Below are 72,089 nucleotides of genomic sequence, written 5' to 3'. Positions count from 1 at the left end.
GCAACCCCACACGCGATCCTGCTCCTCCTCCTCCATTGATCGCCGCCCACCCGCCTCCCTGGATAAGCTCCCACCCACCAAGAACACCGCGATCAATGGCCGATGCAGAGAGGGCCACAGAGTGGCTCTCTCTAAATCGGGACTGCTCAAAACTGTTATTGCAGGATGCCTCAATATCGAGGCATCACTGCAATAAGATGAAAGCGGCTGGAAGCGATCAGGATCGCTTCCAGGGCTTTCAAAGACCAACGACGTACGGGGTACGTCCTAGGTCCTTAACTTGCATTTTTTTGCAGGACGTACCCTATACGTCGTTGGTCGTTAAGGGGTTAATAAAAAGAGGCATTGGGTCTTAGAGGAATACATTTGGTGTAGAAGATTCCCAATTGTAAAAAGAAAAATCACAGAGGGAGTAGAGCAGGACTAAAAATAAAACAGGAACAAGAAAGACAAACATACATACAGATCAGATATTCACGAAACTGAACCCAACCCCCTCAACCAGTAACAAGGAACAAAAAGGATATACAACAAGTTCTAAATTTGGGTCTATCATATGCTCCAGCCCGAGGTTTGGACAAATTCCAAACCTATACTCATGTGAAAGAATTAGTAAGGAAACTTACTCTAAAGAGACATCTTTGTAAATCTGCCCTTGAAAAACTAAACCACACCAATATTAAGTGTCCCCACCACTTTCAGTCACGTAGGAGACACAGCCTTGATTAAACCGGCACACACAGACTTAAAAACCAAAGTCCATCTTCTTTCTGATTTACACATAAAGGCTCACATATTGAAACATTTGAACAAGTAGTATGCAATTAAAAAAAGAAAATTAAACAATGCAAGTCTTAAGAAATATCATCACAATATGACCAAATCACAATTAGAAACTATTACTAGCCTTGAAAGAAATAAGGACATTATAGTGAAACCAGCCAACAAAGGTGGCGGGATTATGATTTTAAATAAAGAAGACTTTATCAATGAGTCTAATCGTATTTTGGGGGATTCTGAAACATATGCAGGTTTTAGATAAAGGACCTACAGATGGCTTTAAAGGGATTTAGACGAAATGCTTCTGACCGCTAAAGGAAAGGGTATATTGATAATAAAAGAATACAGGTATATATCTACAAAACATCCCAGAATACCTGTATTATATTATCTTTCCTAAAATACATAAAAGACTGGTCACCCAACAGGGAGGCCCATCATATCGGGTATTGGGTTTATAACTTGTAACCTTTCCGAATATATGACAGGAAATTGCAAAAATAGTGTTGAGAGAATCTCCCATCCTATTTGAGAGATGCAACAGAGGTTTTAAAAATATTAAACAGCTTAGAAATAGGAGGATAATTATATCCTAGCAACGTTGTGACGTAACTGCTCTTTACACGAGCAATCCCCATGACCTAGGAATAGAATCAGTAAGGTATTTTTTGGAGAAGGATAATGATATGTGTCCAGAACAGAGAGAATTTATTATAGATGGTATCCTATATATATTGACACATAACTATTTTCATGACAGAGGGAAGTTCTAATCAATCAGATATGTGGAACAGCTATGGGGCCCATGTTTGCACCCAGGTAAGCAAATCTATATATGGTCAAATGGGAGAGAAACTTTTGGGAGTCCTGCCCAGCTGGTGCAGACCTGGTCCTCTATAAGAGATATATAGACAACATGCTTATAGTGTGGAAGGGATCCATCGAGGACCTACAGCACACTATAAATGTGATGAATAACAACGTAATGAATCTAACCTTCACATACGATTTGAGCCGTAGCCAATATCCACTTCTCCTCTAGATTTAGATATTAATATAAGCAAAGGTAAAGTTACAACTTCAACTTACTTTAAAGAGAGTGGACTGCAGCAATTATGTACATCAGACTACCTGCCATCATCACAGATGGAAGTCCATATCCCCAAAGGCCAGCTTATGGAGAAGCCGGAAAAACTGCTCATATTATCGACAAATGGAGAGAGCAATCACAGATTCTCAATGGGAGGTTTCTAGAAAGAGGATATCAGGAAAATATTATTAGACAAGACCATTCAGGAGGTTGAAGTATTAATAGGAAGCACTATTAAAATATAAAGAGAAAAAAAAGCAATGGAGAATACAATAGAAGTACCATCATCACTGAATATAGTAAGAATAGATTCATAATAGAAAGAATTATAAGAAAGCATTGGCACAAGACAACATTATTGGGGAATGATCTGAGTAAAACCGCTAAATTCATCTACCCGCAACGACTAAGAATTTGAAAACTAGTATTGCGCTCAGTGTACCCACGAAACATCAAAATGCACCAAAGAATGTGTTTGGTAAACCACTAAAAGCTTTTTCCTGTGTTATACATGCAAAGCGTGTAAAAACGGTAAAAAAACCTCAGATTTTTCATTCATGGGTAATTAAAGAATCTGTCCATATGAAGAAGCTATACAATGCCAAGACAAGGGAATCATCTACCTGATTGAATGTGGCTGTGGGCTTCAATATATAGGCAATCATCAAAGAAACTTAAAGACATGATACGTGAACATCTACTCTAAATTAAATAGAAAAAAGTAGGAAGATATCCCCCTATATAGACATTTTAAAGAAAATCCATAGTAGCAGCAGCAAAATCTCAATACATGGGTATATGTAAACCAATAAAAAATTGGAGAGGAGGAGACTTCGAAAATCAGCTCCTGCAAGTAGAATCCAAATGGAGTTTTAATTTGGACTGTATATTCCCAACGGGTTTCAACAGTAACACAGAGATATTCAATTTGTTATGAAATTGAGATCCTTCTCCTCTACCCTTTGTTTCATATAACCTTTCTTATCCATAATATAACACCTTTTGGACACGATCTGAGAAATTTGATCTTATTACTATAATTGTAAATGACAAATGTATATATTCTCTCTGACTGGCCTACTATTATCAACACCCTACTTTTGAGGGCTGTAACAAGTTAGATCATTTAACCCTATGTGATCCTATTATTCTTACTCTTTTTTATATTGTTACATATTTATATTATTATCAATGTAATAAGATACGGACATGTATTTTATCTATTTTCTAATTATGCATTGTGATATAGAGTGGTATCCCATTGCTCAATGTTAATTTTAACTTTGAGGGATTATCCCCCCTCTTATACCTCAACTGTGAGGATATTTTTGTTTTGAAAATATTGACTATTTTTGAATGTATTCTCTAAGACCAATGATCTTTTATTTATACTGCGTCTATTTGTCTAAATATGTATTTCTAACTTACCCAGCATTTGGTTATATGTAAAGACAAATGATAGCCAATTTCCCAGAAGTACATCATATCTAAGTTAATATGGGTATAGTATACATAAGCGTGAACCTGAGTCTGTGTAAATATTTTGGAATATAGTACACTCATGGTTATCGTTATTAATCTAAACACTTTCCCAATCTTAGTGTATAAACTGTATAAATTATACACACACACATATTAATTATTCTCCCTTAAGATAGCTTCTTTTTTGAAAATGAAAGTAAACAGAATGCGGGAAATAAAAAAACGGATATGACCCTAACTGGAAATGACGTCAACCGGATATGACAACGATTTCCAGTTTGGTAGACAACCACGGAACCGGATGTGACAAGAGTACAGGATCACTTCGGTTTCGCGGGGGATATTTGGTGCTCGTTTTAGCCCCATATTGGTCAAAGACTCTTTTTTAAGGAAGCATTTTTACTATAGTCGTTATCAGTCTTGAGAAAGGTCCGGTTTAGGACCAAAAAGCGTAGACAGCACTGATTTAACGGCTCAGGGGTCCTCTTATTTGGTAAGCATAATACTTACGGCTAGGGACATTACTAGCGTTACTGCACTATGTACTTATCTCTTATAGGAGATCGTCTCATATTATCTAGAAGATCTTTCAACATTATCTAGAAGACCTTTATCACACAATGAGGATTATCATCATTTAAGGATATTCACGATTTAAGCATACCATATAAAGATTATAATTTTATCACCACTGTTTGGTGAAGATTTATTCTTAAAAGCCCAAGAGAAACTGCTCTGGTGGAATGAACCGTTATCCTCTCAGGAGGCTGTTGTCCAGTCTTCTCATAAACGGATGATACTTCTCAGCCAGAAAGATAAGGAAGTTGCAGTGGCCTTCTGGCCCTTGCTCTTACCAGAATATAACACAAACAAAGAAGAGGATTGCCTAAAATCCTTAGTAGCTGTAACATATGACTGCCTGATATCACTGTCCCTTTTAAGACTGCCTTCCCTGCTACTAACATTCATACTGTGTTAGGCAATATCTGCATTCAACTTACCTGCCAAATTAACTAATCATTCATGCACCTGATTCCCTCAGCCTCCTTTTAAATCTTCTCAGGCCCAATGTGCATTGCATTAGTATTAAAGTTTTGTTCCAGAAATAACAGAGGTCTGTGACCTCTTACCTATTATAAATTTTACCAGCATATACAAACTGCAGCCTTTCCTTCAAGCTATGCTTAAAATCATCTAATTGCAAGTATCTATATAATTCCTTTTGTTTTCTGGACACTGCTACTTAACAATCTCTGAACTATTTCTAAATTACAACAATGCACTGGTTATAATCTCTCAAACTGAGTACAACAGCATCATACTCAAAACTTTACAACTTTTCTCTGCTACAAGTTTTCATAGTTGAAATATCCTCCTGCAAGCATGTTAATCTATTCAGAACTCTGTATTCTATGTGTTCAGTTAAACATTTCTCCTGTGATTTTCCAATACATGCACAATCAGTATTTAATGCCTTAAACTTGCAATTTGTCTATCACTTGTGCAACTCTGCCTTACAGCTCTAAATACTATTAAGTACTGTGAACCTGCAGTAAGTCCTTGCATTCATGAGTCACAACCTTTACCAGTTTACTCTGAAGCCTGAACATCTTACATTGCTATATTTATCTCATGAATGCTGCAGCTACTCCTATTAACCATTAGTCACAGTATCAATTTTATGTTTCCATTGAAGTCACAATATATTATATTCATATGCTTTACTCTCTATGATTTCTACAATAACTTCTTGCAACTATGAACCACAGAAATATCATCTATCCATGTCCAGGATACTCTTCCCCGGGTCAGGGGTCCGGTGTCTCCATTCCCTACCACTGCCCCGAAGGTCTGTGTCCTGAGAGCATATACACCGGGAACCTGACAGTAGCCTGAAGATAGAATTTTAAGGCACGTACAACATCTAGATTGTGGAGGCAAACATTCCTTCGAGGAAGAAGGATTAGGACAAAGGGAAGAACAACAATCTCCTGATTGATGTTGCGATTTGAGACTACCTTAAGAAGGAAACCTAACTTAGTATGTAAAACCACCTTATCAACATGGAAAATTAGGTAATACAGATCCCACTGTAAAGCAGAAATCTCAGAGACTCTGCGAGCTGAAGCTATGGCCAACAAAAACAAAACCTTCCAGGATAGAAACTTAAGATCAACAGAATGCATAGGCTCAAACGGAGCCTGCTGCAAAAACACAAAGAACAAGATTGAGGCTCCAAGGAGGACGTAACAGGTTTAAAGACAGGACTGATTCTAGCCAGGAGCCTGCACAAGGACTGCACGTCAGAAAGATTGGCTAATCTCTTGGTGCAGTAGACTAACAGGTCTGTCCCTTCAGAGAACTGGCGGGATAGACCCTTTTTCAAACCATCTTGGAGAAAGGATAGAATCTGGGTAACCTTCACCTTGTGCCATGGAAGACTTGCGTTTTCTCACACCAATGAAGGTAAGTACGCCATAACCTTGTGGTAAATACGGCAAGTCTGTATTATAGTGTCTATCACACTATCAGAAAAACCACTCTTGGATAAGACTAAGTGTTCAATTTCCATGCAGTCAGTCTCAGAGAATCAAGATTTTGATGTAGGGCCCTGAGTCAGTAGGTCTGCATGACAAGGCAACCTCCACGGAGGGGAAGGACATTCTTATTAGATATGCAAACCAAGTCCTTTGTGGCCACGAAGGAGCTATTAGTATCACCAAGAGCCTGTTCCTGCTTGATGCGAGCCACTACTTGAGGAAGAAGGGCCAATGGAGAAAAAGAAATGAGACTGAACCTCCATAGAACCGCTAAAGCGTCTACCAAGTCCGATTGAGGATCCCTCGATCTCGACCCGTATCTGGGTAGCTTGGCAGTTGAGATGAGAAGCCATGAGGTCTATCTCCGGAACCCCCATCTGAGAGTTATCTCTGAGAACACCCTCAGGGTGGAGAGCCCATTCCCCCGGGTGAAAGAATTGTCTGCTGAGGAAGTCCGCTTCCCAGTTGTCCACCCCCGGGATGTGAATTGCGGAAAGAATACAGTTGTGAAATTCCCGACCATTGAAGAATTCAAAACACCTATCATTGCCAGGGAACTTCTTGTTCCTCCCTGGTGGTTGATCTAAGCCACCGAAGTTATATTGTCTTGAATGGAATCTTATATACCGGCAGAACAGAGCAGGGGCCATGCCCTTAGAGCATTGTAAATTGCCCAAAGCTCCAAGATATTGATTGGAAGAGCTGATTCTTCTTGGGACAATGTCCCCTGGGCCCCTCTTGGTACCCCAGACTGCTTCCAGGCTGAGAGGCTGGCATCCGTAGTCACAATCTCCCAAGATGGTGTCAAGAAGCACATGCCTAGGGCCAGGTGATCTTGACAGAGCCACCAAGAGAGAGAGAGAATCTCTTATTAGATTGTCCAGAACAATTTGTTGAAACAGGTTTATGTGATCTCTGTTCCACTGCCTCAACATGCATAGTTGTAGAGGTCTGAGATGGCGTCGAGCAAAAGGAATAATGTCCATGGAGGACACCATGAGACCAATTACCTCCATGCACTGAGCCACCAAAGGACTTAGCGTGGTCTGAAAGGAAAGACATGCTGCCACCAGTTTGGATCATCTCTGATCTGTTAGAAAGATCTTCATGGACAATAAGTCTATGATAGTTCCGAAAAAAACAACCCTGGTACTGGAAAACAGGGATCTCTTTTCTAGATTTATCTTCTATCCGTGAGTTCTGAGAAGACACAGAAGAGACTCTGTCTGACATCTTGCTAAAGGAAAATATGGAGCTTGAACCAAGATATCGTCCAGGTACGAGGCTACAGCGATACCCTGAGACCTGGCCACAGCTAGGAGAGCTCCCAAAACTTATGTGAAAATTCTGGGAGCAGTAGCTAAGCCAAATGGCAAGGCTATGAACTGGAAGTGTTGGTCCAGGAATGGGAACCTTAGAAACTGAAAATGATCCTTGTGGATCGAGACATAAAAAGTAGGAGTTAACCCCAAGACAGTGAAACTAGGCTTAATCTTTCTCTTACGTTTCCCAGACATAGGCAAGGCATTTAGTGCAACGGATACTGCAGATTGATTGAAGCTGTGAAGAAAAATCTGCTGGCAAAAAAATTACCTACAGCCGGAGATTAAGATGCACTGCGAGGCACTGCCTGTGTCATAGGATTAAAGGGGGGACTGCGGATGCAAAATAGGCATCTCATGGACAACAGAGTCTTGAGAGGTAGAAGGTTCAGAGCGCATAAAAGTACCAGAGGATAAACCAGATTTAGACCCCTTCTTTGTCTTTAACACAGAACTTAAGCAGACAGAACAAAAATGTGCAGGCAGGCAAACCATAGTCTCCTCACAATATAAACATGCATTTATTACATTGATCACTGAAACAGAACCCTCTGAGGGGTTAATATCAGAATCCTCCATAGCGGGTATAAGGTCTCAATATAGTATTTTAACTTTAGCGTAGCATCTCTACCCTCAGCCTTGGCTGAAGTACTCACCACCTCCTAGCTATACAGGCGTGACCGGAATGAAGTCAGGATCTCTCCCAATGCCTGCTGAGAACTCTGTATGCTAATCGCTACGCAGGAGCAAACTTCCGACCAGCCTCTTGGAAAAAATACGCCCTAGTCACATGGTGCCCATCTAGAGACCACCCGCAGCTAGAAGAGAAACCGTGCAAAGCTGTAAAATTGGCCCCAGTGGGAACTTTTTCCCAAACTGCCCTGCATTTTATCTGCGTTCTTTATGACCCCTCAAAAAAAAAAACTTCTTACACGTGCTACGGATGGCAAGGAGCTAAGCAGCATACATAGATAGGCCCCAACTGCTCAATAAAAATAACCTCTTATAAAAGGTATTAAATGTCCCCATATCCGGAAGAGAAATAAAAGTATCACACTGTGAACGGTTTACTTAAATGTCCCCATAACCTCAGAGAATGTGCAGCCCTACTAGGCAAAATCCCTTAAGTAATGTAAAGGACTTACCCTCCAGGATCAAAGTTGTGGAGCAGGCACAGCGTCTCAAGGTCTCACAGTCTCACCAAACACATCTGATAGGGACCTGAAGAGAAGGAGAAAACAGTGTAAAACGGTAACACTGATTTCCAAGGAGGTGATAGAACTAAATGTAGAAAGTAGTCAGAAAACATTCCCTGCAACATCTAGAGTCTGATAAACAGTTAGAGAAAGTTGGTGGTAGGTATTTTGGAAGAAGGGGGGGAAAATAAGGAGCTCAGTTTTAGAGAAATCTAGCTTAAGGTAGTGAGAGGACATCCAGGATGAAATATTAGAAAGACAGTTTGTGGACATGAGTTAGTAAGGAAGGGGATAGGTTCTGGTGCAGAGATGTAGATTTGGGTATTATCAGCATACAAATGGTATTGAAAACCATGGGACTGTATTAAGGAACATAAGGATAATGTGTAAATTGAGAAGAGAAGGGGGCCAAGGACAGAGCCTTGTGGTACCCCAATAGAAAGTGATAAAGGGTCAGAGGATGTGCAAGAGAAGGTAAAACTAAAGGTCCAGTTAGACAGGAAAGAGGAGAGCCACGAGGAGCTGTCTCACAGATGCCGAAAGAGTGCAGGGTTTGGGGCGGATTGCAGTTTTTGAGGAGTATTGTGGGAAAAATCCAGATTGCAATGGATCAAGGAAGGAGTTTAATATGAGAAATGTGATAAACGTGTATATGAGCCTTTCCAGACGTTTTGAAGCCAGGGGAGTAGGAAAATAGGGTGGTAGTTGGATGGGGATGATGCATCAAGAGAAGATTTTCTGAGGATAGGTGTAATTAGTGCATGTTTAAGGGATGAGGGAAAAATCTTGAGCTGAGAGAGAAGTGGAAATAGGAGGTGGGGTGGATGGAAAAGGGTGTTAAAAAGCGGAGAACAGACGTTTTGGGTTTTAAGAAAGAGTAGAGATAAAAGTAGAGAAGTAGTCCTGCTTTCAGAGCTTAAGGGCAGAATAGTAGGAGTTTAAGATTAACTTGTAATGAAGGAAGTCAGCTTAACAATGGTATTTTCCTCCAATATTGCTCAGCAGTGCGGGAACATCTACGTAGCTTGTCAGAGGAGTATGCCAGTGCTGAGGATGAGTGCATAACTTTTTGGCTAAGTTAGGAGGTGCCAAATTGTCACGGACTGCTGTAAAAGTGAAATTTATTGTGACAGATAGATTGGTCAGGTCAGGAAAAGGAGGAGATGAAAGAAAGCAGAGGCTTGAGAGAGTTTGAAAGATGTTACTGATCAAGTGATTTAAATGCTCCTGTGGAATTTGGTGTGAGGGTTAGAAGGAGGGAGGGCAATAGGAAGTGTTGTGAAATTACAAGTGAGTAGATGATGGTCAGAAAGAGGAAAGGGGGGGAATTTGTGAAGTTGTGAGAGTGCATCGATAGCTGACACTCAGATCCAAGGGAGTATCAATCTTTGTGAGTGATTGTCAGACCATAGTGACAGACCATAAGAGGAATTGAGCTGGAAAGGTTTTTTTGCATATGGGGGGCGGCGGGTTTGTCGACAGGGAGGTTGAAATCCTCAAGAATGAGGGCAGGAATACCTAAGGGAGGAAATAAGGTAGCCAGGATGCAAAATTATCAGGAAATTGAGTCAAGGAGCCAGGGGGGTATTATATAATTGCAGTGCGTAGAGAAGGAGGCGAGTATAAGCAAGTCATGTTGATTTAGAAGGAAAAAAATGTTAGGGAAGAGATGGGTTATATTGGATGAAAGATGCAACGAGAAGAAAGTAAATAGCTACACCACCTCCTTGTCTATTACCAGACCTAGGAGTGTGGCTGAAGTGTAGACCTCCATGCGACAGTGCAGCAGGGGAAGCAGTGTCTGAGGGAGAGAGACAGGTTTCTGTGAGAGCCAGAAGGTTGAGGGAGTGGGAGATGAAGAGGTCATAAATAGAAGTGAACGAGAGTTCCAGAGTTCACAAGTGAAGGGGGTGTTTGTTTTAGTTACAAGAGGAACTTGAAAACTTTTTATGGGGGGTGAATTCCAATCTCATAAAACCCATGGCCTGCAAAAAAAATCTGATGGTAGACCAATAAAAAGGAGCCGACAACTCTGTGGAGCTCCGGCTACTCTTCTAGACATTATCGGTATAGCTGTAGTCAGAGGGAGCTAACATATTTTAAGAGATGGTATTTGGATTTTAACCGAGGACCACATCAGTAGACTACCCGTAGATGTGCTAAAATGAGATGCAGTGATGTGAATCCTCAGCGCCATGCTACAAAGCTGTTTATGCTGGCCATTTGGGCTTAATGCCCTCCAACAAATAAAAGGACTGACCCGCACAACTGGCGTACCCGGTGGGGTGAAGTTTGTGAGCAGCCGCGGGCTGTGTGTATGCACTTTTGATCCGGAATCGGCTCGAGTGACAGGGAGCCGTCCGCCATTTTTTCCCGGTAAGGCTACACCAGTGGCCATCTTGCGGCACCAATGTGGGGATGATTAGTGCGCATGGCCGGTCATACACAGCGCATCAGCTGCGCAACGGATGGGCAATAAAACATAAGAGGCTCCGGTGCTGAGTCGGGACTGCTTAATAAACAGAGCAGTATGTAAGTTTGGGGGAATCACGCTCCTTGGGGCTTAAAGTGAACACGCAGCCATCACACGCAGCCACCTTCCTCAGCACAACTAGATTGCCACAGACTGCTGCCCAGACCTCCTTCCCTACTCGACTTAATGATACATCAGGGCAACACAAGTCTGAGCTCAGCTGCAGCCTGCACATGCATGCCGGGTGACCCGGCATTAGATTACCATTACAGGCCTATTACGGATGCCTTCTGTAATCTCTACTCAGATTCAATCCATGCGCATAAGATCTAGCCAGGTTCTGCAAGCTGGATTTATGTTTTCCAGGGACACTTCAAGCTCTCCAGTAATCTGGTCTTGGACTAACCCTTCAATAATACCTGGCAGCTTGTTTGAGTTGGAGGTTCTACTGCAGAGTTATAGCCGCCTGGAACTGTCAGCTCATCGAAAGCACGAGAACATTTGTGCGTTGGTTGGGCCACCTGAGCGCTGAGCCGTGTGGAATAGGTTAAAATAAAACTGCATAAAGCTTGAGTAGATCTACTGAGCTCATTATAAACTATGAGTTTTCTACCTTCAACATAGAGTTATCCTTCCTACTATGGGTAGTTTATTTATATAAGGACATTTTAACTGAGTTATAGCTAAGCTTCACCTGCATTAATCTACCTTTTTGTTGCACACTAACGTTATACATAGAGTTTATTCTTAAGTTTGCTACTTGCTTCATGTCTGCTGTTGGGTTATGTCTAATACATGTTGCAAGAATCCTACATGTTGGGTGTCTATTAGACTAAAAAACTGAGTAGAAAATTACTAGCACATATTTAGAGGGGATATATATTCTACTGTATAAACATATTAGTAACTGCTTAGTTTAACCTTGCAAATGAATAGATTTGTAATCTTGAACAGTGCCCTTGTTATACGCTGGGCTCTGTTTGTGCTAGGTATTGGGTGTGTTGGGTACTGTAGGTGCTGCGTGTGCTAGGTGCCGCGTGTGCTAGGTGCTGCGTGTGCTAGGTGCCGCGTGTGCTAGGTACTATGTGTGCTAGGTGCCCGCGTGTGCTAGGTACTATGTGTGCTAGGTGCCTGCGTGTGCTAGGTACTATGTGTGCTAGGTGCCGCGTGTGCTAGGTACTATGTGTGCTAGGTGCTGCGTGTGCTAGGTACTATGTGTGCTAGGTGCTGCGTGTGCTAGGTACTATGTGTGCTAGGTGCTGCGTGTGCTAGGTACTATGTGTGCTAGGTGCTGCGTGTGCTAGGTACTATGTGTGCTAGGTGCTGCGTGTGCTAGGTACTATGTGTGATAGGTGCTGCGTGTGCTAGGTGCTGCGTGTGCTAGGTACTATGTGTGCTAGGTGCTGCGTGTGCTAGGTGCTGCGTGTGCTAGGTACTATGTGTGCTAGGTGCTGCGTGTGCTAGGTACTATGTGTGCTAGTGCTGCGTGTGCTAGGTACTATGTGTGCTAGGTGCTGCGTGTGTTAGGTGCTGCGGTGTGCTAGGTACTATGTGTGCTAGGTGCTGCGTGTGCTAGGTACTATGTGTGCTAGGTGCTGCGTGTGCTAGGTACTATGTGTGCTAGGTGCTGCGTGTGCTATGTACTATGTGTGCTAGGTGCTGCGTGTGCTAGGTACTATGTGTGCTAGGTGCTTCGTGTGCTAGGTACTATGTGTGCTAGGTGCTGCGTGTGCTAGGTACTATGTGTGCTAGGTGCTGCGTGTGCTAGGTGCTGCGTGTGCTAGGTGCTGCGTGTGCTAGGTGCTGCATGTGCTAGGTACTATGTGTGCTAGGGCGCCGTGTGTGCTAGGCGCCGTGTGTGCTAGGCGCCGCGTGTGCTAGGTACTATGTGGGCTAGGTGCTGAATGGGCTAGGTACTATGTGTGCTAGGTGCCGCTCGGGCTAGGGGCTGCTGCGTGTGCTAGGTGCCGTGTGCCCTAGGTACTGCGTGGGCCAGGTGCGTGTGCCAGGTACTAAGTGCGCTTGGTACTGTATGTACTAGGCGCTGCGTGTGCTAGGTCCTGCGTACTAAGCAGTCATCTCTTACAACTAACCCTGACATTATCTAATAGTCTTGCCTCTTTTTTAAAATAATCACTCACTCCTTTTGTCGTCTAGTATGTTTGCAGAATCTGCTCCTCAATTTATGTGATCAATTTTATTTATATATTGTAAAGCAACTTATAGAAACTTTGCTCTTTGGAGTACTAAATTTGAATCTATTCTATACGCCTCCTCTCCCGCTCCCCCCCCCATAGCTAGAGCCCACGTCAGGGTTCAACCTAGGTGAATTACTTTCACCTCAATTCCTTGCAATTTACTTATGACTTACGATGTATCAATGTTTTGATGGCTATTGCAACCGGACCTGCTTGTCGATCCTTTTCTTTGTGTATGTTTGAACAGGGGTCCTGCGTGTCCCCAAGTGTTACCTTTCATTCTAAAACTGAATAAAAAATTCATTTAAAAAAAAAAAAAAAAAAAAAAAAAGGAGCCTTTTTGTTTCAAGGCACATACCCACTGACACCAAATAAATCGTTCTCTTTATGTTTAATAAAACATACCCACTGACACCAATGAAAAGTTGCCCTTACGCTTAATAAAAGATACCTGCTGACACCAATGAAAAGGTGCCCTTTATGCTTAATAAAACATACTCACTGACACCAATAACAAGGTGCCCTTTATGCTTAATAAAACATACTCACTGACACCAATGAAAAGGTGCTCTTTATGCTTAATAAAACATACTCACTGACACCAATGACAAGGTGCCCTTTATGCTTAATAAAACATACTCACTGACACCAATGACAAGGTGCCCTTTATGCTTAATAAAACATACTCACTGACACCAATGACAAGGTGCCCTTTATGCTTAATAAAACATACTCACTGACACCAATGACAAGGTGCCCTTTATGCTTAATAAAACATACCCACTGACACCAATGAAAAGTTGCCCTTACGCTTAATAAAAGATACTCACTGACACCAATGAAAAGGTGCCCTTTATGCATAATAAAACATACCCACTGACACCAATGACAAGGTGCCCTTTATACATAATAAAACATACCCACTGACACCAATGACAAGGTGCCCTTTATGCTTAATAAAACATACCCACTGACACCAATGAAAAGGTGCCCTTTATGCTTAATAAAACATACACACTGACACCAATGAAAAGGTGCCCTTTATGCTTAATAAACATACTCACTGACACCAATGAAAAGGTGCTCTTTATGCTTAATAAATCATACCCACTGACACCAATGAAAAGTTGCCCTTACGCTTAATAAAAGATACCTGCTGACACCAATGAAAAGGTGCCCTTTATGCTTAATAAAAACATACTCACTGACACCAATGAAAAGGTGCCCTTTATGCATAATAAAACATACTCACTGACACCAATGAAAAGGTGCTCTTTATGCTTAATAAAACATACTCACTGACACCAATGACAAGGTGCCCTTTATGCTTAATAAAACATACTCACTGACACCAATAACAAGGTGCCCTTTATGCTTAATAAAACATACTCACTGACACCAATGACAAGGTGCTCTTTATGCTTAATAAAACATTCTCACTGACACCAATAAAAAGGTGCTCTTTATGCTTAATAAATCATACCCACTGACACCAATGAAAAGTTGCCCTTATGCTTAATAAAAGATACCTGCTGACACCAATGAAAAGGTGCCATTTATGCTTAATAAAACATACTCACTGACACCAATGAAAAGGTGCTCTTTATGCTTAATAAAACATTCTCACTGACACCAATGAAAAGGTGCTCTTTATGCTTAATAAATCATACCCACTGACACCAATGAAAAGTTGCCCTTATGCTTAATAAAAGATACCTGCTGACACCAATGAAAAGGTGCCCTTTATGCTTAATAAAACATACTCACTGACACCAATGAAAAGGTGCCCTTTATGCATAATAAAAACATACTCACTGACACCAATGAAAAGGTGCCCTTTATGCTTAATAAAACATACTCACTGACACCAATGACAAGGTGCCCTTTATGCTTAATAAACCATACTCACTGACACCAATGACAAGGTGCCACAAATGCCATTAGGGTTCCAACGTCGCCCAGCCACACCCCGAAGATGTCATCTATGTAGCGCCACTAACATGGAATGAGGAAACTATTTAATTTTTGGACACCAGAGTTATTAAGGATGGATGCACTCTAAAAACTGATTTATTCAGGAAAAGTACTGATCGTAACAGTTTGTTACACTATGACAGTGCACACTCACCATCCTTGATAAACTCTCTTCCAAAAAGTCAACTTCTAAGAGTCAGGCGCATTGTCTCTGATCCTAATTTAGTAGATGCTAGATTAGTAGATATGGGACAAAGGTTTATAGAGCGAGGCTATCCGCCAGCTCTAATTCAAATTTTGTCTACTCCAAGAGAAAGTCTATTACAGACTACAAATAGGAGAAAAGAGACTGACAAAGACAGTCGACTAGCCTTTGTCTCTAAATTTTGCAGCCTCAGTCCAGCCATACAAAAAAAATAGTGAGGAAACATTGGAATATATTGAATGAATGTAACCCTAACATTCTAGAATTCCAGAAACCACCAATGCCTGCATACAAACGTAGCAAAAATCTCCAAGATCATTTCATTAAGGCAGATATAGGACCTAGAACATCTGTGAATCAAAGATATATAACTACCAATAGATGTGGTTCATATGCATGTCTAAACTGTTCATGTTGCGGGAATCTGATTAAAGGTCCTGTGTTCTACCACCCATGTAATGGGAAAAAAATATCATATTAAGGGATACTATACCTGCAACACTGATTATGTTATCTATCTGATTAAATGTCCTTGTGGGCGGAGCTATATTGGAGAGACAACAAGGTGTGTACGCGACAGAATTATAGAGCATAAAAGCTCTATAAGAATTACAAATTTAAAAGCTCCAGTCGCTGAACATTTTTTAGATAAACAACATGCCATAAATCAGCTCCGTTTTCAGATTATTGACCATGTCCCCAAATTACGTAGAGGTGGTGACAGGGAGAAAATGCTAAAGCAGAGAGAAGCGTTCTGGATTCATGAATTGGGTACTATGTATCCCAATGGCATGAATAAGGACTGGGACCTGTCAGTGTTTCTTATGGGACATCATTTCTGTGAATGAAAATTAAAATTTAAAATTAAAATATTCCAATAATTGCACTTTAAATTTAATATTGCACTTTAAATTCTATCATTAATTTTGAAATAAATAATTGAGGTGCTAATTTCTGAGTATTCTTTGTACATAATTTATGCGTTTAATATGATAAGTATATCCAGTATATAAGAGGTTAACTCTTACCTGTGTTTTTAGCGCCACTTGGTGGTAGATTGCTATATAAGGTGTTCGAATTTATTGTACACATTAGCTTGACAAAGAGACAGAAGTCTCGAAACGTTGCCGTTTGTCCTGCTGTCTCAACAATAAATATCTATGCTGTCACTTCTTTCTGTTTGTGATATTATTACCTCTTGACCTTGGAAGCAGGTCACTGTGACTTTGCATGATATTACCTGTGTGCTGGACTTTTCTCATTGCTTTGCTAATTGGTGCCTGCACACATTTGTCACTTGTGATTGGCTAAATAGATATTTTCAGCTTCCTTTCAGTAGTGCAATGCTGTCCCTTCAGCAATGGATAACAAGAGAATGAAGAAAATGTGATAATAGAATTAAATTGGAAAGTTGTTTAAAATTGTGTGTTCTATCTGAATCATAAAAGAAAATTTTGGTGTTTACTATCCCTTTAATAAAACATACCCACTGACACCAATGAAAAGATGCCCTTTATGCATAATAATAAAAAATACTCACTGACACCAATGACAAGGTGCCCTTTATGCATAATAAAACATACTCACTGACACCAATGACAAGGTGCCATTTATGTATAATAAAACATACTCACTGACACCAATGACAAGGTGCTCTTTATGCTTAATAAAACATACTCACTGACACCAATGACAAGGTGCCCTTTATGCTTAATAAAACATACTCACTGACACCAATGAAAAGGTGCTCTTTATGCTTAATAAAACATACTCATTGACACCAATGACAAGGTGCCCTTTAAGTATAATAAAACATACTCACTGACACCAATGACAAGGTGCCATTTATGTATAATAAAACATACTCACTGACACCAATGACAAGGTGCTCTTTATGCTTAATAAAACATACTCACTGACACCAATGACAAGGTGCCCTTTATGCTTAATAAAACATACTCACTGACACCAATGAAAAGGTGCTCTTTATGCTTAATAAAACATACTCATTGACACCAATGACAAGGTGCCCTTTAAGTATAATAAAACATACTCACTGACACCAATGACAAGGTGCTCTTTATGCTTAATAAAACATACTCACTGACACCAATGACAAGGTGCCCTTTATGCTTAATAAAACATACTCACTGACACCAATGAAAAGGTGCTCTTTATGCTTAATAAAACATACTCATTGACACCAATGACAAGGTGCCCTTTATGCTTAATAAAACATACTCACTGACACCAATGACAAGGTGCTCTTTATGCTTAATAAAACATACTCACTGACACCAATGACAAGGTGCCCTTTATGCTTAATAAAACATACTCACTGACACCAATGACAAGGTGCTCTTTATGCTTAATAAAACATACTCACTGACACCAATGACAAGGTGCTCTTTATGCTTAATAAAACATACTCAATGACACCAGTAAAAAAAAAAAAAAAAAAAAAAGAGTTCTTTTTTGTTTTTAAAGAAATATGTCTATTAACACCAATCTAAAAGGGGCCTTGTTTAGGTACAAATACCCACTGATACTAATACAAAGCGGTTTGTTTTCAGAACAAATACCCACTGCTGCCAATGCATAGTGGCCATGTTTTCTGTAAACATATAAATCTGACACCAATGCAGTTTAATTTTCCTTCTTGTAAAATGAAAAATATAATAACAATAATCATAATCTCTATGCGATAAATATAGTAACATGGACCTTTATATGTATATATTACTTGGTCTGATGTAAGCTAATTTCTGTACAAAATGATATGCTTAACTATATCAAACAAATCACGTCCACCACTATAATTTGTGCATTATTTTACCCTGCTTGCAAAATGATAATGGTAATAATAACAATAAACACAGTGACACTCAGGTGGAAAATCTGGTTTTGCAACAAAGAGCTTATAGCGTCATCATACTTAAAAATGTATTACAAAAATTGCTAAAATTTCTCATGTTTAGGCAACAAGCATAAAAGCCATCAATCACTGGCGAAATATACAGAGTTGGCATTTTACTCTATGTTGCATCTCTACCAGGGTGTTCCAATGCACCACGGCCACAGATAACAATACTATTGTAATACAATTAATCACTAGTTGTGACAGACTAGTAAATGGACATTTCCGTACATTTTTATTTCCAAATATACACAATCAGCAGCACTGTGTACACTGTGTCTCCAATGTAATCCTTTATTTCAGGATAGAGGATAAAAAATAAATTAAAAAAAAGACCATGTTTTGGGCTTCACGTCCTTAATCATATCATCTGATGACGCGTTTCGGGGCTCACGCCCTTAATCATGTCATTTGATGACATGATTAAGGGCATGAGGCCCGAAACGTGGTGTATTTTTATCCCTAGTGTTGAAATAAAGGATTACTTTGGAGACTGTACACAGTGCTGCTGATTGTGTATATTTGGAGATATTTGGGGGTTACAGGACCCTACAGCGTGCACGTGAGATATAGAAGTGCTGGACATATTGTGATTTTGTAATGTACTGTTTTATTTGGATGATCATTTAATACTTGCCTCTTACATGGAATATATTAAAGTGCACCCACAATTCCACGACTATGATGTGGACTGTAATAGAATAAGAATGCTACAATTATAGCAAATGGGACCAACAGATTCTATGTTTGCACAGGTTGCTTTTTATTTATGTGATGCCTTGTTATCAAATATCACATAACAAAAGCCTTTGGTCATCTTTGGAAATGTCCAGATCCTTAAAGCTTATTGTTGTTGCAGAGTCTATAACAGGGGTATCAAGCTCAATGTATCTAGTTGCCACTGGCCAAGTGTTCTTATCCCACGGGGCTACTTTAACTAGTGGCACCCATGGTATACGAGTGAGCGTGTGCTGTGGAACGGGATATACTAGGAACTGAAAGTGACATTTACCCATGGAGTAGTGCATGGTGGGAGTTGTAGCCTATATTAGACATACACAGTTGTCTAAATTTATCTTGTGAGTGCTAAGTGAAGTGATTATTCTGGAGCTGTATAACATATAAAGTGACATTTATCCAAGCAGTGCATTGTGGGAGTCTACACTGGACGCTTGTCTTTATTTTTATCTGGTGAGTGCCTATATAGAACATCAACTAGTTACACCTCTTAGAACCCTAAAAAAAATTGACAGACCAAATTAACGGTTTACCTATTAAACAAGGGAGGGCCAGGGTCAGTACTTTGGGACCACTGGTCTGTAACAAACACAAAGCATTCAATTTATAAGCAAAAAATGGTGGTGATCCAGAGGAATATTATTTGTCCAAAATGAGGTGTCCACTAACTGACCTTCTGCAAGTCAGCAAGCAAAATAAGCATATTTGGTTGTGCACTTAATAGTGTGGTTGCCCTGGAACCACTTGGTCAGAGTTCAAATCCTGTCAGGAATATTCAAATAAATGTTACACTGCAGGCTTAGGATTTTATTTTGACAGCACTGGAATGGATTTGAATCTTAATAATTATGACTCAGTATATAAGTGTGCTGATAACTGAAACCTGATCATATGAAATCTCTGTTTCAGCATTCTATATGGTTTAGATGCAATTACTGATTATGAACTAATTAAGTGATGGGACAAATAATTATCATTGTGAAAATAAGATGGAAGTCATGGAAAAGTTTGAAAAGTAATTGCAGAACATGAAGGAGAGACTGATTGAGTATTGATTACTGGGATCAATGTCCCAGACTGCCTGGCCCCAGATGCCCTAACTCTTATTTCTAGGCATCTCTAAACACAAGAGCGTATCCTCTTCCAGCACTCTCTACTCTCAAGAACTGTCCCCTCAGCTACTAGTTCTGCTATGTGGACATTTGTGCCAATAAACATCCCAGATCCTCATGTCAGATTATCTGAGATTCCTCTGTCTTTAGAAACCTATTCACTTGATTGTTAATTTTGCTAGGCCAGTTTACCCTACGGGTTACTCCTGTCTTGATGTTATTAAAGTGGATGTTCAGCCAGAAAACCCTTAGAAAAAAAAACTCATTTTCTAGAAAACATGGTTTAAGAAAATACCCTGAGGTAAAACCAGTAGGTGCTTTTTTCCCTTTTACGCCTATTAAGACACCTGCAATTATCATGTATGTGGTCCACCTGGGTTGTCTATCCATTCATGAAAATGTAAACACTCTTTCAAGCTCAGTCCTGAAGTTCAGCAGCCTTATGGTCAGTGGCAAGAGGATATTTTAGTGTGCAATTGCTGTGGTATCAAAGCAGGCACTTTTTACTTACTCCAAATTTGAGAGTTCTCTGTAGACCATCATGTCCACAAAAAGGGATAACTCTAAGGATCTATGTTAGGGTCCTCTGCTTGGCCTCAAAGTAGACTACCAATATTGCCCAGAAGCTGAAAATTCCTTTCTTGGCCCATAAGTGAACAGATTAATTTTTGACCATGAAATGGGAAGTGCCCTTCTTGATCTTAAGTGGGCAGTTTTCATAGACCTAGATTTGGAGTTTGGCGGTAGCCGTGAAAACCAGCGTTAGAGGCTCCTAACGCTGGTTTTAGGCTACCGCCGGTATTTAGAGTCACTCAAAATAGGGTCTAACGCTCACTTTTCAGCCGTGACTTTTCCATACCGCAGATCCCCTTACGTCAATTGCGTATCCTATCTTTTCAATGGGATCTTCCTAACTCCGGTATTTAGAGTCGTTTCTGAAGTGAGCGTTAGAATTCTAACGACAAAACTCCAGCCGCAGAAAAAAGTCAGTAGTTAAAGGATTCCAAAACTTTTAAATTTTAAGCAAATTTAGATCACCAATTTCGTATCACCAAAGTTTATAGCTCATAACTTACCTATTTATACAGCTTAACGATCTTTCTGAATATATTAAAAGTATAATTTTATATTTCAGGTATGACGTAACTAAAGGCAACCCTCTATTGTGGGCCGATTAATAACAAACTAAATTGCCAATCCGATTGCGTTCCAACGCATATCATTAAGTGACCAGGCGCATGTGCATTGCGATCCGTTTACTCACGCCTGCGCACAGCTCCGTTCTTGTCATCAGTTCTCTAATTGCAATTCAGAGGGTCTGCTGGTTTAAGGCTGAGTGACGTATTGGATGATGTGTGCATAAGATCGCGCATGCGCATAACGGCCGAAGTCCGACATTTTGATAACCCAGGTTATCTTTGATGATTGAAGGATGCAAAAGAATAGCCTAGCGGTGGGTTTGGAAATCAATAAACTTTCAAAGAAGGATATATTGAGAACGGTAATACTATGAAACACAATGCACATTACAAAGATTATTATAATTTTATAATCTTGCGATTGAAGATAAGTTTTTTCCATCATTTAGTGTCCCTTTAAGAGCTTTCTGGGCTAACGCCGGTTCATAAAGCTCTTAACTACTGTACTCTAAAGTACACTTACACCCATAAACTACCTATGTACCCCTAAACCGAGGTCCCCCCACATCGCCGCCACTCTATTAAATTTTTTTAACCCCTAATCTGCCGACCGCCACCTACGTTATACTTATGTACCCCTAATCTGCTGCCCCTAACACCGCCGACCCCTGTATTATATTTATTAACCCCTAATCTGCCCCCCCACAACGTCGCCGCCAGCTACCTACACTTATTAACCCCTAATCTGCCGTCCGCACGCCGCTGCCAGCTACATTATCCCTATGTACCCCTAATCTGCTGCCCCTAACACCGCCGACCCCTATATTATATGTATTAACCCCTAATCTGCCCCCCACAACGTCGCCTCCACCTGCCTACACTTATTAACCCCTAATCTGCCGTCCGCACGCCGCCGCCAGCTACATTATCCCTATGAACCCCTAATCTGCTGCCCCTAACACCGCCGACCCCTATATTATATTTATTAACCCCTAATCTGCCCCCCACAACGTCGCCTCCACCTGCCTACACTTATTAACCCCTAATCTGCCGACCGGAGCTCACCGCTATTCTAATAAATGGATTAACCCCTAAAGCTAAGTCTAACCCTAACACTAACACCCCCCTAAATTAAATATAATTTAAATCTAACGAAATTAATTAACTCTTATTAAATAAATTATTCCTATTTAAAGCTAAATACTTACCTGTAAAATAAATCCTAATATAGCTACAATATAAATTATAATTACATTGTAGCTATTTTAGGATTAATATTTATTTTACAGGTAACTTTGTATTTATTTTAACCAGGTACAATAGCTATTAAATAGTTAAGAACTATTTAATAGCTAAAATAGTTAAAATAATTACAAATTTACCTGTAAAAGAAATCCTAAACTAAGTTACAATTAAAACTAACACTATACTATCAATAAATTAATTATAAACTACCTACAATTACCTACAATTAACCTAACACTACACTATCAATAAATTAATTAAATACAATTCCTACAAATAAATACAATTAAATAAACTTGCTAAAGTACAAAAAAGAACTAAGTTACAAAAAATAAAAAAATATCTACAAACATAAGAAAAATATTACAACAATTTTAAACTAATTACACCTACTCTAAGCCCCCTAATAAAACAACAAAGCCCCCCAAAATAAAAAATGCCCTACCCTATTCTAAATTACTAAAGTTAAAAGCTCTTTTACCTTACCAGCCCTGAACAGGGCCCTTTGCGGGGCATGCCCCAAGAAGTTCAGCTCTTTTGCCTGTAAAAAAAAAAACATACAATACCCCCCCCCCCAACATTACAACCCACCAACCACTGTTCCCTCTAAGGTGCGCGGCTGCGTGGCCGCGCACCTTCCCTTCTGGTGTAGCGCAGGCAGAATATCAGGCCGCGCAGCACCTGCTGTGAGCAGAAGCAGAGAGAGGAAAATGCCTGTAGAACTAATTTGCCAAGTGCCGCCTGCACTGCGCATTGGACCCAGCAATCTGTCACTCATCTAGCCTGATTCTGTGTTCCTGTATGCCAGCACCGAGCTAATGTACTCAGCTTAAAAGTATATTAGCTCAGTGCTGGCAACAGCGCTGTATACAGGAACACAGAATCAGGCTAGATGAGTGACAGATTGCTGGGTCCAATGCACAGTGCAGGCGGCACTTGGCAAATTAGTTCTACATTTTTGGGATCTCAGCTCTGCACCTGCCTGACTGCCTCCACTATCTATGCCTCCCAACTGTCCCGGTTTCTGCATTGCCACCACTAGCTCATAAGTGTTGCACACAGTATTTTTAATCTTAGTGCTAGTAGGAATGTTGGAGCCGGAAGTGGAAGAGAGCGCCAGGCCCGGACTGGACGTCGGGCATAGCAGGCAAATGACCGGTAGGCCGCAAGGTATTTTAGCCCCGCCCACTGCGACATCACGGCATAAAAAAATAAACTGAATTTTGTTTTCCAATATTTAATAAATTTGAAGTTAATGTTATTAATATTTTTTTTAACTTTGTTTAAACTTTATTATCGACTCTTGTGTATATATTTGCACACACAGTTCAGCACATCACATTCTAGTTCAGGCCGGCGGCTGCCGCCATAATACATTCCCCATTCGGATAGGCCGCACACAGGCGCACTGCTTCCGGCCATACGCAAATGCTAATGAGCTGACAGGAGGAGGTCTGAGCGCACTGAGTCATGTTGACGACACCCGGCACGCGGCTGCACTACATTGATACCAGCATGCCGCGTACCGGGTCCACGTGACACAGAGAGAAGCAGCGAGCAGCTGAGACAGCTGTTGTCAGACAGAGGTGTGCCAGACTAGTGTGCTGCTGCGGCTGCCTGTGTGTCACGTGTGTGACTGTCACTCAGTGGTTGGAGGGAGGCCTCAGGCTGGAAAAGATGCTGCCGCCAGGCCAATGCTCCATCATGCATATTGCCTGTCATTCAGTGAGACCTGGGGAGCAGCAGTGCGTGACGTGTGCGGTGCGACCGTGTGTGCCAGACTCAACTGCCAGACTGTTAGGTGAGGAGAGCTGTGAGTGCACTGTGAAGATGCAAGGCTGTGACTCAGCAGGTGGCCAGGTAGGTGAGGTCACTCTGGTCTCTCAGAGAGAGAGAGAGAGGACCCGACCTTTTCTTTTTCTTTGGAGTCAATGTTTGTGAAACTTCCTGTTCTGGAGCACATCAGCATGCACATCGCAAACACAAATCATTAGTTAGCACTTACATTCCTTCCCATCGGCCAAGTAATGATTTGTGTTTGCATGTGCATGCTGATGTGCTCCAGAGTGTGCTGCTGAGGTGCCGTTATCTCTTTAGGAGCAACAAATTAAAGGTGACATTTACTGCAGTGCTTTGAACTCCAACATTTTTTTTAGCAGACTGTGTGCTGCAACTAAGCTGAAGGGCAGAGTTAACCTCTTAACTGCTGACATTTCAGAAAGGCTGCAGACTTACTCAGCTATATTCTTGCAGCCTGCTATAAAAAAACTAATTTATCAATACAGTTTTAAAAGCATTGACTGCAATAAAAGTTTGCAAACTTTTAATTATTATCAAATAAAAAATGGGAAAAAAAGGTTAAAACATCCTCTTGTGTTTAACAAATAACAAAATAGCTAATGTGAGAGTCTCCCTGGAATGGAACTGTTTCCAAGTTATACAGCATATAACACTGAGATTGAAGTAAGCTTGTTGATGTTTCTGTGGGTATATGTGTTTAACATGGGTGTTTGTAAACTTGCATACCAACCTGAGGATTATATCCCTTTAAGGTCATGAGTAAATGACAGGCTTACATTGTATATGCGGTGTCACTATCTTCAATGCATCTGTGTTAAAAGCCTGCTTGTTATTTGGATAAATTAGAGTAACCATTCAAATTAACACAGCCACATTACCAAAGATATTGAACTGCAAACGGTTACTTTAATTTACCCAAATAACAATCAGGCTTTTAACACAGATGCGTTGAAGATGGTGACACTGCATACGTAATATAAGCCTGTCATTAACTCAAGACCTTAAAGGGATACAATCCTCTGGTTGGTAATAAAGTTTACAAATACCTGTGTTAATTTGAATGGTTACTCTAATTTATCCAAACAACAAGCAGGCTTTTAACAGTGATGTGGTGAAGATAGTGACACCGCATATTCAATATAAGCCTGACATTTAAAGGGACATACATTTTTGGTTGGTATCTAATCTCACAAACACCTTTGTTTAAATAAACAGTTACTCAAATTTACCTAAACAACTAGCAGGCTTTTTTCAGAGATGTGGTGAAAACAGGGAGACCACATATATAATATTAGTCTGTCATTAACTCATAACCTTAAAGGGACATAATTCTCTGGATGGTATTAAAGTTCACGAACACCTTTGTTAATGTAAACGGTTACTTCTATTTACCTCAATAACAAGCAGGCTTTCTTACACAGATGTGGTGAAAATAGGCAAACAGCATACATAATATAAGCCTGTCATTAACTCATGACCTTAAAGGGATACAATCCTCAGGTTGGTATGCAAGTTTACAAACACCCATGTTAAACACATATACCCACAGAAACATCAACAAGCTTACTTCAATCTCAGTGTTATATGCTGTATAACTTGGAAACATTTCCATTCCAGTTAGACTCTCACATTAGCTATTTTGTTATTTGTTAAACACAATTTTTTTCTTTCATGATTTAGAAAGAGAATGCAATTTCAATCAACTTTCTAATTAACTTCTATTATCTAATTTGCTTCATTCTCTTGATATTCTTTGTTGAAAAGTATATCTAGATAGGCTCAGAAGCTGCTGATTGGTGGTTGTACATAAATACCTCTTGTGATTGGCTCACACATCTGCATTGCTATTTCTTAAACGAAGGCTATCTAAAGAATGACGCAAATTAGATAATAGAAGTAAATTGGAATGATGTTTAAAATTGTATTCGCTATCTGAATAATGAAAGAAAAAAATTTGGTTTAATGTCCCTTTAACATTGCACAAGCCTTATTCAGCTAATACCCATTATAGCACTGACAATCATGCTAAAATGCCCCAAAATTTAATATTGTGCTAGTCATTCATACTAATTGTATATACAGTTGTCATCTACTGTACACTATTTTTTATTTTTTTTTAAAAAAAGCATGTTTGATTTGTCAAATATGTTTTTGTCACTTAAACAAGTATTATACTTTCCATGTTTGGTATACGGTTAACTAAGAAATGATGAGCGGGGGGAGTGGGCCTCTTTACCCTAAAATGCCTGGGCCTCTTTTTGGTACCAGTCCGGCCCTGGAGAGCGCTATACATCCTGTACGCGCTACACTAAAAACCCCAGACTGACTGAGTAATAAGCAGTTGCTGTCGCTACACTAATTTTGACTACAGACTCAGAGCCATAAGACCGGCTCCTTCTCTAGCTAAACTGATTGGCCTGCCCTGTTAGCATAGGACGCTGAGGGAAAGCTAAATGAGGCACAGCAAGAAGGGACCGGCAATAACAGCAGTTACTATAGCCTTCATTCATAAAAAAAAACCTGACACTTGCCTCCAAAAACCCTTAATTTATTATACAATCTAAGACAGAGCAATCTAAGACAGAGGTCACCTGATCGCCCCCAGCACACAGAATCATTTTACACTGCGTGCGTGCTGCTGTAGGAAGTATGTTCATGTTGGTGGAGTTAGAGCAGGACCCTTTAGACAGCGTGAGTAACAAACTCATTCATTATTTGTTGTCAGTAGTGCCTTAGATGTTTGAAGCTGTTCATACTCCTTTACATGAATCTATGCTTCAAAGTAGCTGTGTCTGACTCTGTTGGTAGTCTCCCCCCTCCCTGCTCTCATTTCCTCAATTCCTTCTCAAGACTGTGTGGCATCTCCCCTCCTGTTATCTATCTCTAACCTACTTGTCATGAGGATGATGTCAATAGGTTATCAGAAAAAATAAATCACATGGGAAATGTGTTGCTGGGGGTTGGGGATTCCTATTTCAGAATAACTATTAACCCCTTCTTCAGACTTTGCCACATAGTGTGTATGTATGAGTGTATATCTGTGTATGTTGGTGTGCATTTGTGTATGTATGTGCATATGTATGTATGTATGTGTGTGTATATATATATATATATATTTTTTGTGTGTGTTTGTGTATGTTGGGGGGGGGGGGCAGCAGAATTTTGAGTGCCTAGGGCAGCACAAAACCTAAATACGCCACTGAGTGTCATACATATTTTATGACTAATTAATAAATGAATCTGTATATATAGGAAATGAGTGAACTTTCTAGTAATTATAATTTCTTCAAAATGATCCTCCATCCTATTTCTAACATACTCATGTATCCACCACGAGCTGATATTTTATTGCCATGTGCATAAAAAAATAAGAAAAAGAAAAAAAGTAAGGGCAGGGGTAATTAAATATTTTTTCATAGAGTTAACTTGTTTTAATTGAGCCAATCATTTTTTTTTTGCAGTTTCAAAAATACCCCAATATTATACATAAAATGCTTTCAAATGTTTGCAAATTATTCAAATATTTCCACAAAAACATTTCATAATTTTAAAGAAATGGCACATATGTACACATACATTCATATATGTTATTATTAGAAATATAAGGCAGCTACAAGTACATCAAATTAAATCCCTTATTTGAAGAAAGCAAAGTACATATCATGTCCCTCTGTGTATTGTGGGTGGCACTAGCAACAGAGGGGCTGCTGTCTATACATAAAATATATATATAAACCCTGAGTCCTCTCAATGCTTCTAGATATTTAATCTTTTGTAAACTATTGTATATGTATAAGGGCTGGTTGATTTTATATATATATATATATATATATATATATATATAATTTTTTTTTTGTTTGTTTTTTTCTTCACTGTTGCTGCACATGGGCTTCTACTTATGAAAATAATGTGGGGACACAATGCTGCAAGCAGGTCCGCTTTTTGGGTGGAGCGAGTAGGCTGCACTCATTTACACACCCGCCGGCATGTTATCAGATCCCATAAGTTATTGGTTGTAATGCAGGTGGAAGCTTTCTTTGTAAGAAACTTGTCCAGGGATGCTCCTACATGGTGAGGCTAGAGAAGGAGTTAGGTGCTTGTGGTTTCCTGACATTAACTGGTGGATTGAGGCTGTGGAAGGTAACGGTTAGTTATTTGTTGTCTTGAAACTTTTTATTTTACAGAGTCTGTGAAGTCATTTTAATATTTCAGAACAGTAAGATTTAGTGTTTTGGGAAGTAAACTAGTTGCCAGGAGTAGCCTTTTATACTGCAAGGAGGCATAGGTGTGTTTGTAGTATTTATACAGCAGTCTGACTTTCAGGATATGTGCTTCATTGCAAAGTGATGTGTTCCTTTGGTCCCCTTTATATTGTCGTGTTTGATGAAGCTCATGTGTGCATGTGTTTGTGCGTATGTGTGATGTGTGGTGTGTGTGCCTATGAGTGTGTGTGTGTGCATATGAGTGTGGGCATGTGGTGGGTATTTATATGTGTGTGTATGTGGCGTGTGTGCAAATGAGTGTGTGTATGTGGTGTTTGTGTGTGTGTGTGGTGTGTGCATATGAGTGTGTTTATATGTAGTGTGCATGCATCGGAATGTACCTGTGATGTTTGTGTGTAAGTATGTATGGGAGGGCTGCTTTGCCTTAAAATGCCCGGGCCTATTTTTTTTTATCAAAGATCTCATTTAATCTTATTTTTAGACTTTTTCTCTCTTCTATATTTGCTAAAATCAGTTAACAGCAATGTGATATATATATATATATATATATATATATATATATAAACATATATATATATATATATATATATATATATATATATATATATATACTAAAATCAGTTATCAGCAATTAAATAAAGGGGGCCTGTTTTTTGCACTAGAAGTTGGTAAAAACTGAGTGTATTCACATGGACTTTAAGAATTGTGAATATTCCAACAAAATATTCTCACACCCCAGGCCTCAGGGTTATAATCACCTTATAACAACATTTACTGTCTCCAGGTTTATTTCATTATGCTGTGTGTGTATATATATATATATATATATATATATATATATATATATATATATATATATATATATATATATATATATATATTTATATATATATATATGTTTATATTTTAAAGCAGGAATATTTTATGTTAGGATGTTTTTATAGACGTGGTTAAAGTAAAACCAGTGTAAAAAGCTTGAAATATTTAATAATATAATCTGTAATAAAATGTTAAAAAAAATAAAAAAAAAAAAATATATATATATATATATATATATATATATATATATATATATATATATATATATATATATATATATATATATATATATATATATATATATATATATATATTGCCGCACACAAGCGGTATCAAGCCCGCACACAGAAAAAAATAATTGCACGCACGGAAAAAAAATTAGAGGGAACATTGCCCACCACCCACATACCCCTAATCTAACCCAAACCCCCCTTAAATAAACCTAACACTAAGCCCAATCAGATTGAGCTCGCATTCTATTGGCTGATCGGAACAGCCAATAGAATGCAAGCTCAATCTGATTGGCTGATTGGATCAGCCAATCGGATTGAACTTGATTCTGATTGGCTGATTCCATCAGCCAATCAGAATATTCCTACCTTAATTCCGATTGGCTGATAGAATCCTATCAGCCAATCGGAATTCGAGGGACGCCATCTTGGATGACGTCATTTAAAGGAACCGTCATTCGTCGTTGGCCAGGATGGATGTTCCGCGGTGGAGGTCTTCAGGATGCTGCCGCTTTGCTCCGGATGGATGCCGCTTGGATGAAGACTTCAATCGGATGGAAGAACTCTTCTGCCCCGCTTGGATGAAGACTTCAATCGGATGGAAGAACTCTTCTGCCCGCTTGGATGAAGACTTCAGCCGGATCATGGACCTCTTCAGCCCCCCGCTTGGGCTTGGATCAGGACATCGGAGGAGCTCTTCTGGACCGATCGGTGAACCTGGTATGGTGAAGACAAGGTAGGATGATCTTCAGGGGCTTAGTGTTAGGTTTATTTAAGGGGGGTTTGGGTTAGATTAGGGGTATGTGGGTGGTGGGTTGTAATGTTGGGGGGCTTGGGTATTGTATGTTTTTTTTTACAGGCAAAAGAGCTGAACTTCTTGGGGCATGCCCCGCAAAGGGCCCTGTTCAGGGCTGGTAAGGTAAAAGAGCTTTGAACTGTAGTAATTTAGAATAGGGTAGGGCATTTTTTTATTTTGGGGGGCTTTGTTATTTTATTAGGGGGCTTAGAGTAGGTGTAATTAGTTTAAAATTGTTGTAATATTTTTCTGATGTTTGTAAATATTTTTTAATTTTTTGTAACTTAGTTCTTTTTTATTTTTTGTACTTTAGCTAGTTTATTTAATTGTATTTATTTGTAGCAATTGTATTTAATTAATTTATTGATAGTGTAGTGTTAGGTTAATTGTAGGTAATTGTAGGTAGTTTATTTAATTAATTTATTGATAGTCTAGTGTTAGGTTTATTTGTAACTTAGGTTAGGATTTCTTTTACAGGTAAATTTGTAATTATTTTAACTATTTTAGCTATTAAATAGTTCTTAACTATTTAATAGCTATTGTACATGGTTAAAATAAATACAAAGTTACCTGTAAAATAAATATAAATCCTAAAATAGCTATAATATAATTATAATTTATATTGTAGCTATATTAGGATTTATTTTACAGGTAAGTATTTAGCTTTAAATAGGAATAATTTATTTAATAAGAGTTAATTAATTTCGTTAGATTTAAATTATATTTAATTTAGGGGGGTGTTAGTATTAGGGTTAGACTTAGCTTTAGGGGTTAATACATTTATTAGAATAGCGGCGAGATTCGGTCGGCAGATTAGGGGTTAATAATTGAAGTTAGGTGTCGGCGATGTTAGGGAGGGCAGATTAGGGGTTAATACTATTTATGATAGGGTTAGTGAGGCGGATTAGGGGTTAATAACTTTATTATAATAGCGGTGCGGTCCGGTCGGCAGATTAGGGGTTAATAAGTGTAGGCAGGTGGAGGCGACGTTGTGGGGGGCAGATTAGGGGTTAATAAATATAATATAGGGGTCGGCGATGTTAGGGCAGCAGATTAGGGGTACATAGGGATAATGTAAGTAGCGGCGGTTTACGGAGCGGCAGATTAGGGGTTAATAATAATATGCAGGGGTCAGCGATAACGGGGGCGGCAGATTAGGGGTTAATAAGTGTAAGGTTAGGGGTGTTTAGACTCGGGGTACATGTTAGAGTGTTAAGTGCAGACGTCGGAAGTGTTTCCCCATAGCAAACAATGGGGCTGCGTTAGGAGCTGAACGCGGCTTTTTTGCAGGTGTTAGGTTTTTTTTCAGCTTAAACAGCCCCATTGTTTCCTATGGGGGAATCGTGCACGAGCACGTTTTTGAGGCTGGCCGCGTCCGTAAGCAACTCTGGTATTGAGAGTTGAAGCTGCATTAAAAATGCTCTACGCTCCTTTTTTGGAGCCTAACGCAGCCTTTATGTGGACTCTCAATACCAGAGTTATTTTTATGGTGCGGCCAGACAAACGCGGGCGTTAGTTTTCGGGTCGTTACCGACAAAACTCTAAATCTAGCCGTTAGTGACTCGAAAAGTAAGCAACATCTGCCAGCCTCAAGAGGGTTATGCCACTATAATATGGGTATATATTTATATAGATGCACTGTTAAATGCTACAGTTGGTCTTAAACCATATGCTATTATTGGCCATGTTTTCCCTATTTTTTTGGACAACTTAAGATCCTCCAATTTGAATGATTCTGTGTCTCAGTGCCTTCTCTAGAAATAGTCTCTGATATTGATATTCCACTTCAACAGGTTCTCTCTCATTCACCTTATTGTCATAAATTATTCATTTTGTGCCTACTTTTTCATATTTCTTTTTTACTTATTTGTTTGACCGGTACCAGGTCATCGTCTTCTCTGTATAAAAGTAAGCACAGCTACCCATAGCTCATGGGAACACAACTTTTCAGTTCTATGGTCACTAATCTGTGCTGCAGTCCGACTTGACCAGCTGAGACAGGGCCTACTCTTCCAGGGGGTCCATCCATCTAGCCCAAATATTTTGCAGAATATGATATCTGTTATTATTCAGGTTCAAAGGTTATATGATGTACAATCTAACTTTTAGAAGTTACTGGTGATTTGGAAAGAGTACTGTTGAAATGAGGGGGGCCACAGACTTTGCCCTGGGGCCCCGTAAGATCTAGCTACACCCCTGGACTTGACAAACTTTGTTTATTCAGAGTTTGTCTGCTCCAGTTGCCTGTCCAGTCTGTGTCAGGCTTCAATACTTTCTTATCTCTCGCTCCACAGTTCCTGTTCTGTTTCTGTGAAAATCTGCTATCTGCATTTGCCAGTTTAGATGCTACTATCAGTTTCGGTCTGGTTCCAGCACATCATCTCCGTTAACATTTCAATCTTCACATCTAAAACTGCTGTCTCATCTCTATGTAGCATACAGTCAGCACTTCTGGAGTCCTGTACTTAATCATACCTGTCACTTGAATACCTGTTTAGCAACTCTCAGTTTCAGTCCCTGTTCCTTCTCTCTCCTATACCTGCCCTGGACTTTGTGTGTGTTGCACGTCACGTTCTTTCTATCCAGCCAGCACAAGAGTACACGGTTAATGGAACATTTTAATTAAACAAAAAACTGCTCTGTTTTGCAAAAGCAGTTTATTTCTTTAACAAATTTGTCTCTTAAACACATAGGTGAAGCTGAGCATCTGCTTTTCTCCCATGCTGCTCCAGATAAGGATAAATTCTGATCAGCCAATCAAGTGCCACATATGTGCAACACCTCCAGTCAACAACCATATCCTTATGTGGAGTGGCAGGGGACTGTGTAAGGTACGTGACTTTGACTATGTGTAAAAAGCCTCAGTAGGGGTTAAATACAGAGGTGAAAGGAGGATTTGTTAGAATAAAAATAAACAGCTTAAACAAAATTGGGCAGTTTTTTTTTTTTTATTACTCCCTACGTCAGCAGCAGATGGCTTTTTCCTCAGCGGTATTAACTAACACACACACACACATATATATATATATATATATATATATATATATATATATATATATATATATACTGTATATACACATAATATTAATTGCTTTTATATATATATAACAATTAATAGTATGTGTGTGTATATATATTTCATGTACAAAAAAAAGAGACAAAAGGATTAGAAGGACCCTGCATGCTAGTGAGGTTACAACTTTGTCTTTAGGAAATTTGTGTGTGTGTGACTGAACCCATATTGATGACAAACTAATAAAATTTAAAGGGACATTAAACCCCAAAAATTTCTTTCATGATTCAGATGGAGAATACTATTTTTAACAACTTTTTAATTTACTTCTATTATCTAATTTGCTTCATTCTCTTGATATTCTTTACTGAAAGGCATATCTAGATAGGCTCAGTAGCTTCTGATTGGTGGCTGCACATAGATGCCTCATGTGATTGGCTCACCCATGTGCATTGCTATTTCTTTAACAAAAGATATCTAAATAATGAAGCAAATTAGATAATAGAAGTAAATTGGAATGTTGTTTAAAATTGTATTTTCTATCTGAATCATGAAAGAACATTTTTGGGTTTAATGTCCCTTTAAGTTAACCAAGTCCTGTGAGTGCCTCTTCTTTCCTTGAAGTTTCTACCTATTTACTATAGAGTGCACCCAGGCAATACACACTTACAGTGAGTGCTTGGACCCCAGATCTACATATATATATTATTATTATTATTTATTTTTTTCGGGGGAGGGTAATATTTGTAATCGTCATATAAATACTTTAGTTTTCACAAGAGGATGCTGTAAAATATATCAAGCATTAGAACTTTGCCACTTTGCTTTTCTTAAAGTTACTGAGCACAATATATCAATCAATAAATACCTGCATTTCAGTGTGTGCGTATATATATATATATATATATATATATATATATATATATATATATATATATATATATAAATAGTGATTATGTCTCATTATGAAACAAGCCATACCTAGCATAAAGGTGATTATGTGCACTTATGTTGATGTTCGAGTTAAAGCAACATAATCTTGTAATTTTCCTTTCAAATGTGCAATTGTAACCAGAGAAGCCATTTGGAACATATGTTAAAGTCACAGGGACAGAAATGCTATTAATGAAAACAAAAATATTTACCCAATTGTATTATTGCTAAACAATGATGTATCCACCATGTCTCTTCAATATTACATTTCATTTTTTTGGAATGTATATACATTTTTGAATGTCACAACATTTCATTTTGGCATTAAAGTGTCCCTTTAATTACATAGAACTAATACAAAATTAAAGTACTCAGTGAAAAGGTCTTACTTTCTTTAAGTGTAACGTCTATATTTTTATAGCATATAAATATGAATGAGGTGGTTTTTTTATTATTAAAAAAAATACAAAATCTCTTTATAGGACAAATATTTTTAAAAGGACAGTCAATACCAAAATTGTTATTGTTTAAAAAAATAGACAACTTCTTTACTACCCATTCCTCAGCTTTGCCCAACTAACATTGTTATATTAATATACTTTATAACATTTAAACCTCTAAATTGTTGCCTGTTTCTAAGCCACTACAGACAGCCTCTTATCACATGCTTTTTTATTAGCTTTTCACAACAAGAGACTGCTAATTCATGTGAGCTATATAGATAACATTGTGCACTCTCCCGTGGAGTTGTGCATGACACTGCACAATGTGATAAGGAGGCAGTCTGCAGAGGCATAGATACAAGGAAATCACAGAGGTTAAAAGTGTATTAAAGGGACAGTCAACACCAGAATTTTTGTTGTTTTAAAAGATAGATAATCCCTTAATTATCCTTAAATTACCCCATTTTGCATAACCAACGCATTTATAATAATACACGTTTTACCTCTGTAATTACCTTGTATCTAAGCCTCTGCAGACTGCCCCCTTATTTCAGTTCTTTTGACAGATTTGCATTTTAGCCAAATCAGTGCTCACTCCTCAGTAAGTTCTCGTGCATGAGCTCAATGTTATCTATATGAAACACATGAACTAATGCCCTCTAGTGGTGAAAAACTGTCAAAATGCATTTAGATTAGAGGTGGCCTTCAAGGTCTAAGAAGTTAGCATATGGACCTCCTAGCTTTAGCTTTCAACTAAGAATACCAAGAGAACAAAGCAAAATTGGTGATAAAAGTAAATTGGAAAAGTTGTTTAAAATTACATGCCCTATCTGAATCATGAAAGTTTTTTGGGACTTGACTGTCCCTTTAATATAACCGTGTTGGTTATACAAAACTAGGTAATGGGTAAAAAAGGGATTATCTATCTTTTTAAACAATACCATTTTTAGAGTAGGCTGTCCCTTTAACAAACATTTTATGCATTGTATTCTTATCTGAAAATCACTCACTCCTCCCAGCTAGCTGTTTTCTTTCATATGATGATGGAAGTCCCTGAGCCATCACATGTGGTAGATTAGAAATGGAAATAGTGTGACATTTCTTAGTAAAACTATAAAAATGCGGTGACAGCCCTAGACATAGGTGATGTCATATAATGTGATGCAATTGATGATGTAATGTATAGTGTCATAGTCCTCTAGTAATATGTTCCAATAGTTTGAAAGACAACAGGTATTTGTGTGTTTAAAGGGACAGTCTACACCAGAATTTTTATTGTTTTGAAAGATAGATAATCCCTTTATTACCCATTTCCCGGTTTTGCATAACCAACACAGTTATAATAATATACGTTTTACCTCTGTAATTACCTTGTATCTAAGCCTCTGCAGACTGCCCCTTATTTCAGTTCTTTTGACAGACTTGCAGTCTACCAATCAGTGCCTGCTCCCAGATAACTTCTCGTGCACGAGCACAGTGTAATCTATATGAAATACGTGAACTAACACCCTCTAGTGGCGAAAAACTGTTAAAATGCAATCTGAAAGAGGTGGGCTTCAAGGTCTAAGAAATTAGCATATGAACCTCCTAGGTTAAGCTTTCAACTAAGAATACCAAGAGAACAAAGCAAAATTGGTGATAAAAGTAAATTGGAAAATTGCTTAAAATTACATGCTCTATCTGAATCATGAAAGTTTATTTTGGCCTAGACTGTCCCTTTAAGTTTAGCCTTGTTAGTTTGAGTGAGAACATGCGCATTAGCTTTAACTACAGTTTTATGCCATTAGATATATAAGTCAGACGAGGAATGCTTTCACTAAAGATATGCCACTGGATTTGGTTTGGACAACTGCCACAGTTTGCATAGTACAGTTATGCACTTAAAGGGATATTAAACATTAATTAAAGGGATAGGAAAGTCAATATTAAACTTGCATGATTCAGATAGAGCAGGTCATTTTAAGACACTTTTACATTTACTTCTAGTTTTAGAAGTGCTTCGTTCTTTTGGTATCCCTTGCTGAAAAAGAATACGCACAAATCCTACACTAGTGCTAGCTGCTGATTGGTGACTGCACACATTTGTCTCTTGTGATTGGCTAACTAGATGTTTTCAGCCAGCTGCTAGTTGTGCAAAGCTGCTCCTTCAGCCAAAGATAGCAAGAGAATAAAGCAAACTTGATAATAGAAGTAAATTGGAAAGCTGTTTAAAATTGTATGTTCTATCGAAATCAAAGAAAATGTGATTTGGGGATTCCTGTCCCTTTAAATGCTGGATAGAATGAAACATTCAAAGAAAATATTAGTCTGAGAATAACATGTAGATGTATTTTGTAACATTTCACTAGCTGTTTAAATATTGCCAAAATAAGTAATGTTTTAGTGTCTATAAAACAATAGGAGCTGCCATGTTGTAACTTAGGTTACCTTCTCTGCTGTGGCCAATTAGGGATAGTTATAAATAGGTTATTAGAGTGTGCAGCCAATGGCTGTGTGGAATATAAAAGTGTTCTCTATTTCTAGCAGGAACTTAAAAAGGTGACACAATAAATAAGAAATAGCGACAGTGATGATGTTGTCTCCTTGACATGACATATTGTGCACTTCAGTTTAGAGTGCACGATACAGAGGGGGAACTGTATGCTTTTACAGATGTCTGTATTCTTCCTGAGGGATCCTTTTTTTATATTTTGGCACCTAAGCGCCTTTTAAACTGGGTATAAGCTCCCACTGTTGTACAAACTAGCCCAAACTGCAAGGTGCCACTGTTGTACAAGCTAACCCAAACTGCAAGGTGCCACTGTTGTACAAGCTAGCCCAAACTGCAAGGTGCCACTGTTGTACAAGCTAACCCAAACTGCAAGGTGCCACTGTTGTACAAGCTAGCCCAAACTGCAAGGTGCCACTGTTGTACAAGCTAACCCAAACTGCAAGGTGCCACTGTTGTACAAGCTAGCCCAAACTGCAAGGTGCCACTGTTGTACAAGCTAGCCCAAACTGCAAGGTGCCACTGTTGTACAAGCTAGCCCAAACTGCAAGGTGCCACTGTTGTACAAGCTAGCCCAAACTGCAAGGTGCCACTGTTGTACAAGCTAGCCCAAACTGCAAGGTGCCACTGTTGTACAAGCTAGCCCAAACTGCAAGGTGCCACTGTTGTACAAGCTAGCCCAAACTGCCAGGTGCCACTGTTGTACAAGCTACCCCAAACTGCAGGGTGGCACTGTTGTACAAGCTAGCCCAAACTGCAAGGTGGCACTGTTGTACAAGCTAACCCAAACTGCAAGGTGCCACTGTTGTACAAGCTAGCCCAAACTGCAAGGTGCCACTGTTGTACAGGCTAGCCCAAACTGCAAGGTGCAACTGTTGTACAAGTTAATCCAAACTGCAAGGTGCCACTGTTGTACAAGCTAACCCAAACTGCAAGGTGCCACTGTTGTACAAGCTAGCCCAAACTGCAAGGTGCCACTGTTGTACAAGCTAGCCCAAAATGCAATGTGCCACTGTTGTACAAGCTAGCCCAAAATGCAAGGTGCCACTGTTGTACAAGCTAGCCCAAACTGCAAGGTAACACTGTTGTACAAGCTAGCCCAAACTGCAAGGTTGTACAAGCTAACCCAAACTGCAAGGTGCCACTGTTGTACAAGCTAGCCTAAACTGCAAGGTGCCACTGTTGTACAAGCTAGCCCAAACTGCAAGGTGCCACTGTTGTACAAGCTAACCCAAACTGCAAGGTGCCACTGTTGTACAAGCTAGCCCAAACTGCAAGGTGCCACTGTTGTACAAGCTAGCCCGAAGTGCAAGGTGCCACTGTTGTACAAGCTAGCCCGAAGTGCAAGGTGCCACTGTTGTACAAGCTAGCCCGAAGTGCAAGGTGCCACTGTTGTACAAGCTAGCCCAAACTGCAAGGTGCCACTGTTGTACAAGCTAACCCAAACTGCAAGGTGCCACTGTTGTACAAGCTAACCCAAACTGCAAGGTGTCACTGTTGTACAAGCTAGCCCAAACTGCAAGGTGCCACTGTTGTACAAGCTAGCCCAAACTGCAAGGTGCCACTGTTGTACAAGCTAGCCCAAACTGCAAGGTGCCACTGTTGTACAAGCTAACCCAAACTGCAAGGTGCCACTGTTTTACAAGCTAGCCCAAACTGCAAGGTGCCACTGTTGTACAAGCTAGCCCAAACTGTAAGGTGCCACTGCTGTACAAGCTAGCCCAAACTGCAAGGTGCCACTGTTGTACAAGCTAACCCAAACTGCAAGGTGCCACTTTTGTACAAGCTAGCCCAATCTGCAAGGTGCCACTGTTGTACAAGCTAACCCAAACTGCAAGGTGCCACTGTTGTACAAGCTAGCCCAAACTGCAAGGTGCCACTGTTGTACAAGCTAGCCCAAACTGCAAGGTGCCACTGTTGTACAAGCTAGCCCAAACTGCAAGGTGCCACTGTTGTACAAGCTAGCCCAAACTGCAAGGTGCCACTGTTGTACAAGCTAGCCCAAACTGCAAGGTGCCACTGTTGTACAAGCTAGCCAGAACTGTAAGGTGCCACTGTTGTACAAGCTAGCCAGAACTGCAAGGTGCCACTGATGTACAAGCTAACCCAAACTGCAAGGTGCCACTGATGTACAAGCTAGCCCAAACTGCAAGGTGCCACTGTTGTACAAGCTAACCCAAACTGCAAGGTGCCACTGTTGTACAAGCTAGCCCAAACTGCAAGGTGCCACTGTTGTACAAGCTAGCCCAAACTGCAAGGTGCCACTGTTGTACAAGCTAGCCCAAACTGCAAGGTGCCACTGTTGTACAAGCTAGCCAGAACTGTAAGGTGCCACTGTTGTACAAGCTAGCCAGAACTGCAAGGTGCCACTGATGTACAAGCTAACCCAAACTGCAAGGTGCCACTGTTGTACAAGCTAACCCAAACTGCAAGGTGCCACTGTTGTACAGACTAGCCCAAACTGCAAGGCGCCACTGTTGTACAAGCTAGCCCAAACTGCAAGGTGCCACTGTTGTACAAGCTAGCCCAAACTGCAAGGTGGCACTGTTGTACAAGATAACCCAAACTGCAAGGTGCCACTGTTGTACAAGGTAGCCCAAACTGCAAGGTGCCACTGTTGTACAAGCTAGCCCAAACTGCAAGGTGCCACTGTTGTACAAGCTAACCCAAACTGCAAGGTTCCACTGTTGTACAAGCTAACCCAAACTGCAAGGTGCCACTGTTGTACAAGCTAGCCCAAACTGCAAGGTGCCACTGTTGTACAAGCTAACCCAAACTGCAAGGTGCCACTGTTGTACAAGTTAACCCAAACTGCAAGGTGCCACTATTGTACAAGCTAGCCCAAACTGCAAGGTGCCACTGTTGTACAAGCTAGCCCAAACTGCAAGGTGCCACTATTGTACAAGCTAGCCCAAACTGCAAGGTGCCACTGTTGTACAAGGTAACCCAAACTGCAAGGTGGCACTGTTGTACAAGCTAGCCCAAACTGCAAGGTGCCACTGTTGTACAAGCTAGCCCAAACTGCAAGGTGCCACTGTTGTACAAGCTAACCCAAACTGCAAGGTGCCACTGTTGTACAAGCTAACCCAAACTGCAAGGTGCCACTGTTGTACAAGCTAACCCAAGCTGCAAGGTGCCACTGTTGTACAAGCTAACCCAAACGGCAAGGTGCCACTGTTGTACAAAGAACACTATCTAAGGATATGTAAAGAATTAATCCAGGATGAAAACACGTACAAAAAATGTATCAGAAATCCTACAAGTTTCTATAAACTAGAACTGAAAATGATACTAACAGAAGCTTTATCAAAAGAGATACTAACAGAAAAAGAATTCAACTATTTATTACCCAAATTTCCCAAAATACCATTATTCTATATCCTACCAAAAATCCATAAAGATATCAATAACCCACCAGGTCGCCCCATTATATCAGGAATAAACTCTCTAACCTCAAACCTATCCGAATATGTAGACAAGTATCTTCAGAAATATGTCAATAAATTAGAAAGTTATTTAAAAGACTCCACACACGTAATCAAAATAATAAAAGATATAAAATGGACAGAAGACATGTGGCTTATAAAATGCGATGTGTCTTCATTATACACTTGCATTAAACACATAGATGGATTACAAGCAGTAGACCAATATCTAAGCAGTGATAGAGAGATGTCAACATTACACAAATAATTTATTTTAGAAAGCATAAAATACATTCTAACCCATAATTATTTCCACTTTGAAAGGAATTTTTATAACCAAACTTGCGGAACAGCCATGGGTACCAGGTTCGCTCCCAGTTATGCTAATTTGTTTATGGGCCTTTGGGAAACAGAAATTTAAATAGTACCCCATTGGGAGCGAACCTGGTATGCTTTAAAAGATATATTGACGATATTCTAATGATATGGAAGGGGGAGAAGTCAGTGTTTGAAGAATTCTATAATAAAATGAATAACAATGATAAAAATCTAAAATTTACTTATGAAATTAGCAAAGAAAAAATCATATTTCTTGATTTAGAAATCTATACGGATGGACAGCAAATTAATAGTAAAACACACTTTAAAGCGGTAGACAGCAACAATTACATTCATGCACAAAGCTGTCACCACATTCAATGGAAAAATAACATCCCTAAGGGACAACTATTAAGAATTAGAAAGAATTGCACAAAGGATGAAGACTATATAGAACAGTCTATAATTCTAAAAAAGAAATTTATAGAAAGAGGTTACACTAGTGAAATAATAGATAAACAAATAGAATTAATAAAAAATAGAGACAGAAATGAGATACTCTACAAACAAAAAACACAAATAAAGAAGAAACAAAAGTACCATTCATAACTCAATACAACCAGGATCATAAAGCAGTAGAAAAAAATAATAAAAAAGCACTGAAATATACTTAGATTAGATGAAAAACTAAGAGATCAAATAGGTATAAACCAGAAATAATCTATAGAAGGGCCAACAATTTAAAAACCAAATTAGCCCCTACAGATCTAAAAAAGAAAAAGATACCAGATAGAGACCTTAATGGAAATGAAATAAAAGGTTTCTTTCCCTGTTTTGTATGTAAGTCCTGCAGACACTCAGAGAAAAGAAAGAAATTTAAATCTAATGTGACTGGAAAAGAATATGAGATAAAACACCAAATCCGCTGTACAGATAAAAATATAATTTATTTACTAGAATGTTTTTGCGGGAAACAATACATAGGAGAATCGACCAGACCTGTTAGAGAGAGAGTAAGGGAACATAATCAGTGGCGTAGCGTGGGTTGTCAGCGCCCAGGGCAAGGTAAGAATTGCGCCCCCCCTAACCCATTAGCACACATACATACATACATACACACACAATCACACATACATACACACACAATCACACATACATACATACATACATACACACACAATCACACATACATACACACACAATCACACATACATACATACACACAATCACACATACATACATACACATGAAATCACACAGACATACATACACACACATGAAATCACACAGACATACATACACACACATGCAATCACACAGACATACATACACAATCACATACATACAATCACACAGGCATACATACACATACATACACACACATACAATCACACAGACATACATACACATACATACATACACACAGACATACACACCCACACACCCACACAATCACACATAAGACACATTACTTTGGTATGAAAATATTTTTTCACATTAATTCCACAGAATTATACTTATTGTTCATTTACCGGACAATAACAATCTTTTCTTTTCATGAACTTTCATGGCAAAAGTAATATATTATTATAAGGAGACATCATATCATTTTAAAGAGAATAATTTAAACAGAAGGTCAAAATGGAAAGTCAGTATTTACTAGATTCTATATTTGTTTTTATCTATAGCACAATCATTAGTTAGCTGTCTTAAACAAAACATTATGGAGTACTACATTAAATATTATTTAATATTTAGAAGTAAGTAGATAAGCACACATTACAGTACTATATTTTAACTATTTGTGCTTCTGCAACAGAAATAAATGCATCCCAATGTTTTATGGTCCTTAAAACTACAGCATGAACCTAAGTTATGTTGTTTTTTTTATCTGTGAATTTACTCAGCCATACAGGAGACATATCACTCTACTGATTCATTGGAATTGATATATTTATGTCACACTCACAACAGATTAAAATGTCAAGAAAGCTGAAATGAAAGGCTGATCGTTCCTCCCACAGTTCATTCATTCATTGAAAATTCCAGCTTGGCTGTGGAAACTAAGATACGGTTTAGAGGGGATAAAAAAAATTACAAAGAGGATAAATTTAAAACAAATTCTTTAGCTCAGAGTGGATTATCAATTCTAAAACTCATTATTACATTGTAAAATGAACACCCCTTCATAATCAGAGGATAGAAGTATTGTTGCAAATATTGTACTAAAAGAATTTCATTTTCCTGTAGCCATGCTGATATTTTACCATGAGTTTCCTCCATGTCATTGCTGCTACCCAGACCACTGCTATATATGTATCTTTCACACAAGAGTGATTACTTTTGAAAATATGTGTAGCATGCCCTTTCACTTCTTCCTTCACCTTGTCTGAACTGAGTCTGTCGCTATGCCGCCACTATCACTCACACACGTGTCCACACGCTGGCTGCTGCTATACCCTCCTTCTGCCTGCTGCCTCGGCTGACCGCCTCTAACTGTGCACTGCGCAGACAAAATTGCATCTTGCCTGGATGGGCAGGGCAGAGCTGGAGCCGGCTGGTGATCTGTAATATGTGGACCGGAGTTATCCGCATCCGGTTCACATATTGCAGGAGCAGGGACACCCGGCTATGCCAGGCCATGACTTACCGTTACTGGCTCCTTCCACTCCACTCTATCCCACACTCTGCACCACCGCATAAATGTAAGAGGGCCCCCCCAAGCCGCCATGCCCATTGCCAATAATAAAAAATTATAGAATTTAACTCCTTATATTATAAATAGTACTAAGTACTTACAAATATAAAATAAAAAATATTGATTCTGCTGCAGCATGACACATGCCTGCAGTGCAGTGGGCCCTCTAAGGTGTGGGGCCCTCGGACAAGGGCCGATTTGCCCGACTTGTCAGTCCGCCCCTGGTTATACATAAAAAATGCTTTCCATGTTTAACAGTCCTCACCTCAGGCAGCAGCTCTTCCCCTCCACTTCTTGCACTCTCGGTCCCTCTTGAACTGCGCGCGCTGGGAGTGGGAGGAGTCAGGACCCGGCGTGCTGTGCTAGTGGCATAAACTGTAAACAGACAGCAGCACAGCAGGGGTAACGTTCAGACTAGAGAGAGTTGATTACAGGAGGCGACCAGACCATGACGAGTCAGACAGACGACACACTGACAAACAATTAAAGAAGTTTACACTTGCGTTGACTAATGACTGAGAGTGAGACTTTTGCGCCCCCCATAATTATGCGCCCGGGGCAACAGCCCCTCTGGCCCCCCCACGCTACGCCACTGCATATACTCTCCATAGAGAACGCAGAAGAAGATAGAAACAAAGACCTCCCCGTTCCACAACACTTTTTAAAGTGCAACAACTGCAACTTAAAGGGACACTGTACCCAAATTTTTTCTTTTGTAATTCAGAAAGAGCATGCAATTTCAAGCAACTTTCTAATTTACTCCTATTATCAATTTTTCTTCGTTCTCTTGCTATCATTATTTGAAAAAGAAGGCATCTAAGCTTTTTTTTGGTTTCAGTACTCTGGACAGCACTTTTTTATTGGTGGATGGATTTATCCACCAATCAGCAAGGACAACCCAGGTTGTTCACCAAAAATGGGCCAGCATCTAAACTTACATTCTTGCATTTCAAATAAAGATACCAAGAGAATGAAGAAAATTTGATAATAGGAGTAAATTAGAAAGTTGCTTAAAATTTCATGCTCTATCTGAATCACGAAAGAAAATTTTTGGGTACAGTATCCCTTTAAAGAAATTCAAATATGTTGCAATAGATAAATAAAACCAAGACTGGAGAGGGGGAGACGTGGAAAATGAACTATTAAAACTAGAATATAAACAGATCTACGAACTAGAAACAAAAACCCCAAAAGGATTAAACATTGAATTCAGTGTTACACCTTTTTTAAAATATTAATAAATATTAAATACACTCCTATATGGTCAAAATATTAGATATCTACATCTGTCATAAACTACTTTTGTTGCAGTAATAAAATATATTCAAAAACACATCATCATACTGAAACATACTCCAATATGTCTTATCTACTCTAAATTAACTAATTATAATCATGAATTGTAATAAAATTATTTTTTCTAAATTTATATAATTAAATAAAATTTATAACTATAATCATCGGTTTTAAATTATCCCACTATTTTTTAATATTTTTTTCCTAATTTTTCTTATATTTTTTCCTAAATCTCCATCTTAACATTTTTGTATATAAAAGATTTTTTAGTTATCAATTATCGACTATCATATTTAATAAAGCAATTAATTGACAAATATCTACTATTAAATATGGTCAATACATAGAAAGTTATTCGTGAGGATATCAAATTTATGATATCCAATTTATAACACATTGTATAAATGTAACTATCCGCTTGAATATTAACAAATTAAGGTATCAAATATAACTAGTAAACAAACCACTGGTTTTAAAACTAACTTTAAAAACATAAGTTATATCCAATTATTGTTGCAAAACAAAGAGTTAACATAAGAGAACCCATTTGGAAATATCACTCATATGTTTTCATAGGAATAACAATTGTATCTAACTTCTGTTATGTAACCTTAAGTGAACAACCAATGAGAAAGCGGCTAATAGGTTTAAATAAGACCGCCAAACCACATTGGAGCATTATGTTTGAAAAAGGCTGCAGGTGACAGCCGAAACGCGTCCAACGTATTGCTCCATTACTTTCAGGAACCAACATCAAACGCTACAAGTCTGCGGACAGTCCTACGAACCTGAAAACTGATACAAGCTTGCTGACAATCCAACTACAGTACAAGCGGTTCTGCTTTGCAGAGTAAACAAAAGTACATTAAGAGAACTGTCTACAAAAAGAATCGCTAACAGCAAGGAGCTGGGATAAAGTTTTCTCCTTGTGTGGAGCTCCAGAAGTTCTTCACTCCACAGAACTACCCCGTACAAAGGGTGAGACCAGAAATAGATCAGCAATCAAGTTCAGCGCTTACTGTGACACTCAAAGTTACCCCCTGGTGGGTTTTACCAACAAAGGTCACAAAAAACAAAGGCGAATCATCGGACACGGATCTTATTACAATTTGCCACCAAAATACATTTGTGGAAAATCAAGATACCCCCTGGTGGGTTTTTCTTCAACAAAGGAGAAAAAAAGAACAGGATCCTTCATACGGAAACTACAAAAGGAAATCATCAAAAAATCTATACCGGTATAGTTAAAGTGAATGTAAATTTTTCCAGATTGTATAATATATTGTTGTAGAGAATCATACGATAAAGCATACCGCCACAATCCGTTTTTAATAAAATGTATTATTTCAGCAATCAAGTTCAGCGCTTACTGTGACACTCAAAGTTACCCCCTGGTGGGTTTTACCAACAAAGGTCACAAAAAACAAAGGCGAATCATCGGACACGGATCTTATTACAATTTGCCACCAAAATACATTTGTGGAAAATCAAGATACCCCCTGGTGGGTTTTTCTTCAACAAAGGAGAAAAAAAGAACAGGATCCTTCATACGGAAACTACAAAAGGAAATCATCAAAAAATCTATACCGGTATAGTTAAAGTGAATGTAAATTTTTCCAGATTGTATAATATATTGTTGTAGAGAATCATACGATAAAGCATACCGCCACAATCCGTTTTTAATAAAATGTATTATTTCAATGTTATTTTATATAACAATTATCGATCATTCACTTACCCGCTCCTCCCACTCTCTGTTTGCTTATTCTTCCCCATATTACGTAAACAGCGGTCCCACCCGCTGTTTACGTATCGACACTGTGCGCTCCCGTGTATTTTTTTCAATTGAAATGACAGGACTCCGTATAACATTGTGCGCAAACGCATGCGCAATGATGACGTATTACGTCATGGTAATGGGGTGGGTCCCCCTGTGGTTAGAGCCGTTATTGGCTATCAAGACGTCGATCAAAAAATAGAGGAACGGAGCGCGAATGCCGGGAGGAGGTTGATTTCAGCGAAAACAAGGATAAAATAATGAAAATAAATGTAACGAATAAAAAAGGTAGAATTTGATGAATGAAACTCAAGGTTTTTTTTGACAACTGTTACACAGGTGTTTAGAGAAGAGGCTGACTTTACATTCACTTTAACAAATTCTGTCTTCCGACTTCAAAGGTACTTCTTCTACATAAGCCCCGGGCAAACTACTATACAAACGAAAGAGACTAATACACAAACCACATAAACTGTTTCCTTATGTAAATTTATGTATTTATGAATTTATTTTTCTATCAAACTATCGAGGTTTTAAGTTTTTGACCAACTTTTGTAAATATATCCCATATCAAATTCCTATCCCCTAATATACAGGACGTAAGTTGTTAACCAAAAGAATTTTATTTTTATTTTAGAACCAGATAAGCCATACATAGTGTTGAGTTTACACGTTTATAAAATCAATTATATAGTTGCATACCGGATCCGGGTTACAAAAAGCAACACACAGCTATATATTATTAATTGTGTTTTATCCTTCCTTACACAGTTCTCTATGCAAATGCACAAATATTGTTTTTAGGCTATTGAAATATATGTTTTATGCACAATTATTTATTGCATCTAATGAGTGGATCAAATTGAACTAAATTGAACTAAATAAATGTATTTATTTAACCAAACATCTAGATATTTGTCTTTTATATTATGAATTATATAGTATTTTATTACACTTCAGTTTGTATACAATAGATTGAATATATATACAGCAAAAACACACAATTAATTTAATTCAATAAATATATTCACTAGGCGAACTAAGACTGAGGAAACCTTTTATAGCTTTCTCAGGCGCACTCAAAAATACATTCAGCCCCAAGCTAACCCAAACTGCAAGGTGCCACTGTTGTACAAGCTAGCCCAAAGTGCAAGGTGCCACTGTTGTACAAGCTAGCCCAAAGTGCAAGGTGCCACTGTTGTACAAGCTAGCCCAAAATGCAAGGTGCCACTGTTGTACAAGCTAACCCAAACTGCAAGGTGCCACTGTTGTACAAGCTAGCCCAAAGTGCAAGGTGCCACTGTTGTACAAGCTAGCCCAAACTGCAAGGTGCCACTGTTGTACAAGCTAGCCCAAACTGCAAGGTGGCACTGTTGTACAAGATAACCCAAACTGCAAGGTGCCACTGTTGTACAAGATAACCCAAACTGCAAGGTGCCACTGTTGTACAAGCTAGCCCAAACTGCAAGGTGCCACTGTTGTACAAGCTAGCCCAAACTGCAAGGTGCCACTGTTGTACAAGCTAGCCCAAACTGCAAGGTGCCACTGTTGTACAAGCTAGCCCAAACTGCAAGCTCCCACTGTTGTACAAGATAACCCAAACTGCAAGCTCCCACTGTTGTACAAGCTAGCCCAAACTGCAAGCTCCCACTGTTGTACAAGCTAGCCCAAACAGCAAGGTGCCGCTGTTGTACAAGCTAACCCAAACTGCAAGGTGCCGCTGTTGTACAAGCTAGCCCAAACTGCAAGGTGCCACTGTTGTACAAGCTAACCCAAACTGCAAGGTGCCACTGTTGTACAAGCTAACCCAAACGGCAAGGTGCCACTGTTGTACAAGCTAGCCCAAACTGTAAGGTGCTACTGTTGTACAAGCTAACCCAAACTGCAAGGTGCCACTGTTGTACAAGCTAACCCAAACTGCAAGGTGCCACTGTTGTACAAGCTAGCCCAAACTGCAAGGTGCCACTGTTGTACAAGCTAGCCCAAACTGCAAGGTGCCACTGTTGTACAAGCTAGCCCAAACGGCAAGGTGCCACTGTTGTACAAGCTAGCCAGAACGGCAAGGTGCCACTGTTGTACAAGTTAGCCCAAACTGCAAGGTGCCGCTGTTGTACAAGCTAGCCCAAACTGCAAGGTGCCGCTGTTGTACAAGCTAGCCCAAACTGCAAGGTGCCACTGTTGTACAAGCTAGCCCAAACTGCAAGGTGCCACTGTTGTACAAGCTAATCCAAACTGCAAGGTGCCGCTGTTGTACAAGCTAACCCAAACTGCAAGGTGCCACTGTTGTACAAGCTAGCCCAAACTGCAAGGTGCCATTGTTGTACAAGCTAGCCCAAACTGCAAGGTGCCATTATTGTACAAGCTAGCCCAAACTGCAAGGTGCCATTATTGTACAAGCTAGCCCAAACTGCAAGGTGCCACTGTTGTACAAGCTAACCCAAACTGCAAGGTGCCACTGTTGTACAAGCAAACCCAAACTGCAAGGTGCCACTGTTGTACAAGCTAGCCTAAACTGCAAGGTGCCACTGTTGTACAAGCTAGCCCAAACTGCAAGGTGCCATTATTGTACAAGTTAGCCCAAACTGCAAGGTGCCACTGTTGTACAAGCTAGCCCAAACTGCAAGGTGCCACTGTTGTACAAGCTAGCCCAAACTGCAAGGTGCCACTGTTGTACAAGCTAGCCCAAACTGCAAGGTGCCATTATTGTACAAGCTAGCCCAAACTGCAAGGTGCCAATATTGTACAAGCTAGCCCAAACTGCAAGGTGCCATTATTGTACAAGCTAGCCCAAACTGCAAGGTGCCATTATTGTACAAGCTAGCCCAAACTGCAAGGTGCCACTGTTGTACAAGCTAACCCAAACTGCAAGGTGCCACTGTTGTACAAGCAAACCCAAACTGCAAGGTGCCACTGTTGTACAAGCTAGCCTAAACTGCAAGGTGCCACTGTTGTACAAGCTAGCCCAAACTGCAAGGTGCCATTATTGTACAAGTTAGCCCAAACTGCAAGGTGCCACTGTTGTACAAGCTAACCCAAACTGCAAGGTGCCACTGTTGTACAAGCAAACCCAAACTGCAAGGTGCCACTGTTGTACAAGCTAGCCTAAACTGCAAGGAGCCACTGTTGTACAAGCTAGCCCAAACTGCAAGGTGCCATTATTGTACAAGTTAGCCCAAACTGCAAGGTGCCACTGTTGTACAAGCTAACCCAAACTGCAAGGTGCCACTGTTGTACAAGCTAGCCCAAACTGCAAGGTGCCACTGTTGTACAAGCTAGCCTAAACTGCAAGTTGCCACTGTTGTACAAGCTAGCCCAAACTGCAAGGTGCCACTGTTGTACAAGCTAGACCAAACTGCAAGGTGCCACTGTTGTACAAGCTAGCCCAAACTGCAAGGTGCCACTGTTGTACAAGCTAGCCCAAACTGCAAGCTCCCACTGTTGTACAAGATAACCCAAACTGCAAGCTCCCACTGTTGTACAAGCTAGCCTAAACTGCAAGGTGCCACTGTTGTACAAGCTAGCCCAAACTGCAAGGTGCCACTGTTGTACAAGCTAGCCCAAACTGCAAGGTGCCACTGTTGTACAAGCTAGCCCAAACTGCAAGGTGCCACTGTTGTACAAGCTAGCCCAAACTGCAAGGTGCCACTGTTGTACAAGCTAGCCCAAACTGCAAGGTGCCACTGTTGTACAAGCTAGCCTAAACTGCAAGGTGCCACTGTTGTACAAGCTAGCCCAAACAGCAAGGTGCCACTGTTGTACAAGCTAGCCTAAACTGCAAGGTGCCACTGTTGTACAAGCTAGCCTAAACTGCAAGGTGGCACTGTTAAAAATATGGTAACATCCCTGATATGTGAAACCAAACCTCTTCTGTCACAAGATGCCACAATTCCCGCAGTGCAAGATGGCGGCACCCAGCATAAACATGCAGAACCAGCTGGCTTTTTGAATGGTTTAACTAAGAGCGGCTTTAAAAAGAGCTGCAGGTACAGGAGTTAAAACAATGATAAGTAGTAACCCTGCTACTGCGGTAGTGCCCAGCTTGGAATATGCCTTTAATAATAATGGTGAAACTCTGAGGATCTTACCAAAATGAATTAAAGGGACAGTCTAGTCAAAATTAAATTTTCATGATTCAGACAGGGCATGCAATTTTAAACAACTTCCCAATTTACTTTTACCATAAAATTTGCATTGTTATCTTGGTATTCTTTGTTGAAAGCTAAACCTAGGAAGGCTCATTTGCTAATTTCTAAGTCCTTGAAGGTCGCCTCTTATCTCAGGGCATTTTTACAGTTTGTAACTCCCGGAGTTATTTATGAGTCAGCACTGATTGGCTAAAATGCAACTCTGTTAAAAGCACTGAAATAATGGGACAGAGGCTTAGATACAAGGTAATCACAGTGGTAAAAAGTGTATTAATATAACTGTGTTGGTTATGCAAAACTAGAGAATTTTCTTCTGCAAGTCTATTTTATTAATTAAAGGGACGTGAAAGTCAAAACTAAAACTTTCATGGTTTAGACAGGACATGCAGATTTAAAAGATTTAAATTTACTTTTTTTCTTCTTGGTTTTCTTTGTTAAAAAAAATAAACCTAGATAGGCTCAGAAGCAGCAAAGGCACTACTGTGAGCTAGCTGATAACTGGCTATACACATATGCCTCTTGTCATTGGCTCATCAGATGTGTTCAGCTAGCTCTCAGTATTGCATTGCTGCTCTAGAGCTGACTTTATCTATGAGCCTAACCCATATGCGAGCAAAAGTGCTATAATAAAATGCTCTAATACATTAGAAGACTTTCTTTTTGCATTTATTTGCATGTCCCTTTAACCAGCCTTTGAATAAGGAACTGCTGCTACCCTTAAACATGAGATCATAACCCATTGTTCTAATTTGCACTTTACCATGAACTGTAGCCAGGATACAAGCAACAGATAAACCATATACTCTATAGGTCTCACAAGAAACTCATTGTCAGTACATGTGAGCCACAAACAAAAACATAATTTATGCTTACCTGATAAATTCCTTTCTTCTGTAGTGTGATCAGTCCACGGGTCATCATTACTTCTGGGATATTACTCCTCCCCAACAGGAAGTGCAAGAGGATTCACCCAGCAGAGCTGCATATAGCTCCTCCCCTCTACGTCACTCCCAGTCATTCGACCAAGGACCAACGAGAAAGGAAAAGCCAAGGGTGAAGTGGTGACTGGAGTATAAATTAAAAAATATTTACCTGCCTTAAAAACAGGGCGGGCCGTGGACTGATCACACTACAGAAGAAAGGAATTTATCAGGTAAGCATAAATTATGTTTTCTTCTGTTAAGTGTGATCAGTCCACGGGTCATCATTACTTCTGGGATACCAATACCAAAGCAAAAGTACACGGATGACGGGAGGGATAGGCAGGCTCTTTATACAGAAGGAACCACTGCCTGAAGAACCTTTCTCCCAAAAATAGCCTCCGATGAAGCAAAAGTGTCAAATTTGTAAAATTTGGAAAAAGTATGAAGCGAAGACCAAGTTGCAGCCTTGCAAATCTGTTCAACAGAGGCCTCATTCTTGAAGGCCCAAGTGGAAGCCACAGCTCTAGTAGAATGAGCTGTAATTCTTTCAGGAGGCTGCTGTCCAGCAGTCTCATAAGCTAAACGAATTATGCTACGAAGCCAAAAAGAAAGAGAGGTAGCGGAAGCTTTTTGACCTCTCCTCTGCCCAGAGTAAATGACAAACAGAGAAGACGTTTGTCGAAATTCCTTAGTTGCCTGCAAGTAAAATTTTAGAGCACGGACTACATCCAGGTTGTGCAGTAGACGTTCCTTCTTTGAAGAAGGATTTGGGCATAAAGAAGGAACAACAATCTCTTGATTGATATTCCTGTTAGTAACTACCTTAGGTAAGAACCCAGGTTTAGTACGCAGGACTACCTTATCCGAATGAAAAATCAAATAAGGAGAATCACAATGTAAGGCTGATAATTCAGAGACTCTTCGAGCCGAGGAAATAGCCATTAAAAATAGAACTTTCCAAGATAACAACTTTATATCAATGGAATGAAGGGGTTCAAACGGAACGCCCTGTAAAACATTAAGAACAAGGTTTAAACTCCATGGTGGAGCAACAGTTTTAAACACAGGCTTAATTCTGGCCAAAGCCTGACAAAAAGCCTGGACGTCAGGAACTTCTGACAGACGTTTGTGTAACAGAATGGACAGAGCTGAGATCTGTCCCTTTAATGAACTAGCAGATAAACCCTTTTCTAAACCTTCTTGTAGAAAAGACAATATCCTAGGAATCCTAACCTTACTCCAAGAGTAACCTTTGGATTCACACCAATATAGGTATTTACGCCATATCTTATGGCAAATCTTTCTGGTAACAGGTTTCCTAGCCTGTATTAAGGTATCAATAACTGACTCAGAAAATCCACGTCTTGATAAAATCAAGCGTTCAATTTCCAAGCAGTCAGCTTCAGAGAAGTTAGATTTTGATGTTTGAAGGGACCCTGTATCAGAAGGTCCTGTTTCAGAGGTAGAGACCAAGGTGGACAGGATGACATGTCCACCAGGTCTGCATACCAAGTCCTGCGTGGCCACGCAGGTGCTATTAGAATCACTGATGCTCTCTCTTGTTTGATTCTGGCAATCAATCGAGGAAGCAACGGGAAGGGTGGAAACACGTAAGCCATCCTGAAGTCCCAAGGTGCTGTCAGAGCATCTATCAGGACTGCTCCTGGATCCCTGGATCTGGACCCGTAACGAGGAAGCTTGGCGTTCTGTCGAGACGCCATGAGATCTATCTCTGGTTTGCCCCAACGTCGAAGTATTTGGGCAAAGACCTCCGGATGAAGTTCCCACTCCCCCGGATGAAAAGTCTGACGACTTAAGAAATCCGCCTCCCAGTTCTCCACTCCCGGGATGTGGATTGCTGACAGGTGGCAAGAGTGAGACTCTGCCCAGCAAATTATCTTTGATACTTCCATCATAGCTAGGGAGCTTCTTGTCCCTCCCTGATGGTTGATGTAAGCTACAGTCGTGATGTTGTCCGACTGAAACCTGATGAACCCCCGAGTTGTCAACTGGGGCCAAGCCAGGAGGGCATTGAGAACTGCTCTCAATTCCAGAATGTTTATTGGCAGGAGACTCTCCTCCTGACTCCATTGTCCCTGAGCCTTCAGAGAATTCCAGACGGCACCCCAACCTAGAAGGCTGGCGTCTGTTGTTACAATTGTCCAGTCTGGTCTTCTGAATGGCATCCCCCTGGACAGATGTGGCCGAGAAAGCCACCATAGAAGAGAATTTCTGGTCTCTTGATCCAGATTCAGAGAAGGGGATAAGTCTGAGTAATCCCCATTCCACTGACTTAGCATGCACAGTTGCAGTGGTCTGAGGTGTAAGCGTGCAAAGGGTACTATGTCCATTGCTGCTACCATTAAGCCGATTACCTCCATGCATTGAGCCACTGACGGGTGTTGAATGGAATGAAGGGTGCGGCAAGCACTTTGAAGTCTTGTTAGCCTGTCCTCTGTCAGGTAAATCTTCATTTCTACAGAATCTATAAGAGTCCCCAGGAAGGGAACTCTTGTGAGTGGAACGAGTGAACTTTTCTTTTCGTTCACCTTCCATCCATGTGACCTTAGAAATGCCAGCACTAACTCTGTATGAGACTTGGCAGTTTGAAAGCTTGAAGCTTGTATCAGAATGTCGTCTAGGTATGGAGCTACCGAGATTCCCCGCGGTCTTAGTACCGCCAGAAGAGCACCCAGAACCTTTGTGAAGATTCTTGGAGCTGTAGCCAATCCGAATGGAAGAGCCACAAACTGGTAATGCCTGTCTAGGAAGGCAAACCTTAGGTACCGATAATGATCTTTGTGAATCGGTATGTGAAGGTAAGCATCTTTTAAATCTACAGTGGTCATGTATTGACCCTCTTGGATCATAGGTAAAATTGTCCGAATAGTCTCCATCTTGAACGATGGAACTCTTAGGAATTTGTTTAGGATCTTTAAGTCCAGGATTGGTCTGAAAGTTCCCTCTTTTTTGGGAACCACAAACAGATTTGAGTAAAACCCCTGTCCCTGTTCCGATCGTGGAACTGGATGGATTACTCCCATTAACAAGAGCTCTTGTACGCAGCGTAGAAACGCCTCTTTCTTTGTCTGGATTGTTGACAATCTTGACAGATGAAATCTCTCTCTTGGAGGAGAGTATTTGAAGTCCAGAAGGTATCCCTGAGATATTATCTCTAGCGCCCAGGGATCCTGAACATCTCTTGCCCAAGCCTGGGCGAAGAGAGAAAGTCTGCCCCCCACTAGATCCGATCCCGGATCGGGGGCCCTCAATTCATGCTGTTTTAGGGGCAGCAGCAGGTTTCCTAGTCTGCTTGCCCTTGTTCCAGGACTGGTTAGGTTTCCAGCCTTGTCTGTAGCGAGCAACAGCTCCTTCCTGTTTTGGTGCAGAGGAAGTTGATGCTGCTCCTGCTTTGAAATTACGAAAGGAACGAAAATTAGACTGTCTAGTCTTGGCTTTGGCTTTGTCCTGAGGCAGGGCATGGCCTTTACCTCCTGTAATGTCAGCGATAATCTCTTTCAACCCGGGCCCGAATAAGGTCTGCCCTTTGAAAGGTATATTAAGCAATTTAGACTTAGAAGTAACATCAGCTGACCAGGATTTTAGCCACAGCGCCCTGCGTGCCTGAATGGCGAATCCTGAATTCTTCGCCGTAAGTTTAGTAAGATGTACTACGGCCTCCGAAATGAATGAATTAGCTAGTTTAAGGACTCTAAGCCTGTCCGTAATGTCGTCCAGAGTAGCTGAACCAATGTTCTCTTCCAGAGACTCAATCCAGAATGCCGCTGCAGCCGTGATCGGCGCAATGCATGCAAGGGGTTGCAATATAAAACCTTGTTGAACAAACATTTTCTTAAGGTAACCCTCTAACTTTTTATCCATTGGATCTGAAAAAGCACAGCTATCCTCCACCGGGATAGTGGTACGCTTAGCTAAGGTAGAAACTGCTCCCTCCACCTTAGGGACCGTTTGCCATAAGTCCCTTGTGGTGGCGTCTATTGGAAACATTTTTCTAAATATCGGAGGGGGTGAGAACGGCACACCGGGTCTATCCCACTCCTTAGTAACAATTTCAGTAAGTCTCTTAGGTATAGGAAAAACCTCAGCACTCGTCGGTACCGCAAAATATTTATCCAACCTACACATTTTCTCTGGTATTGCAACTGTGTTACAATCATTCAGAGCCGCTAACACCTCCCCTAGTAATACACGGAGGTTTTCCAGTTTAAATTTAAAATTTGAAATATCTGAATCCAGTCTGTTTGGATCAGAACCGTCACCCACAGAATGAAGTTCTCCGTCCTCATGTTCTGCCACCTGTGACGCAGTGTCTGACATGGCCCTAATATTATCAGCGCACTCTGTTCTCACCCCAGAGTGATCACGCTTACCTCTTAGTTCTGGTAATTTAGCCAAAACCTCAGTCATAACAGTAGCCATATCCTGTAATGTGATTTGTAATGGCCGCCCAGATGTACTCGGCGCTACAATATCACGCACCTCCCTCTGAGCGGGAGATGTAGGTACTGACACGTGAGGCGAGTTAGTCGGCATAACTCTCCCCTCGTTGTTTGGTGAAATTTGTTCAATTTGTACAGATTGACTTTTATTTAAAGTAGCATCAATACAGTTAGTACATAAATTTCTATTGGGCTCCACTTTGGCATTGCAACAAATGACACAGGTATCATCCTCTGAATCAGACATGTTTAACACACTAGCAAATAAACTTGCAACTTGGAAATACAATTCAATTAGAATAATATTAAAACGTACTGTGCCTTTAAGAAGCACAGAAGATCTATGACAGTTGAAAATTAATAAATTGAAACAGTTATAGCCTCAATCCTTGTAAACAACACAACTTTAGCAAAGGTTTAATCCCATTAGCAAAGATAACAAATTCTGAAAGCAGGAAACAAATTACAGAATAAACGTTTTTTATCTCAGTCAAACTATAATTCTCACAGCTCTGCTGAGAGAAATTACCTCCCTCAAAATAAGTTTTGAAGACCCCTGAGCTCTGTAGAGATGAACCGGATCATGCAGGGAATACAATGAGTTGCTGACTGAAATATTTGATGCATAGTAAAAGCGCCAAAAAACGGCCCCTCCCCCTCACACACAGCAGTGAGGGAGAACAGAAACTGTCAGAAAAACAGATTAAGCAACTGCCAAGTGGAAAAATAGTGCCCAAACATTTATTCACACAGTACCTCAGCAAATGAAAACGATTTTACATTCCAGCAAAAATGTTAAACATAATTTCTAGTTATTAAACAGCTTTATATATTTCTTACAGTGTAATTCTAGTGAAGTACCATTCCCCAGAATACTGAAGTGTAAAGTATACATACATGACATTATATCGGTATGGCAGGGTTTTCTCATCAATTCCATTGTCAGAAAATAAAAACTGCTACATACCTCTATGCAGATTCATCTGCCCGCTGTCCCCTGATCTGAAGTTTACCTCACTCCTCAGATGGCCGAGAACAGCAATATGATCTTAACTACTCCGGCTAAAATCATAGCAAAACTCTGGTAGATTCTTCTTCAAACTCTGCCAGAGAGGTAATAACACACTCCGGTGCTATTTTAAAATAACAAACTTTTGATTGAAGATATAAAACTAAGTATAATCACCATAGTCCTCTCACACATCCTATCTAGTCGTTGGGTGCAAGAGAATGACTGGGAGTGACGTAGAGGGGAGGAGCTATATGCAGCTCTGCTGGGTGAATCCTCTTGCACTTCCTGTTGGGGAGGAGTAATATCCCAGAAGTAATGATGACCCGTGGACTGATCACACTTAACAGAAGAAACAATTAGCTTAGGAGCGTAACTAGACCTCACTGGGCCCCAGGGTAAAAACTGTGGTGAGCCCCCCATTTCAGGAACACCTTATCTGGTTGTTTGTAATCAGCAGAAGCTGAGCTGTCAGTCACAAAGGAGAGTGGGAGTTCTCCCTCTCCTTAGAAAATCTCACCAGAGAATATGCACTTGTGCAGCCTGACCTGTACAAATATGGTGGCAGCAGGCAGGTTATTCTATACAGTAACACTATGGCAGCCATCTTGGAAACCCTGCCATCATATTGTAAAGGGAAATTCCAAGCAACATCAATACTGAGAGCAGGGCCAGATGATCCTCCCCTAGAGAGGGGATACTGTCCCATTTGAGACACATGAGACCCCTTTAGTTACACCCCTGAATTACCTGCCCACTATACACAAAAGAGAGTTTCAGTAATATGTTTTGTCCAAAGCATGTAAGCGTCAAGGTAAACCCCATAAATGAGTTTGTAACAATCTCACACACATTGTGATCAAGACATGTGCATGCTCCTGAGCCTACCTGAGTATGATCTGATGGAAACAAGCTAAGTTTTAACAAAAGGATACAATGAGATTAAAGGGACATTCCAGCAAAAAAATGGATTCTACATGGATACATTTCAGTTTTGAATAGAAACATTTTTGTAATATACACCTATTAGCAAAAATGCTTCTAGTAAAAGCTATAACCGTTTCAAAAGTGTATTCAAGTATGTAACATGCACCAGCATTTTAATCACAGCACTTGCTGAGAGCCTAAGGTGCTTCTACCATATGGTAATCACTCAATTTGTTAATTTCCAACATGATAGAAGCCCCGATGGTTCTCTGAGCAGCTGCAATATTTAAAATGCTGGTGCACTGAGAATATCTAGCTATGCTTCACATGCACGTGTAGAGAAAAATGCTAACATTGATAACTTTTACTAGAAGAATTTTCGCCAATACATGAATATTGCAAATATGTTTCTATTCAAAGATATAATTCACCTATGTGCATTTAATTTTTGACTGGAATATCCCTTTAAGGTAAATTTCAAAATAGACGTAAATTATTATTACTTTTTTTACGTCCTATCTGAATCATGAAATTTTATCTTTTCATGCCCCTTTAACAAAAATGAAGAAAATACTAATACCCAGCGTGACTTTCCTGCTTCAGAAATGGCTGAATCAGCAAATAACCAGCCGGGCCTCATACAGAGTAACCTTTCACATACTTGTTTTACTTTCATGTCACATTGATTTAAATTAAAAAAAATAATAATAATACACACACACCCTGCTACATTGTCTGCAGCTTTTACATACCGGTCAGATCACAAACACAAGACCTATGATTTTAAAAATAACATTAACATATTTATAAAATAAAAGATATAAACTACAGAATGAACAATTACATAAAATACAAGTAAAGCAAACAAAAAAAAAAAGAGAAATACAGGACGCTTGTATCTGTACGGTTTAGAGGAGAATATAGGGTGGGGGAGACAAGAATGTGAAGAAAAGTGACTGGAAATTTGTATTAGTACCAGAAATTCCTACACTTTACTCATCAACAAAGAATATCAAGAGAACAAAGCAAATCTGATAATATAAGTAAATTGGAAAGTTGTTTAAAAATGTATGTTCTATCTGAATCATGAAAGTTTAATTTTTTCTTTACTGTCCCTTTAAATAGCTTTTTCTTCATTTTTTTTTCTTTTTTCAGCCAAGAAAATCCTACATACTCTTTTTATATAGTTGACAGATTTTTTTCAGTAGTGTCCCTTTTTCCCCCAGACTGGTAAATCATAATGATATTTTTCCAATCCATGAAAATGGATCATGATCAAAAATGAATCTTCTGTATCTCCAGTAGGAATTTATATCTCTGATATGAAACGCAAACCAAGGTTGCCAAGTTATTTGAAAAAGATCCAAGGAACCCTTAAAAGGATCTTAAACTCGAAAATGCTCCATCATTTGTATTAAGGAGTTGCAATTAAAGGGACACTGAACCCAAATTTTTTCTTTCGTGATTCAGATAGAGCATGCAATTTTAAGCAACTTTCCAATTTACTACTATTATTAAATTCTTTTCATTCTCTTGGTATCTTTATTTGAAATGCAAGAATGTAAGATTAGATGCCGGACCATTTTTGGTGAACACACTGTGCTGTTCTTTCTGATTGGTGGATAAATTCACCCACCAATAAACAAGTGCTTTCCATGGTTCTCAACCAAAAAAATAGCTTAGATGCCTTCTTTTTCAAATAAAGAAAGCAAGACAGCGAAGAAAAATTGATAATAGGAATAAATTAGAAAGTTGTTTAAAATGTCATGCTCTATCTGAATCACAAAAGAAAAAAATTGTGTTCAGTGTTCCTTTAAGCAATTTTCTAATTTACTCCTATTATCAATTTTTCTTCATTCTCTTGCCATCCTTGTTTGAAAAAGACGACATCTAAGCTAAGGCCCATTTTTTGGTCAGAACCCTGGATAGCACTAGTTTATTAGTGGGTGAATTTATCCACCAATCAGCAAGAACAACCCAGGTTGTTCACCAAAAATGGGCCGGCATCTAAACTTACATTCTTGCTTTTCAAATAAAGATAACAAGAGAATGAAGACAATTTGATAATAGGAGTAAATTAGATAGTTGCTTAAAATTGCATGCTCTATCTGAATCACAAAAGAAAAAATTTGGGTTCAGTGTCACTTTAAATACAATGCTATTATTTCATTATAGCATTTTATTATTATTTTTTTAACAAATTAGTTTTTTTAATTTCATTATGGGCTAGATTACAAGTGGAGTGGTATTTTGCGCTTTCGCTATAGCGCTAAAACTAAACTTTTTGCGCTCGTCGGGTTGCGCTGGTATTATGAGCTGAAGATAAAACATTACTGCGCCCGTGCTAACCCGACGCACGCAAACAGCTTACTTCAAGTGCAATTAGACCCCCATAGAAGCCAATGGAGAGAGAACAAGTGAAAAAAAAACACCTAACACCCGACACGCGCGCTAACCCGACATATTACTGAAAATATGAATATTTCACATACCAATGTTCTGCACATAGCAGAATATGTTCTATTTAATTTCATATATATAACAAAATGTATGCTTACCTGATAAATTTTTATTCTTTCTGGACATGGTGAGTCCACGACTTCATTACAATTACTAGTGGGATATTCATTCCTGACCAGCAGGAGGAGGCAAAGAGCACCCCAGCAGAGCCCTTACCAATAACTCCCAGTCATTCAGCCGAAGGGAAATGGAAAAAATAGATAACATAAAGGTGTAGAGGTGCCTGAGGTTTAACAAGAAATACTGTCTTAATTAAGGGTGGGGTCGTGGACTCTCCATGTCTGGAAAAAAATGTATTAGGTAAGCATAAATTTAGTTTTCTTTACTGAGACATGGAGAGTCCACAACGTTATTCCAACAGGGCAGAAGACTGACAAAAACCCTTAGTAGCCTGTAGGTAAAATTTTAAAGCGCGCACAACATCTAAGTTATGCAACAGACGTTCCTTATGAGAAGGATTAGGACAAAGAGAAGGAACAACAATGTCCTGATTAATGTTTCGATCCGAAACCACCTTAGGGAGAAAACCCAACTTAGTACGAAGGACCGCTTTATCGGCATGAAAAATAAGGTAAGAGGAATCGCACTGCAGAGCCGAGAATTTAGAAACTCAGCGAGCAGAGGAAATAGCAAGTGTCCCTTTAAATCTCTGTTGAGCCTTTTCATCCCTCTCGGATTTATAATATATTAGTAGGGCTGCGTGGTATTGTTTATAGTGACTCGCAACTACAGAATGCTGTGTATGGGGAAGGAGTCCTAGATGCCTCCCACCTGGGTATTAGGCCGCTCTCACATAAGTATATGACACTTTCATCTGGCCTAGTCAAGTCTCCTGCCTCCCGGTATGTCTCCGATATCCGGTATCAAGGTTAAATGCGTGTCTAGGAATGTGGCGGGACACTCTCTCACCTGAAGTAAGGCCAAGATGGTGATTCGCGCCAAAGATGAACCATCCTGCTGCACAGCTGTGTCACCCTGGGAGAGTCCGGACGCGCAAAAGCACCAAGTTCCAGGGGTTGCGGCTCCTAATTAGACTTACGGTAAGGTGGTTGTAAGATCAGGTCATGGCTAACGCTCCTCGGTCGCCACGTGGGGAGCGTGGATCTTACCCCTGCTGGATGCCTCTTTTTTTCAGTTGCGGCTCCGACAAGTGTTGCGGCTTCCGAGGAGCTCAAAGGACACCAGCTGTAAACTAGACACTCCGCATCAGGGGAATGGAAGGTCCGTGTCTCCCGTCGTGATCCCTGGTGCAGGTAAGCACTCCAACCTCCCATAAGGTGGGACGCAGGTTGCAGATGGCCACTCAGTGCGGGTCAGTAAGTGGTCTCACTAGTAGGCTAAGTATGGGTATACTTTTTGGACCGGGTATCCCTAGTTTAAATTGTACTAATACAAAGTTATGCTAAACTTGAAACGGAGCAGCAGCTATGGACATCCGTACAGCTTGCTGGCTAACTCCGCCCCCTACTGTTTATTCTTATGAGGGTGTCTGAAGGTTGAGCTTTGTATCTTGGTGCTGCATGTAGTGCAACTTGGACATCTGTATGATCCTTGTTTATTAGTTTTCAACCACTTCTCCTGCCTGTAGCAGTGTGTGGGGTTCATTTTCATCAAAAGATTCTTCAAATTACTGTTCCGTTTGTAGCCCATTCTGGGCACTGTGCTGTCCACAAACGGTAAAGTAGGGTCTGTCTCTAGCACCCACCAATTATTCCTTATACTGTTGGCCAGTATATGGGATGTTGGACCAAAAGTTGTAGTCGCTGTGATTTTTTTTTTCTGTATTAGATATCTTCTTATCCTGGAGTAGGGTGGCTCGATCTTTCTTATTAACCTCCTCTTTTACCAAAGTTATCAGTTGTTGAGAGTATTCTCTTTTCAGAAATTTCTCTGCCATCTCATGTACTTGAGTAAATGCTACCTCTGGTAGGGAGTTTTTCCTGATTACACTTGAGTTGAGCTTTAGGGATTGCTCTGATAAGGGACCTTGGAAGATTACTAGTGGCTAGGAGAATTGAATTTTGATCCGAAAGTTTTTTATATAAATGTCGTTGCCAGACTAGTGTCATTTCTGAATATTCTTAGAAAATCGATCTTATCCATATTGTATAAAAGTTTAAATTTCACTGGGGTTGCCATATTATTAAGTTCAGTGACCCATCTCACAAGATCTTCTTCTTTAGCCTTCCAAATGAAAAAGACATCGTCAATGTATCTTTTGTAAAATGATACGCTGGTATTGTCATATACCTTCATCCCCGTTGTTTCAAAGTTATCCATGTAGAGGTTGGCGTATGATGGGGCCATACTTGACCCCATGGCAGTCCCTGTGAGTTGTTGGTAAAAAGTAGTCTCGAATCGGAAGTAACTATCCATCAAGCATAGGTGCAACATTTTGCAAATGTATTCAGGTTCAGGTCTGACGAAGGGGTTCCTTAGCAATGCTTCTTCTACTGCTGCCACACCATCTGTGTGTGGTATTATGATGGTATACAGACTGTTCACGTCATTTATTTAATTTGTTATACTTTTCCCTTATGCTTTGATGTTGTGTCCATTCAATTTAGGTACATAATATACTTTGGGTAATATAACCATCGGTCTGAACATGCATAGAGGCAGGGCTATCTTCTAGTATTTAGTATTTATTAATAATTCTTAATGTTCTTTTCCTCATTCGTTTATTGTTGGCTATAATCTCCTGCAGTAGATTTACTATATCTGTCCATACAGGGCACACTGTTAAGTTCAGGCATAATATAATGTTAAGGCCACATAGTCATACATACATATCAGCTAAGTTCTCAATATGGGCGTTGTGTAACACTTGTAGGCTAGGCTGTGGATACGATCCTCTATTTAGCTATATACAATAGGATCATTAGAACTGCGTAATACTCGTGGTTCTGTTTACTAACATAGCGTATGTCATCCTATGCCCTCAATCGGATTGTTCATGTATCATAGGATATGCATAAATTCAGATAAATTTGTATTCATCCGAAGCCAAATGCGCAACTCTATTGATAATTATTATGTGTGCCACAGACATTTTCCATTAAAAGAACAATAAAATTAAAAGTGTAATTCTTCATAAAATGTTTAATTACCTGTAGTGAAATAAACTTTACAATATATAGTCCTTATTTATTTGTCTGCTTTTTCCTGTAATTTAAGTTTAATTTAAAACACCTATTATGTATGCAGACGTTTTACAATATAGTAATTTATTTCTGATGTGTATATAAAAATGTTTTTAATGTCACTTTAAAGTGAAAGTAAATCCTAGTGTTTTACAAACGCTAGGATTTACTATTGAAACAAATAAATGGCACTTTCATTTATGAAGTATAAGATAAGTATAAGATACTTCATGTAGAAAGCTCCTTTATTTGATTCAACCGATCGCCGCTCTTAGCTCCTACAGCAGCGCATGGCTAAAATAATTTTTGACTAAGAGGTGACGTTTTCACCTCTTAGCCAATAGCCGTGCGGTAAATCCGGCTCCCATGGGCACCAAGCCGGATTTACCGCACGGCTATTGGCTAAGAGGTGAAAACGTCACCTCTTAGCCAAATTTTTTTTTATTTGTTTCAATAGTAAATCCTAGCGTTTGTAAAACGTTAGGATTTACTTTCACTTTAAGTCACGTTTACTACGAGTATTATGTACTGCAGTATATAGGAACATTGTTAGAACCTTCCATGCAGCCATAGGCTAAATGGACATAAAAGTTCAAAAAAAAAAAAAATGCTCTAATGCTGGCATTTAACTATGTGTTTAACCTATGCAAAAGGGCTACACACAAAGCCAACTCTGGTTCGAAATGATAGAAAGGCAACAGTAACTCCAATAACAACTCGTTACAACCAAGGTGTGCAGAATACCATCTCTGAACGCACAACATGTTGAACCTTGAAGCAGATGGGCTACAGCAGCAGAAGACCACACCGGTTGACACTCCTGTCAGCTAAGAACAGGAAACTGAGGCTACAATTCGCACAGGCTCACCAAAATTGGACAATAGAAGATTGAAAAAACGTTGCCTGGTCTGATGAGTCTCGATTTCAACTGTGACAGTCAGATGGTAGGGTTAGAATTTGGCGTGAACAACATGAAAGCATGGATCCATCCTGCCTTGTATCAACGGTTCAGGCTGGTGGTGGTGGTGTAATGGTGTGGGGGATATTTTCTTGGCACACTTTGGGCCCCTTAGTAGCAATTGAGCATTGTTTAAATGCCACAGCCTATCTGAGTATTGTTGCTGACCATGTCCATCCCTTTATGACTACAGTGTACCCATCCTCTGATGGCTACTTCCAGAAGCATAATGCACCATGTCACAAAGCTCAAATCATCTCAAACTGGTTTCTTGAACATGACAATGAGTTCACTGTACTCCAATGGCCTCCACAGTCACCAGAACTCAATCCAATAGAGCACCTTTCGGATGTGGTGGAACGGGAGATTTGCATCATGGATGTGCAGCCAACAAATCTGCAGCAACTGCGTGATACTATCATGTCAATATGGACTAAAATGTCTGAGGAATGTTTCCAACACCTTGTTGATTCTATGCCACAAATAATTAAGGCAGTTCTGAAGGCATAAGGCGGTCCAACCCGGTACTAGCAAGGTGTACCTAATAAAGTGGCTGGTGAGTGTATGTCTATATATGTGTGCACATATGTATTTATATGTACTTACAGACATATATACAAATTTAAACACATAAATACACACACGCATATGTATATATATTTATTTATAAGTGCATTGGAGCCCTTTGCATTTAAGTAGATGAAAACATGTAAAAGCATATTTATACAATATTCATCATATTTTTATGTCAGGTTTGCGCATATTAGAATATGTGATCGGGCTTGCGCATATGAAAATATGTGATTGGTTTAGCGCAAATGTAAATATGCGATTGTGTTTGCACAAGAGTGGGGTGTTTTTTTTTTCACCATTGACTTCTATAGGGGGAACACGTGAACGCGCACACGATATTCTAACTTTGGATTTTTACGCTCGTCTGGTTACCACTAGAGGGAAAACAGCTTAATTTCAACTCATAATGCGAGCAAACCCCACAAGCGCAAAAATCTTACTTCTAGCGCATTTAACGCTCAAGCGGGAGTGTTAATTAGCGCTCCCCTTCTAATCTGGCCCTAAATTTGATAAATTAAAGGGACACTAAACCCAATTTTTTTCCTCCATGAGTCAGATAGAACATGCAATTTTAAGCAACTTTCTAAATTACTCTTATCATCACATTTTCTTCGTTCTCTTGCTATCTTTATTTAAAAAGCAGGAATGTGATGCATAGGAGCCGGCCCATTTTTGGTTGAGAACCTGAGTTATGCTTGCTTATTGGTGGGTAAATGTAAGCCTCCAATAAGCAAGCGCTATCCATGGTGCTGAAACTAAAATGGGCTGGCTGCTAAGATTTACATTCCTGCTTTTAAAATAAAGATAGCAAGAGAACGAAAAAAAAATTATAATAGGAGTAAATTAGAAAGTTGCTTAAAATGTCATGCACTATCTGAATCATGAAAGAAAAAATGTGGGTTTTGTGTCCCTTTAAGTAAATTGAAAAGCTGTTTAAAATTAAATTCTTTATCTGAATCGCAGATGTTTTATTTTATTTTTATTATCTTTTCACTATTCAATTTTTATCACTTAGTAATCTTCATTTTCAAGTGGACTGAAATTGCCATTCACTACAAGGGTTCAAGCATAATACTTTAGAAAAAAACTGTTTTTCAATAGACAAAACACAATTAAAGTCCATCAAATCATTTAATATGTTTTTCTAAAGGATTTTAATCGACCCCATGAAAAGATAAAACATTTTTTTTCACACATATGAAACAGATCTACAAACAATGCTTAAACTGTTTATTTTAGCTTTGAAAGTAACTAAAAGTGCCCGGTTGTCCAATACTTGTAAAAATGTTTGTTTTACTGAGCAGAACCATCTGTTCTATACAAAAAAAAACTAATACATTTACAATGTCCTCTTTGAGATGCAACAAAGTACAAAAAAAAGAAAGAAAACTATGCTGTTAAAGGGACAGTAACGTCATAATTAGAGCATACAATTTAAAACAACTTTGCAATTTACTTCTATTTTTTAATTTGCTTCCTTCTCTTGTTATCCTTTGCTGAAAAGTTTATTTAGGAAAGCTCAGGAGCAGCAAACAACCTAGGTTCTAGCTGCTGATTGGTGGCTGCATATATATACTGATTTTCATTGGCTCGCCCATGTGTTCTGTTAGAAACCAGTAGTGCATTGCTGCTCCTTCAACACATTGTACCAAGAGAATGAAACAAATTTGATAATAGAGGTAAACTAGAAAGTTGTTTAAATTGTATGTTCTACCTAAATCATGAAATTTTGGGTTTCATGTACCTTTAATTAAAATACTTTCAGAAAAGTAACGTGTCTATTTTTAAAAAGGAATGATAAGAGAAAATCTAGGTGCACCTATAGCCCAAATGGCTTAAAGGGACACTGAACCCAATTTTTTTCTTTTGTGATTCAGATAGAGCATGAAATTTTAAGCAACTTTCTAATTTACTCCTATTATCAATTTTCTTCATTCTCTTGGAATCTTTATTTGAAATGCAAGAATGTAAGTTTAGATGCTGGCCCATTTTTGGTGAACAACCTAGGTTGTCCTTGCTGATTGGTGGATAAATTCATCCACCAATCAAAAACTGCTGTCCAGAGTTCTTAACCAAGAAAAAAGCTTAGATGAGTTCTTTTTTATATAAAGATAGCAAGAGAACGAAGAAACATTGATAATAGGAGTACATTAGAAAGTTGCTTAAAATTGCGTGCTATCTGAATCACGAAAGAACATTTTTGGGTTCAGTGTCCCTTTAATACATTGTCATAAAATGGTTCTGAAAAATAGATTAAAACTTTTAACCCTTTGAGTGCTAATGATAGCTCTGATCCGTCACAGAGTTTCCCACTCTGGTGCTAATGACGGCTCAGAGCCGTCACTATCACTCCCCCACCTTGAGGGAGATCTGGGGGCTCCCACCCGCTTTTACCCCGGCGATCGTGCCTGTAGAGTGACAGGCATCGCCGGGGCTTCCCGTTTTGCGCGGTGACATCACGCGCAACTTTATTTATACTTAACAATGTTAAAAGGACACTGAACCCAAATGTTTTCTTTTGTAATTCAGATAGAGCATGCAATTTTAAGCAACTTTCTAATTTACTCCTATTTTAAATTTTTCTTCATTCTCTTGCTATCATTATTTGAAAAAGAAGGCATCTAAGCTTTTTTTGGGTTTCAGTACTCTGGACAGCACTTTTTTATTGGTGGATGAATTTATCCACCAATCAGCAAGGACAACCCAGGTTGTTCACCAAAAATGGGCAGGCATCTAAACTTACATTCTTGCATTTCAAATAAAGATACCAAGAGAATGAAGAAAATTTGATAATAGGAGTAAATTAGAAAGTTGCTTAAAATTTCATGCTCAATCTGAATCACGAAAGAAATTTTTTGGTTACAGTGTCCCTTTAAGTATAGGAGCAGGGGGCATGCTGCTTAGAAGCCTGTATCTCAGGCATCTAAGCAGCTACAGACCTCCAAGACCCACCATTGGAAAGGTAATCGCCTACCCTTTCCAACAGTGTAAGTATTGGGGGTATGAAAGAAAGAGAAAAAAAAAACATTTTTGTTAAAAAAAAAAAATTTATAATAAAAAAAAAAAAAATGTAAAAAAATCTTAGCACCCAGGTGGGAAAGTGCTTAGCACTCAAAGGGTTAAAAAAGCACATACATTCAAGACGTATTGAATTTAAGGGCAAGTATTTTGGTTGGGAGATTGTGTATAAGAGGTAGTTTTTAGTCAGACGTCATGTTAATAGGCTAGGTCAGCAATTACATTGTGGTTGAGCAAGACCATGGTTAAAGATAACAGAGGTGCTGTAGGTGGATAAGCGACTAGTTTTTACTGCATTGGGGAGACCACAACAAAAGTTCAACACAGGGACAGGAGCTCAGATAGCGCTAATTGCAGCGGTGCAAGATCGTAGATCGGATAGGTTGTAAATACGTTAAAGGGACAGTCTAGTCAGAATTAAACATTCATGATTCAGATAGGGCATGCAATTTTAAACAACTTCCCATTTTACTTTTATTCTTTGTTAAAAGCTAAACCTAGGTAGGCTCATAAACTGATTTCTAAGCTGCTGAAGGCCACCTATTATCTCAGTGGATTTTGACAGTTTTTCACAGTTAGACGGAGCTAGTTCATGTGTGTCATATAGATAACATTGTGCTCACTCCCGTTGAATTATTTATGAGTCAGCACTGATTGGCTAAATGAAAGTCTACATTAATATAACAGTGTTGGTTATGCAAAACTGGGGAATGGTAATAAAAGGATTATCTATCCTTTTAAACAATAAAGATTTTAAACTCAAAATCTTATTCTCTAGAAAATATTTAAAGAGACATGAAAGTCCAAATTAAACTTGCATGGTTCCGACAAAACATGCAGTTTAAAGAGAATTTCCAATTACCTTCTATTACTAAATTCAATTCATTCCATTGGTATCCTTTGTTGAAAAGTATACCTAGGTAGTTTCAAAAGCAGCAATGCACTACTGGGAGCTAGCTGGTTATTGATGACTACAAACAAATGCCTCTTGTTATTGGCTCACCAGAGATGTTCAGCTAGTCCCCAGTAGTGCGCAACTGCTCTGGAGCTGGCTTTAAATATGGGCTTAACCTCTTTGAAACAGTATAATAATAAAATGATGAAACGCATAAGAGAATTTTCTTTTCATACTAATATCACTGTTATGTCACGTTATTTTTGTGGAAAAAAATTACATTGCACTATCATGATTTTTTTTTGCCTGCAATTCCTGTGATTTAACACCATTTTTTAAAAAAAAAGACAGTAAATGGACAGTCTACACCAGAATTTGTATTGTTTAAAAAGATAGATAATCCCTTTATTACCCATTCCCCAGTTTTGCATAACCAACACAGTTATAATAATACACGTTTTACCTCTGTGATTATCTTTTATCTAAGCCTCTGCAAACTGCCCCTTTATTTCAGTTCTTTTGACAGACTTGCAGTTTAGCCAATCAGTGCCTGCTCCCAGATAACTTCACGTGCACAAGCAGAGTAGCTATATGAAACACGTGAACTAACATCCTCTAGTGGTGAAAAACTGTTAAAATGCATTCTGAAAAGAGGTAGCCTTCAAGGTCTAAGAAATTAGCATATGAACCTCCTAGGTTAAGCTTTCAACTAAGAATACCAAGAGAACAAAGCAAAATTGGTGATAAAAGTAAATTGGAAAATTATTTAAAATTACATGCTCTATCTGAATCATGAAAGGTTTTTTGGCCTAGACTGTCCCTTTAAAAAATAATGCTATATAATTCTGAACATAGTGCAGAATTATATAACATTATCTTAGCGGCAGCTTTCAAAATCAAAAGCTTTGAGAGATTTTTGCTATTGAATTTGCCCTTACCTGTTCTCCTCTCCAGGCTCTTCTAATCAGGTCTTGGTTTTCATAAGCGATTCGCGGGTGCGCTGTCTAATCACAGCGCACCCGATCGCGCCATTGAACTGAATGTAGCTTGCTTCTGCTCTGGTAGCGAGCTACATTCAGTTAAACGGTGCGATCTAATCACAGCGCGCCCACTAAGTGCTTTTGAAAATCAATACCTGATGAGAACGGCGAGGATACCAGGTAAGTGCAACTTTGATAGCAAAAATCTCTCAAAGCTTTTGAAAGCTGTCGCTAAGATAATGTTGTATAATTCTGCAATATATGCAGAATTATATAACATTACTTTTTAAAGGAACATGAAACTCAATTTTTTCTTTCATGATTTAGAAAGAGCATGCAATTTTAAACAATTTTCCTATTTACTTATTTTATCTAATTTGCTTAATTCTCTTGATATCCTATGTTGAAAAGCATATCTAAATAGGCCCAGTAGCTGCTGATTGGTGACTGCACATAGATGCCTCCCATGATTGGTTCACTCATGTGCATTGCTGTTTATTCAACAAAGGATATCTAAAGAATGAAGCGAATTAGATAATAGAAGTAAATGGGGATGTTGTTTAAAATTGCATTCTCTATCTGAATCATAAAAGAAAAATGTTGGGTTTCATGTCCCTTTAAGTTTACTGTCCATTTAATACCCATTCCCCAGTTTTGCATAACCAACAAGGTTATATTAATATACTTTTTACCTCTGTGATTACCTTGTATCTAAGGCTTCCCCTCTTATTTCAGTTCTTTTGACAGATTGCCTTTTAGCCAATCAGTGCTCACTCCTAGGCAACTCCACGGGTGTGAGCACAATGTTATCTATATGGCACACATGAACTAGCACTGTCTAGCAGTGAAAAACGGACAAATTGCACTGAGATAAGAGGCGGCCTTTAAGGGCTTAGAAATAAGCATTTGACCATTTCTAGGTTTAGCTTTAAACAAAGAATACCAAAAGAACAAAGCAAATTTGATGATAAAAGTAAATTAGAAAGTTGTTTAAAAATGACATGCCCTATCTGAATCATGAAAGTTTAATTTGGACTTTACTGTCCATTTAAATTAAAAAATTTAAGCTTTACCACTGCCCCATAGAGGCGGAATTGCAATTAATAAAATATAGGATACTGATCCTTCTACATGCTGCACAGACATAGCTCATGTATATTTTTTACTGACCACAACAAAGGACACAAAATGGCTATACACTTATTCACTGGGCTTTTTAGGGGTTGTGTCCCTGATCTGTAAAACACTACGAACAAAATTACAGTTTTAAACGCTTGTAAACATTATTTTTGCATGCAGATCTTCTGCATTGCAGAGGTTAACTTCTAACAGATATACACACACGCTTGTGACTAATGAGCATGACTTTAACTATGTATTTAATGGCTTTGCAGAGTTTAAACACATAGTTCTGAATTACAAGTTGAACCCAAATATACCCAGTACCACCTCAAAATTAACACCCACCCCAGTTTTTTGTAAAAAAAAAAAACAAAATCTCAAATAAAAGCTAAAATTATGCAAATAAAAAGAATGCATACATTAAAATTAAACCACACTTTCCTTAAAATTTAAAGTGCTACATTTTCTAACTAAAGCAACCAGGGGTCCCTTTTTATGGTCCCACAGCTTACTGGTTACCATTAACTCTCTGCTATTTATATGGTATTCTGCCTGCCCATTATTCTGATTGGTTCATTTCATTTTTAGGTCAGGGAAGTTTGGTTCTAGCAGGGTTCTTCAAACCATGGGTCGGGGCCCATTACTGGGTTGCAACTTGTGTGTATTGTATGCGTGTTGTATGAGAATGTGTGTGTTGTATGGGAGTGTGTGTATTGTATGAGGATGTGTGTGTATTGTATGGGAGT

This window comes from Bombina bombina, chromosome 12, assembly GCF_027579735.1.
Source record: "Bombina bombina isolate aBomBom1 chromosome 12, aBomBom1.pri, whole genome shotgun sequence".
NCBI classification, from domain to species: domain Eukaryota; kingdom Metazoa; phylum Chordata; class Amphibia; order Anura; family Bombinatoridae; genus Bombina; species Bombina bombina.
The sequence above is the reverse complement of the archived record's forward strand: the minus strand, read 5'-3'. Positions refer to the sequence as shown.